This window comes from Narcine bancroftii, chromosome 1 (genome assembly GCF_036971445.1).
Source record: "Narcine bancroftii isolate sNarBan1 chromosome 1, sNarBan1.hap1, whole genome shotgun sequence".
Taxonomy (NCBI): Eukaryota; Metazoa; Chordata; class Chondrichthyes; order Torpediniformes; family Narcinidae; genus Narcine; species Narcine bancroftii.
The window spans coordinates 181223607-181295488 of record NC_091469.1 but is presented as its reverse complement, the minus strand read 5'-3'; positions in this window follow the sequence as shown (position 1 = coordinate 181295488).

The following is a 71882-nucleotide window of genomic DNA, read 5'->3' as shown; positions in this document are numbered from 1 at the left end:
GCGGGGAAACAGAGGCGGGGAATCACATATGGGGAATCAGAGGTGGCGAATCAAAGGCGGGGAATCAGATATGGGGAAACAGAGGAGGGGAATCAGAGGCGGGGAAACAGAGGCGGGGAATCAGATATGGAGAATCAGAGGTGGGGAATCAGAGGTTGGGAATCAGAGGCAGGGAATCAGAGGCAGGGAATCAAACACGGGGAATCAAAGGCGGGGAATCAGAGCTGGGGATCAGAGGTGGGGAATCAAAGTTGGGGAATCAGAGGCGGGGAATCAGATATGGGGAAACAGAGGCGGGAAATCAGAGGCGGGGATACAGAGGCGGGGAATCAGATATGGGGAATCAGAGGTGGGGAATCAGAGGTTGGGAATCAGAGGCAGGGAATCAGAGGCAGGGAATCAGAGGCAGGGAATCAGAGGCAGGGAATCAGATGTGCGGAATCAGAGAAGGGGAATCAGAGGCAGGGAAACAGAGGCGGGGAATCAGAGGCGGGGTATCAGAGGCCGGGAATGAGAGGCCGGGAATCAGAGGCCGGGAATCAGAGGCCGGGAATCAGAGGTGGGGAATAAGAGGCAGGGAATCAAATGTGCAGAATCAGAGATGGGGAATCAGAGGCAGGGAATCAGAGTCAGGGAATCAGAGGCGGGGAATCAGAGGCAGGAAATCAGACATGGGGAATCAGAGGCTGGGAATCAGACGCGGGGAATCAGAGGCGGGGAATCAGAGCTGGGGAATCAGTGGTTGGGAATCAGAGGCAGGGAGTCAGAGGTGGGGATTCAGAGGCAGGGAATCAGATGCGGGGAATCAGAGGCGGGGAATGAGATATGGGGAATCAGAGGTGGGGAATCAGAGGCGGGGAAACAGAGGCGGGCAATCAGAGGCAGGGAAACGGAGGCGGGGAATCAGATATGGGGAATCAGAGGAGGGGAATCAGAGGTTGGGAATCAGAGGCAGGGAGTCAGAGGTGGGGATTCAGAGGCAGGGAATCAGATGCGGGGAATCAGAGGCGGGGAATGAGATATGGGGAATCAGAGGTGGGGAATCAGAGGTGGGGAAACAGAGGCGGGGAATTACATATGGGGAATCAGAGGTGGCGAATCAAAGGCGGTGAATCAGAGATGGGGAAGCAGAGGCGGGGAATCAGAGACAGGTAATCAAACACGTGGAATCAGAGGCGGGGAATCAGACCTGGGGAATCAGAGGCGGGGAATCAGAGGCCGGGAATCAGAGGCCGGGAATCAGATGCCGGGAATCAGATGCCGGGAAAAAGAGGCCGGGAATCAGAGGTTGGGAATCAGAGTCAGGGAATCAGATATGGGGAATCAGAGGCGGGGAATGAGATATGGGGAATCAGAGGCGGGGAATCAGATGCGGGGAAACAGAGGCGGGGAATCACATATGGGGAATCAGAGGTGGCCAATCAAAGGCGGGGAATCAGATATGGGGAAACAGAGGCGGAAAATCAGAGGCGGGGAAAAAGAGGCGGGGAATCAGATATGGGGAATCAGAGGTGGGGAATCAGAGGTTGGGAATCAGAGGCAGGGAATCAGAGGCAGGGAATCAAACACGGGGAATCAGAGGCGGGGAATCAGAGCTGGGGATCAGAGGTGGGGAATCAGAGTTGGGGAATCAGAGGCGGGGAATCAGATATGGGGAAACAGAGGCGGGGAATCAGAGGCGGGGAAACAGAGGCGGGGAATCAGATATGGGGAATCAGAGGTGGGGAATCAGAGGTTGGGAATCAGAGGCAGGGAATCAGAGGCAGGGAATCAGAGGCGGGGAATCAGAGGCAGGGAATCAGATGTGCGGAATCAGAGATGGGGAATCAGAGGCAGGGAATCAGAGGCGGGGAATCAGAGGCGGGGAATCAGAGGCCGGGAATCAGAGGCCGGGAATGAGAGTTCGGGAATCAGAGGCCGGGAATCAGATGCCGGGAATCAGAGGTGGGGAATAAGAGGCCGGGAATCAGAAGCGGGGAATCAGACGCGGGGAATCAGAGGTGGTGAATCAGAGCTGGGGAATCAGAGGCGGGGAATCAGTGTTGGGGAATCAGAGGCGGGGAATCAGATATGAGGAAACAGAGGCAGGGAATCAGAGGCGGGGAAACAGAGGCGGGGAATCAGATATGGGGAATCAGAGGTGGGGAATCAGAGGTGGGGAATCAGAGGCGGGGAATCAGAGGCAGGGAATCGGATGTGCAGAATAAGAGATAGGGAATCAGAGGTGGGGAATCAGAGTCTGGGAATCAGAGATGGGGAATCAGAGGCGGGGAATCAGAGGCGGGGAAACATAGGTGGGGAATAAGATATGGGGAATCAGAGGTGGGGAATCAGAGGGGATGAATCAGAGATGGCGAATCAGAGGCGGGGAATCAGAGGCAGGAAATCAGACATGGGGAATCAGAGGCTGGGAATCAGACGCGAGGAATCAGAGGCGGGGAATCAGAGCTGGGGAATCAGTGGCGGGGAATCAGAGTTGGGGAATCAGAGGCGGGGAATCAGATATGGGGAAACAGAGGCGGGCAATCAGAGGCAGGGAAACGGAGGCGGGGAATCAGATATGGGGAATCAGAGGAGGGGAATCAGAGGTTGGGAATCAGAGGCAGGGAATCAGAGGTGGGGATTCAGAGGCAGGGAATCAGATGCGGGGAATCAGAGGCGGGGAATGAGATATGGGGAATCAGAGGTGGGGAATCAGAGGCGGGGAAACAGAGGCGGGGAATCACATATGGGGAATCAGAGGTGGCGAATCAAAGGCGGTGAATCAGAGATGGGGAAGCAGAGGCGGGGAATCAGAGGCAGGTAATCAAACACGTGGAATCAGAGGCGGGGAATCAGACCTGGGGAATCAGAGGCGGGGAATCAGAGTTGGGGAATCAGAGGCGGGGAATCAGATATGGGGAAACAGAGGTGGGGAATCAGACGCGGGGAAATGGAGGCAGGGAATCAGATATGGGGAATCAGAGGAGGGGTATCAGAGGTTGGGAATCAGAGGCAGGGAATAGAGGTGGGGATTCAGAGGCAGGGAATCAGATGCGGGGAATCAGAGGCGGGGAATAAGAGGCAGGGAATCACAGGCAGGGAATTAGACGTGGGGAATCAGAGGCGGGGAATCATAGCTGGCGAATCACAGGCTGGGAATCAGAGTTGGGGAATCAGAGGCGGGGAATCAGATATGTGGAATCAGAGGCGGGGAATCAGAGGTGGGGAAACAGAGGCGGTGAATCAGACATGGGGAATCAGAGGCGGGGGATCAGAGGTGGTGAATCAGAGATGGGGAATCAGAGGCGGGGAATCAGAGGCAGGGATTCAGACGCGGGGAATCAGAGGCGGGGAATCGGAGCTGGGGAATCAGAGTTGGGGAATCAGCGGCGGGGAATCAGATATGGGGAATCAGAGGCGGGGAATCAGAGCTGGGGAATGAGAGGCCGGGAATCAGATATGGGGAAACAGAGGCGGGGAATAAGAGGCGGGGAAACAGAGGCGGGGAATCAGATATGGGGAATCAGAGGTGGGGAATCAGAGGTTGGGAATCAGAGGCAGGGAATCAAAGGCGGGGAATCAGAATTGGGGAATCAGAGATAGGGAATCAGAGATGGGGAATCAGAGGCGGGGAATCAGACGCGGGGAATCAGAGGTGGTGAATCAGAGCTGGGGAATCAGAGGAGGGGAATCAGTTTTGGGGAATCAGAGGCGGGGAATCAGATATGAGGAAACAGAGGCAGGGAATCAGAGGAGGGGAAACAGAGGCGGGGAATCAGATATGGGGAATCAGAGGTGGGGAATCAGAGGTTGGGAATCAGAGGCATGGAATCAGAGGCGGGGCATCAGAGGCGGGGAAACATAGGTGGGAATCAGATATGGGGAATCAGAGGTGGGGAATCAGAGGCGATGAATCAGAGATGGCGAATCAGAGGCGGGGAATAAGACATGGGGAATCAGAGGCTGGGAATCAGACGCGGGGAATCAGAGGCGGGGAATCAGAGCTGGGGAATCAGAGGCGGGGAATCAGAGTTGGCGAATCAGAGGCAGGGAATCAGATATGGGGAAACAGAGGCGGGGAATCAGAGGCAGGGAAACGGAGGCGGGGAATCAGATATGGGGAATCAGAGGAGGGGAATCAGAGATTGGGAATCAGAGGCGGGGCATCAGAGGCGGGGAATCAGAGGCAGGGAATCGGATGTGTGGAATCAGAGATAGGGAATCAGAGGTGGGGAATCAGAGTCCGGGAATCAGAGATGGGGAATCAGAGGCGGGGAATGAGAGGCGGGGAAACATAGGTGGGGAATAAGATATGGGGAATCAGAGGTGGGGAATCAGAGGCGATGAATCAGAGATGGCGAATCAGAGGCGGGGAATCAGAGGCAGGAAATCAGACATGGGGAATCAGAGGCTGGGAATCAGACGCGGGGAATCAGAGGCGGGGAATCAGAGCTGGGGAATCAGAGGCGGGGAATCAGAGTTGGGGAATCAGAGGCGGGGAATCAGATATGGGGAAACAGAGGCGGTTAATCAGAGGCAGGGAAACGGAGGCGGGGAATCAGATATGGGGAATCAGAGGAGGGGAATCAGAGGTTGGGAATCAGAGGCAGGGAATCAGAGGTGGGGATTCAGAGGCAGGGAATCAGATGCGGGGAATCAGAGGCGGGGAATGAGATATGGGGAATCAGAGGCGGGGAATCAGAGGCGGGGAAACAGAGGAGGGGAATCACATATGGGGAATCAGAGGTGGCGAATCAAAGGCGGTGAATCAGAGATGGGGAAGCAGAGGCGGGGCATCAGAGGCAGGTAATCAAACACGTGGAATCAGAGGCGGGGAATCAGACCTGGGGAATCAGAGGCGGGGAATCAGAGTTGGGGAATCAGAGGCGGGGAATCAGATATGGGGAAACAGAGGCGGGGAATCAGAGGCGGGGAAACAGAGGCGGGGAATCAGATATGGAGAATCAGAGGTAGGGTATCAGAGGCCGGGAATCAGAGGCCGGGAATTAGAGGTGGGGAATAAGAGGCAGGGAATCAGATGTGCAGAAACAGAGTTGGGGAATCAGAGGCGGGGAATCAGATATTGGGTAACAGAGGCGGGGAATCAGAGGCAGGGAAATGGAGGTGGGGAATCAGATATGGGGAATCAGAGGAGGGGAATCAGAGGTTGGGAATCAGAGGCAGGGAATCAAGGTGGGGATTCAGAGGCAGGGAATCAGATGCGGGGAATCAGAGGCGGGGAATAAGAGGCAGGGAATCACAGGCAGGGAATCAGACGTGGGGAATCAGATGCGGGGAATCAGATATGGGGAAACAGAGGTGGGGAATCAGAGGCGGGGAAACAGAGGCGGGGAATCAGATATGGAGAATCAGAGGTGGGGAATCAGAGGCCGGGAATCAGAGGCCGGGAAATAGAGGTGGGGAATAAGAGGCAGGGAATCAGATGTGCAGAATCAGAGTTGGGGAATCAGAGGCGGGGAATCAGATATGGGGTAACAGAGGTGGGGAATCAGAGGCAGGGAAATGGAGGCGGGGAATCAGATATGGGGAATCAGAGGAGGGGAATCAGAGGTTGGGAATCAGAGGCAGGGAATAGCGGTGGGGATTCAGAGGCAGGGAATCAGATGCGGGGAATCAGAGCTGGGGAATCAGAGGCGGGGAATCAGAGGTGGGGATACAGAGGCGGTGAATCAGACATGGGGAATCAGAGGCGGGGGATCAGAGGTGGTGAATCAGAGATGGGGAATCAGAGGCGGGGAATCAGAGGCAGGGATTCAGATGCGGGGAATCAGAGGCGGGGAATCAGAGCTGGGGAATCAGAGGCGGGCTATCAGAGTTGGGGAATCAGCGGCGGGGAATCAGATATGGGGAATCAGAGGCGGGGAATCGGAGCTGGGGAATGAGAGGCCGGGAATCAGATATGGGGAAACAGAGGCGGGGAATAAGAGGCGGGGAAACAGAGGCGGGGAATCAGATATGGGGAATTAGAGTTGGAGAATCAGAGGTTGGGAATCAGAGGCAGGGAATCAAAGGCGGGGAATCAGAATTGGGGAATCAGAGATAGGGAATCAGAGATGGGGAATCAGAGGCGGGGAATCAGACGCGGGGAATCAGAGGTGGTGAATCAGACCTGGGGAATCAGAGGCGGTGAATCAGTGTTGGGGAATCAGAGGCGGGGAATCAGATATGAGGAAACAGAGGCAGGGAATCAGAGGCGGGGAAACAGAGGCGGGGAATCAGAGGTTGGGAATCAGAGGCATGGAATCAGAGGCGGGACATCAGAGGCGGGGAAACATAGGTGGGGAATCAGATATGGGGAATCAGAGGTGGGGAATCAGAGGCGATGAATCAGAGATGGCGAATCAGAGGTGGGGAATAAGACATGGGGAATCAGAGGCTGGGAATCAGACGCGGGGAATCAGAGGCGGGGAATCAGAGCTGGGGAATCAGAGGCTGGGAATCAGAGTTGGGGAATCAGAGGCGGGGAATCAGATATGGGGAAACAGAGGCGGGGAATCAGAGGCAGGGAAACGGAGGCGGGGAATCAGATATGGGGAATCAGAGGAGGGGAATCAGAGTTTGGGAATCAGAGGCAGGGAATCAGAGGTGGGGATTCAGAGGCAGGGAATCAGATGCGGGGAATCTGAGGTGGGGATTCAGAGCTGGGGAATCAGTGCGGGGAATCAGAGTTGGGGAATCAGAGGCGGGGAATTAGATATGGGGAAACAGAGGCGGGGAATCAGAGGCGGGGAAACAGAGGCGGGGAATCAGATATGGGGAATCAGAAGTGGGGAATCAGAGGCAGGGAATCAGATGTGCGGAATCAGAGATGGGGTATCAGAGGCAGGGAATCAGAATCAGAAGCGGGGAATCAGAGGTTGGGAATCAGAGGCAGGGAATCAGAGGCAGGGAATCAGAGGCAGGGAATCAGAGGCGGGGAATCAGAGGCCGGGAATGAGAGGCCGGGAATGAGAGGCCGGGAATGAGAGGCCGGGAATCAGAGGCCGGGAATCAGAGGCCGGGAATCAGAGGTGGGGAATAAGAGGCAGGGAATCAGATGTGCAGAATCAGAGATGGGGAATCAGAGGCAGGGAATCAGAGTCGGGGAATCAGAGGCGGGGAATCAGAGGCCGGGAATCAGAGGCCGGGAATGAGAGGTCGGGAATCAGAGGCCGGGAATCAGAGGCCGGGAATCAGAGGTGGGGAATCAGAGGCAGGGAATCAGAGGTGGGGATTCAGAGGCAGGGAATCAGATGCGGGGAATCAGAGGCGGGGAATGAGATATGGGGAATCAGAGGCGGGGAATCAGAGGCGGGGAAACAGAGGCGGGGAATCACATATGGGGAATCAGTGGTGGCGAATCAAAGGCGGTGAATCAGAGATGGGGAAGCAGAGGCGGGGAATCAGAGGCAGGTAATCAAACACGTGGAATCAGAGGCGGGGAATCAGACCTGGGGAATCAGAGGCGGGGAATCAGAGTTGGGGAATCAGAGGCGGGGAATCAGATATGGGGAAACAGAGGCGGGGAATCAGAGGCGGGGAAACAGAGGCGGCGAATCAGATATGGAGAATCAGAGGTGGGGAATCAGAGGCTGGGAATCAGAGGCCGGGAATTTGAGGTGGGGAATAAGAGGCAGGGAATCAGATGTGCAGAATCAGAGTTGGGGAATCAGAGGCGGGGAATCAGATATGGGGTAACAGAGGCGGGGAATCAGAGGCAGGGAAATGGAGGCGGGGAAACAGATATGGGGAATCAGAGGAGGGGAATTAGAGGTTGGGAATCAGATGCGGGGAATCAGAGGCGGGGAATAAGAGGCAGGGAATCACAGGCAGGGAATCAGACGTGGGGAATCAGAGGCGGGGAATCATAGCTGGCGAATCACAGGCGGGGAATCAGAGTTGGGGAATCAGAGGCGGGGAATCAGATATGGGGAATCAGAGGCGGGGAATCAGAGGTGGGGAAACAGAGGCGGTGAATCAGACATGGGGAATCAGAGGCGGGGGATCAGAGGTGGTGAATCAGAGATGGGGAATCAGAGGCGGGGAATCAGAGGCAGGGATTCAGACGCGGGGAATCAGAGGTGGGGAATCAGAGCTGGGGAATCAGAGTTTGGGAATCAGCGGCGGGGAATCAGATATGGGGAATCAGAGGAGGGGAATCAGAGCTGGGGAATGAGAGGCCGGGAATCAGATATGGGGAAACAGAGGCGGGGAATAAGAGGCGGGGAAACAGAGGCGGGGAATCAGATATGGGGAATCAGAGGTGGGGAATCAGAGGTTGGGAATCAGAGGCAGGGAATCAAAGGCGGGGAATCAGAATTGGGGAATCAGAGATAGGGAATCAGAGATGGGGAATCAGAGGCGGGGAATCAGACGCGGGGAATCAGAGGTGGTGAATCAGAGCTGGGGAATTAGAGGAGGGGAATCAGTTTTGGGGAATCAGAGGCGGGGAATCAGATATGAGGAAACAGAGGCAGGGAATCAGAGGAGGGGAAACAGAGGCGGGGAATCAGATATGGGGAATCAGAGGTGGGGAATCAGAGGTTGGGAATCAGAGGCATGGAATCAGAGGCGGGGCATCAGAGGCGGGGAAACATAGGTGGGAATCAGATATGGGGAATCAGAGGTGGGGAATCAGAGGCGATGAATCAGAGATGGCGAATCAGAGGCGGGGAATAAGACATGGGGAATCAGAGGCTGGGAATCAGACGCGGGGAATCAGAGGCGGGGAATCAGAGCTGGGGAATCAGAGGCGGGGAATCAGAGTTGGGGAATCAGAGGCAGGGAATCAGATATGGGGAAACAGAGGCGGGGAATCAGAGGCAGGGAAACGGAGGCGGGGAATCAGATATGGGGAATCAGAGGAGGGGAATCAGAGATTGGGAATCAGAGGCGGGGCATCAGAGGCGGGGAATCAGAGGCCGGGAAATAGAGGTGGGGAATAAGAGGCAGGGAATCAGATGTGCAGAATCAGAGTTGGGGAATCAGAGGCGGGGAATCAGATATGGGGTAACAGAGGTGGGGAATCAGAGGCAGGGAAATGGAGGCGAGGAATCAGATATGGGGAATCAGAGGAGGGGAATCAGAGGTTGGGAATCAGAGGCAGGGAATAGCGGTGGGGATTCAGAGGCAGGGAATCAGATGCGGGGAATCAGAGCTGGGGAATCAGAGGCGGGGAATCAGAGGTGGGGATACAGAGGCGGTGAATCAGACATGGGGAATCAGAGGCGGGGGATCAGAGGTGGTGAATCAGAGATGGGGAATCAGAGGCGGGGAATCAGAGGCAGGGATTCAGACGCGGGGAATCAGAGGCGGGGAATCAGAGCTGGGGAATCAGAGGCGGGCTATCAGAGTTGGGGAATCAGCGGCGGGGAATCAGATATGGGGAATCAGAGGCGGGGAATCGGAGCTGGGGAATGAGAGGCCGGGAATCAGATATGGGGAAACAGAGGCGGGGAATAAGAGGCGGGGAAACAGAGGCGGGGAATCAGATATGGGGAATTAGAGTTGGAGAATCAGAGGTTGGGAATCAGAGGCAGGGAATCAAAGGCGGGGAATCAGAATTGGGGAATCAGAGATAGGGAATCAGAGATGGGGAATCAGAGGCGGGGAATCAGACGCGGGGAATCAGAGGTGGTGAATCAGACCTGGGGAATCAGAGGCGGGGAATCAGTGTTGGGGAATCAGAGGCGGGGAATCAGATATGAGGAAACAGAGGCAGGGAATCAGAGGCGGGGAAACAGAGGCGGGGAATCAGAGGTTGGGAATCAGAGGCATGGAATCAGAGGCGGGACATCAGAGGCGGGGAAACATAGGTGGGGAATCAGATATGGGGAATCAGAGGTGGGGAATCAGAGGCGATGAATCAGAGATGGCGAATCAGAGGTGGGGAATAAGACATGGGGAATCAGAGGCTGGGAATCAGACGCGGGGAATCAGAGGCGGGGAATCAGAGCTGGGGAATCAGAGGCTGGGAATCAGAGTTGGGGAATCAGAGGCGGGGAATCAGATATGGGGAAACAGAGGCGGGGAATCAGAGGCAGGGAAACGGAGGCGGGGAATCAGATATGGGGAATCAGAGGAGGGGAATCAGAGGTTGGGAATCAGAGGCAGGGAATCAGAGGTGGGGATTCAGAGGCAGGGAATCAGATGCGGGGAATCTGAGGTGGGGATTCAGAGCTGGGGAATCAGTGCGGGGAATCAGAGTTGGGGAATCAGAGGCGGGGAATTAGATATGGGGAAACAGAGGCGGGGAATCAGAGGCGGGGAAACAGAGGCGGGGAATCAGATATGGGGAATCAGAAGTGGGGAATCAGAGGCAGGGAATCAGATGTGCGGAATCAGAGATGGGGTATCAGAGGCAGGGAATCAGAATCAGAAGCGGGGAATCAGAGGTTGGGAATCAGAGGCAGGGAATCAGAGGCAGGGAATCAGAGGCAGGGAATCAGAGGCGGGGAATCAGAGGCCGGGAATGAGAGGCCGGGAATGAGAGGCCGGGAATGAGAGGCCGGGAATCAGAGGCCGGGAATCAGAGGCCGGGAATCAGAGGTGGGGAATAAGAGGCAGGGAATCAGATGTGCAGAATCAGAGATGGGGAATCAGAGGCAGGGAATCAGAGTCGGGGAATCAGAGGCGGGGAATCAGAGGCCGGGAATCAGAGGCCGGGAATGAGAGGTCGGGAATCAGAGGCCGGGAATCAGAGGCCGGGAATCAGAGGTGGGGAATCAGAGGCAGGGAATCAGAGGTGGGGATTCAGAGGCAGGGAATCAGATGCGGGGAATCAGAGGCGGGGAATGAGATATGGGGAATCAGAGGCGGGGAATCAGAGGCGGGGAAACAGAGGCGGGGAATCACATATGGGGAATCAGTGGTGGCGAATCAAAGGCGGTGAATCAGAGATGGGGAAGCAGAGGCGGGGAATCAGAGGCAGGTAATCAAACACGTGGAATCAGAGGCGGGGAATCAGACCTGGGGAATCAGAGGCGGGGAATCAGAGTTGGGGAATCAGAGGCGGGGAATCAGATATGGGGAAACAGAGGCGGGGAATCAGAGGCGGGGAAACAGAGGCGGCGAATCAGATATGGAGAATCAGAGGTGGGGAATCAGAGGCTGGGAATCAGAGGCCGGGAATTTGAGGTGGGGAATAAGAGGCAGGGAATCAGATGTGCAGAATCAGAGTTGGGGAATCAGAGGCGGGGAATCAGATATGGGGTAACAGAGGCGGGGAATCAGAGGCAGGGAAATGGAGGCGGGGAATCAGATATGGGGAATCAGAGGAGGGGAATTAGAGGTTGGGAATCAGATGCGGGGAATCAGAGGCGGGGAATAAGAGGCAGGGAATCACAGGCAGGGAATCAGACGTGGGGAATCAGAGGCGGGGAATCATAGCTGGCGAATCACAGGCGGGGAATCAGAGTTGGGGAATCAGAGGCGGGGAATCAGATATGGGGAATCAGAGGCGGGGAATCAGAGGTGGGGAAACAGAGGCGGTGAATCAGACATGGGGAATCAGAGGCGGGGGATCAGAGGTGGTGAATCAGAGATGGGGAATCAGAGGCGGGGAATCAGAGGCAGGGATTCAGACGCGGGGAATCAGAGGTGGGGAATCAGAGCTGGGGAATCAGAGTTTGGGAATCAGCGGCGGGGAATCAGATATGGGGAATCAGAGGAGGGGAATCAGAGCTGGGGAATGAGAGGCCGGGAATCAGATATGGGGAAACAGAGGCGGGGAATAAGAGGCGGGGAAACAGAGGCGGGGAATCAGATATGGGGAATCAGAGGTGGGGAATCAGAGGTTGGGAATCAGAGGCAGGGAATCAAAGGCGGGGAATCAGAATTGGGGAATCAGAGATAGGGAATCAGAGATGGGGAATCAGAGGCGGGGAATCAGACGCGGGGAATCAGAGGTGGTGAATCAGAGCTGGGGAATTAGAGGAGGGGAATCAGTTTTGGGGAATCAGAGGCGGGGAATCAGATATGAGGAAACAGAGGCAGGGAATCAGAGGAGGGGAAACAGAGGCGGGGAATCAGATATGGGGAATCAGAGGTGGGGAATCAGAGGTTGGGAATCAGAGGCATGGAATCAGAGGCGGGGCATCAGAGGTGGGGAAACATAGGTGGGAATCAGATATGGGGAATCAGAGGTGGGGAATCAGAGGCGATGAATCAGAGATGGCGAATCAGAGGCGGGGAATAAGACATGGGGAATCAGAGGCTGGGAATCAGACGCGGGGAATCAGAGGCGGGGAATCAGAGCTGGGGAATCAGAGGCGGGGAATCAGAGTTGGGGAATCAGAGGCAGGGAATCAGATATGGGGAAACAGAGGCGGGGAATCAGAGGCAGGGAAACGGAGGCGGGGAATCAGATATGGGGAATCAGAGGAGGGGAATCAGAGATTGGGAATCAGAGGCGGGGCATCAGAGGCGGGGAATCAGAGGCAGGGAATCGGATGTGTGGAATCAGAGATAGGGAATCAGAGGTGGGGAATCAGAGTCCGGGAAACAGAGATGGGGAATCAGAGGCGGGGAATGAGAGGCGGGGAAACATAGGTGGGGAATAAGATATGGGGAATCAGAGGTGGGGAATCAGAGGCGATGAATCAGAGATGGCGAATCAGAGGCGGGGAATCAGAGGCAGGAAATCAGACATGGGGAATCAGAGGCTGGGAATCAGACGCGGGGAATCAGAGGCGGGGAATCAGAGCTGGGGAATCAGAGGCGGGGAATCAGAGTTGGGGAATCAGAGGCGGGGAATCAGATATGGGGAAACAGAGGCGGTTAATCAGAGGCAGGGAAACGGAGGCGGGGAATCAGATATGGGGAATCAGAGGAGGGGAATCAGAGGTTGGGAATCAGAGGCAGGGAATCAGAGGTGGGGTTTCAGAGGCAGGGAATCAGATGCGGGGAATCAGAGGCGGGGAATGAGATATGGGGAATCAGAGGCGGGGAATCAGAGGCGGGGAAACAGAGGAGGGGAATCACATATGGGGAATCAGAGGTGGCGAATCAAAGGCGGTGAATCAGAGATGGGGAAGCAGAGGCGGGGAATCAGAGGCAGGTAATCAAACACGTGGAATCAGAGGCGGGGAATCAGACCTGGGGAATCAGAGGCGGGGAATCAGAGTTGGGGAATCAGAGGCGGGGAATCAGATATGGGGAAACAGAGGCGGGGAATCAGAGGCGGGGAAACAGAGGCGGGGAATCAGATATGGAGAATCAGAGGTAGGGTATCAGAGGCCGGGAATCAGAGGCCGGGAATTAGAGGTGGGGAATAAGAGGCAGGGAATCAGATGTGCAGAAACAGAGTTGGGGAATCAGAGGCGGGGAATCAGATATTGGGTAACAGAGGCGGGGAATCAGAGGCAGGGAAATGGAGGTGGGGAATCAGATATGGGGAATCAGAGGAGGGGAATCAGAGGTTGGGAATCAGAGGCAGGGAATCAAGGTGGGGATTCAGAGGCAGGGAATCAGATGCGGGGAATCAGAGGCGGGGAATAAGAGGCAGGGAATCACAGGCAGGGAATCAGACGTGGGGAATCAGATGCGGGGAATCAGATATGGGGAAACAGAGGTGGGGAATCAGAGGCGGGGAAACAGAGGCGGGGAATCAGATATGGAGAATCAGAGGTGGGGAATCAGAGGCCGGGAATCAGAGGCCGGGAATTAGAGGTGGGGAATAAGAGGCAGGGAATCAGATGTGCAGAATCAGAGTTGGGGAATCAGAGGCGGGGAATCAGATATGGGGTAACAGAGGTGGGGAATCAGAGGCAGGGAAATGGAGGCGGGGAATCAGATATGGGGAATCAGAGGAGGGGAATCAGAGGTTGGGAATCAGAGGCAGGGAATAGCGGTGGGGATTCAGAGGCAGGGAATCAGATGCGGGGAATCAGAGCTGGGGAATCAGAGGCGGGGAATCAGAGGTGGGGAAACAGAGGCGGTGAATCAGACATGGGGAATCAGAGGCGGGGGATCAGAGGTGGTGAATCAGAGATGGGGAATCAGAGGCGGGGAATCAGAGGCAGGGATTCAGACGCGGGGAATCAGAGGCGGGGAATCAGAGCTGGGGAATCAGAGGCGGGCTATCAGAGTTGGGGAATCAGCGGCGGGGAATCAGATATGGGGAATCAGAGGCGGGGAATCGGAGCTGGGGAATGAGAGGCCGGGAATCAGATATGGGGAAACAGAGGCGGGGAATAAGAGGCGGGGAAACAGAGGCGGGGAATCAGATATGGGGAATTAGAGGTGGAGAATCAGAGGTTGGGAATCAGAGGCAGGGAATCAAAGGCGGGGAATCAGAATTGGGGAATCAGAGATAGGGAATCAGAGATGGGGAATCAGAGGCGGGGAATCAGACGCGGGGAATCAGAGGTGGTGAATCAGACCTGGGGAATCAGAGGCGGGGAATCAGTGTTGGGGAATCAGAGGCGGGGAATCAGATATGAGGAAACAGAGGCAGGGAATCAGAGGCGGGGAAACAGAGGCGGGGAATCAGAGGTTGGGAATCAGAGGCATGGAATCAGAGGCGGGACATCAGAGGCGGGGAAACATAGGTGGGGAATCAGATATGGGGAATCAGAGGTGGGGAATCAGAGGCGATGAATCAGAGATGGTGAATCACAGGTGGGGAATAAGACATGGGGAATCAGAGGCTGGGAATCAGACGCGGGGAATCAGAGGCGGGGAATCAGAGCTGGGGAATCAGAGGCTGGGAATCAGAGTTGGGGAATCAGAGGCGGGGAATCAGATATGGGGAAACAGAGGCGGGGAATCAGAGGCAGGGAAACGGAGGCGGGGAATCAGATATGGGGAATCAGAGGAGGGGAATCAGAGGTTGGGAATCAGAGGCAGGGAATCAGAGGTGGGGATTCAGAGGCAGGGAATCAGATGCGGGGAATCTGAGGTGGGGATTCAGAGCTGGGGAATCAGTGCGGGGAATCAGAGTTGGGGAATCAGAGGCGGGGAATTAGATATGGGGAAACAGAGGCGGGGAATCAGAGGCGGGGAAACAGAGGCGGGGAATCAGATATGGGGAATCAGAAGTGGGGAATCAGAGGCAGGGAATCAGATGTGCGGAATCAGAGATGGGGTATCAGAGGCAGGGAATCAGAATCAGAAGCGGGGAATCAGAGGTTGGGAATCAGAGGCAGGGAATCAGAGGCAGGGAATCAGAGGCAGGGAATCAGAGGCGGGGAATCAGAGGCCGGGAATCAGAGGCCGGGAATCAGAGGCCGGGAATCAGAGGCCGGGAATCAGAGGTGGGGAATAAGAGGCAGGGAATCAGATGTGCAGAATCAGAGATGGGGAATCAGAGGCAGGGAATCAGAGTCGGGGAATCAGAGGCGGGGAATCAGAGGCCGGGAATCAGAGGCCGGGAATGAGAGGTCGGGAATCAGAGGCCGGGAATCAGAGGCCGGGAATCAGAGGTGGGGAATCAGAGGCAGGGAATCAGAGGTGGGGATTCAGAGGCAGGGAATCAGATGCGGGGAATCAGAGGCGGGGAATGAGATATGGGGAATCAGAGGCGGGGAATCAGAGGCGGGGAAACAGAGGCGGGGAATCACATATGGGGAATCAGTGGTGGCGAATCAAAGGCGGTGAATCAGAGATGGGGAAGCAGAGGCGGGGAATCAGAGGCAGGTAATCAAACACGTGGAATCAGAGGCGGGGAATCAGACCTGGGGAATCAGAGGCGGGGAATCAGAGTTGGGGAATCAGAGGCGGGGAATCAGATATGGGGAAACAGAGGCGGGGAATCAGAGGCGGGGAAACAGAGGCGGCGAATCAGATATGGAGAATCAGAGGTGGGGAATCAGAGGCTAGGAATCAGAGGCCGGGAATTTGAGGTGGGGAATAAGAGGCAGGGAATCAGATGTGCAGAATCAGAGTTGGGGAATCAGAGGCGGGGAATCAGATATGGGGTAACAGAGGCGGGGAATCAGAGGCAGGGAAATGGAGGCGGGGAATCAGATATGGGGAATCAGAGGAGGGGAATTAGAGGTTGGGAATCAGATGCGGGGAATCAGAGGCGGGGAATAAGAGGCAGGGAATCACAGGCAGGGAATCAGACGTGGGGAATCAGAGGCGGGGAATCATAGCTGGCGAATCACAGGCGGGGAATCAGAGTTGGGGAATCAGAGGCGGGGAATCAGATATGGGGAATCAGAGGCGGGGAATCAGAGGTGGGGAAACAGAGGCGGTGAATCAGACATGGGGAATCAGAGGCGGGGGATCAGAGGTGGTGAATCAGAGATGGGGAATCAGAGGCGGGGAATCAGAGGCAGGGATTCAGACGCGGGGAATCAGAGGTGGGGAATCAGAGCTGGGGAATCAGAGTTTGGGAATCAGCGGCGGGGAATCAGATATGGGGAATCAGAGGAGGGGAATCAGAGCTGGGGAATGAGAGGCCGGGAATCAGATATGGGGAAACAGAGGCGGGGAATAAGAGGCGGGGAAACAGAGGCGGGGAATCAGATATGGGGAATCAGAGGTGGGGAATCAGAGGTTGGGAATCAGAGGCAGGGAATCAAAGGCGGGGAATCAGAAATGGGGAATCAGAGATAGGGAATCAGAGATGGGGAATCAGAGGCGGGGAATCAGACGCGGGGAATCAGAGGCGGGGAATCAGATATGGGGAAACAGAGGCGGGGAATCAGAGGCGGGGAAACAGAGGCGGGGAATCAGATATGGAGAATCAGAGGTGGGGAATCAGAGGACGGGAATCAGAGGCCGGGAATTAGAGGTGGGGAATAAGAGGCAGGGAATCAGATGTGCAGAATCAGAGTTGGGGAATCAGAGGCGGGGAATCAGATATGGGGTAACAGAGGCGGGGAATCAGAGGCAGGGAAATGGAGGCGGGGAATCAGATATGGGGAATCAGAGGAGGGGAATCAGAGGTTGGGAATCAGAGGCAGGGAATCAGAGGTGGGGATTCAGAGGCAGGGAATCAGATGCGGGGAATCAGAGGCGGGGAATAAGAGGCAGGGAATCACAGGCAGGGAATCAGACGTGGGGAATCAGAGGCGGGGAATCATAGCTGGCGAATCACAGGCGGGGAATCAGAGTTGGCGAATCAGAGGCGGGGAATCAGATATGGGGAATCAGAGGCGGGGAATCAGAGATGGGGAAACAGAGGCAGTGAATCAGACATGGGGAATGAGAGGCGGGGGATCAGAGGTGGTGAATCAGAGATGGGGAATCAGAGGCGGTGAATCAGAGGCAGGGATTCAGACGCGGGGAATAAGAGGCGGGGAATCAGAGCTGGGGAATCAGAGGCGGGCTATCAGAGTTGGGGAATCAGCGGCGGGGAATCAGATATGGGGAATCAGAGGCGGGGAATCAGAGCTGGGGAATGAGTGGCCGGGAATCAGATATGTGGAAACAGAGGCGTGGAATAAGAGGCGGGGAAACAGAGGCGGGGAATCAGATATGGGGAATCAGAGGTGGGGAATCAGAGGTTGGGAATCAGAGGCAGGGAATCAAAGGCGGGGAATCAGAATTGGGGAATCAGAGATAGGGAATCAGAGATGGGGAATCAGAGGCGGGGAATCAGACGCGGGGAATCAGAGGTGGTGAATCAGAGCTGGGGAATCAGAGGCGGGGAATCAGTGTTGGGGAATCAGAGGCGGGGAATCAGATATGAGGAAACAGAGGTAGGGAATCAGAGGCGGGGAAACAGAGGCGGGGAATCTGATATGGGGAATCAGAGGTTGGGGAATCAGAGGTTGGGAATCAGAGGCATGGAATCAGAGGCGGGGCATCAGAGGCGGGGAAACATAGGTGGGGAATCAGATATGGGGAATCAGAGGTGGGGAATCAGAGGCGATGAATCAGAGATGGCGAATCAGAGGCGGGGAATCAGAGGCGGGAAATAAGACATGGGGAATCAGAGGCTGGGAATCAGACGCGGGGAATCAGAGGCGGGGAATCAGAGCTGGGGAATCAGAGGCGTGGAATCAGAGTTGGGGAATCAGAGGCGGAGAATCAGATATGGGGAAACAGAGGCGGGGAATCAGAGGCAGGGAAACGGAGGCGGGGAATCAGATATGGGGAATCAGAGGAGGGGAATCAGAGGTTGGGAATCAGAGGCAGGGAATCAGAGGTGGGGATTCAGAGGCAGGGAATCAGATGCGGGGAATCTGAGGCGGGGATTCAGAGCTGGGGAATCAGTGCGGGGAATCAGAGTTGGGGAATCAGAGGCGGGGAATTAGATATGGGGAAACAGAGGCGGGGAATCAGAGGCGGGGAAACAGAGGCGGGGAATCAGATATGGGGAATCAGAAGTGGGGAATCAGAGGCAGGGAATCAGATGTGCGGAATCAGAGATGGGGAATCAGAGGCAGGGAATCAGAATCGAAAGCTGGGAATCAGAGGCCGGGAATCAGAGTCCGGGAATCAGATGCCGGGAATCAGATGCCGGGAAAAAGAGGCCGGGAATCAGAGGTGGGGAATCAGAGTCCGGGAATCAGATATGGGGAATCAGAGGCGGGGAATGAGATATGGGGAATCAGAGGCGGGGAATCAGATGCGGGGAAACAGAGGCGGGGAATCACATATGGGGAATCAGAGGTGGCGAATCAAAGGCGGGGAATCAGATATTGGGAAACAGAGGCGGGGAATCAGAGGCGGGGAAACAGAGGCGGGGAATCAGATATGGGGAATCAGAAGTGGGGAATCAGAGGTTGGGAATCAGAGGCAGGGAATCAGAGGCAGGGAATCAAACACGGGGAATCAGAGGCGGGGAATCAGAGCTGGGGATCAGAGGTGGGGAATCAGAGTTGGGGAATCAGAGGCGGGGAATCAGATATGGAAAACAGAGGCGGAGAATCAGAGGCGGGGAAACAGAGGCGGGGAATCAGATATGGGGAATCAGAGGTGGGGAATCAGAGGTTGGGAATCAGAGGCAGGGAATCAGAGGCAGGGAATCAGAGGCGGGGAATCAGAGGCAGGGAATCAGATGTGCGGAATCAGAGATGGGGAATCAGAGGCAGGGAATCAGAGGCGGGGAATCAGAGGCAGGGAATCAGAGGTGGGGATTCAGAGGCAGGGAATCAGATGCGGGGAATCAGAGGCGGGGAATGAGATATGGGGAATCAGAGGCGGGGAATCAGAGGCGGGGAAACAGAGGCGGGGAATCACATATGGGGAATCAGTGGTGGCGAATCAAAGGCGGTGAATCAGAGATGGGGAAGCAGAGGCGGGGAATCAGAGGCAGGTAATCAAACACGTGGAATCAGAGGCGGGGAATCAGACCTGGGGAATCAGAGGCGGGGAATCAGAGTTGGGGAATCAGAGGCGGGGAATCAGATATGGGGAAACAGAGGCGGGGAATCAGAGGCGGGGAAACAGAGGCGGCGAATCAGATATGGAGAATCAGAGGTGGGGAATCAGAGGCTAGGAATCAGAGGCCGGGAATTTGAGGTGGGGAATAAGAGGCAGGGAATCAGATGTGCAGAATCAGAGTTGGGGAATCAGAGGCGGGGAATCAGATATGGGGTAACAGAGGCGGGGAATCAGAGGCAGGGAAATGGAGGCGGGGAATCAGATATGGGGAATCAGAGGAGGGGAATTAGAGGTTGGGAATCAGATGCGGGGAATCAGAGGCGGGGAATAAGAGGCAGGGAATCACAGGCAGGGAATCAGACGTGGGGAATCAGAGGCGGGGAATCATAGCTGGCGAATCACAGGCGGGGAATCAGAGTTGGGGAATCAGAGGCGGGGAATCAGATATGGGGAATCAGAGGCGGGGAATCAGAGGTGGGGAAACAGAGGCGGTGAATCAGACATGGGGAATCAGAGGCGGGGGATCAGAGGTGGTGAATCAGAGATGGGGAATCAGAGGCGGGGAATCAGAGGCAGGGATTCAGACGCGGGGAATCAGAGGTGGGGAATCAGAGCTGGGGAATCAGAGTTTGGGAATCAGCGGCGGGGAATCAGATATGGGGAATCAGAGGAGGGGAATCAGAGCTGGGGAATGAGAGGCCGGGAATCAGATATGGGGAAACAGAGGCGGGGAATAAGAGGCGGGGAAACAGAGGCGGGGAATCAGATATGGGGAATCAGAGGTGGGGAATCAGAGGTTGGGAATCAGAGGCAGGGAATCAAAGGCGGGGAATCAGAAATGGGGAATCAGAGATAGGGAATCAGAGATGGGGAATCAGAGGCGGGGAATCAGACGCGGGGAATCAGAGGCGGGGAATCAGATATGGGGAAACAGAGGCGGGGAATCAGAGGCGGGGAAACAGAGGCGGGGAATCAGATATGGAGAATCAGAGGTGGGGAATCAGAGGACGGGAATCAGAGGCCGGGAATTAGAGGTGGGGAATAAGAGGCAGGGAATCAGATGTGCAGAATCAGAGTTGGGGAATCAGAGGCGGGGAATCAGATATGGGGTAACAGAGGCGGGGAATCAGAGGCAGGGAAATGGAGGCGGGGAATCAGATATGGGGAATCAGAGGAGGGGAATCAGAGGTTGGGAATCAGAGGCAGGGAATCAGAGGTGGGGATTCAGAGGCAGGGAATCAGATGCGGGGAATCAGAGGCGGGGAATAAGAGGCAGGGAATCACAGGCAGGGAATCAGACGTGGGGAATCAGAGGCGGGGAATCATAGCTGGCGAATCACAGGTGGGGAATCAGAGTTGGCGAATCAGAGGCGGGGAATCAGATATGGGGAATCAGAGGCGGGGAATCAGAGATGGGGAAACAGAGGCAGTGAATCAGACATGGGGAATGAGAGGCGGGGGATCAGAGGTGGTGAATCAGAGATGGGGAATCAGAGGCGGTGAATCAGAGGCAGGGATTCAGACGCGGGGAATAAGAGGCGGGGAATCAGAGCTGGGGAATCAGAGGCGGGCTATCAGAGTTGGGGAATCAGCGGCGGGGAATCAGATATGGGGAATCAGAGGCGGGGAATCAGAGCTGGGGAATGAGTGGCCGGGAATCAGATATGTGGAAACAGAGGCGGGGAATAAGAGGCGGGGAAACAGAGGCGGGGAATCAGATATGGGGAATCAGAGGTGGGGAATCAGAGGTTGGGAATCAGAGGCAGGGAATCAAAGGCGGGGAATCAGAATTGGGGAATCAGAGATAGGGAATCAGAGATGGGGAATCAGAGGCGGGGAATCAGACGCGGGGAATCAGAGGTGGTGAATCAGAGCTGGGGAATCAGAGGCGGGGAATCAGTGTTGGGGAATCAGAGGCGGGGAATCAGATATGAGGAAACAGAGGCAGGGAATCAGAGGCGGGGAAACAGAGGCGGGGAATCTGATATGGGGAATCAGAGGTTGGGGAATCAGAGGTTGGGAATCAGAGGCATGGAATCAGAGGCGGGGCATCAGAGGCGGGGAAACATAGGTGGGGAATCAGATATGGGGAATCAGAGGTGGGGAATCAGAGGCGATGAATCAGAGATGGCGAATCAGAGGCGGGGAATCAGAGGCGGGAAATAAGACATGGGGAATCAGAGGCTGGGAATCAGACGCGGGGAATCAGAGGCGGGGAATCAGAGCTGGGGAATCAGAGGCGTGGAATCAGAGTTGGGGAATCAGAGGCGGGGAATCAGATATGGGGAAACAGAGGCGGGGAATCAGAGGCAGGGAAACGGAGGCGGGGAATCAGATATGGGGAATCAGAGGAGGGGAATCAGAGGTTGGGAATCAGAGGCAGGGAATCAGAGGTGGGGATTCAGAGGCAGGGAATCAGATGCGGGGAATCTGAGGCGGGGATTCAGAGCTGGGGAATCAGTGCGGGGAATCAGAGTTGGGGAATCAGAGGCGGGGAATTAGATATGGGGAAACAGAGGCGGGGAATCAGAGGCGGGGAAACAGAGGCGGGGAATCAGATATGGGGAATCAGAAGTGGGGAATCAGAGGCAGGGAATCAGATGTGCGGAATCAGAGATGGGGAATCAGAGGCAGGGAATCAGAATCGAAAGCTGGGAATCAGAGGCCGGGAATCAGAGTCCGGGAATCAGATGCCGGGAATCAGATGCCGGGAAAAAGAGGCCGGGAATCAGAGGTGGGGAATCAGAGTCCGGGAATCAGATATGGGGAATCAGAGGCGGGGAATGAGATATGGGGAATCAGAGGCGGGGAATCAGATGCGGGGAAACAGAGGCGGGGAATCACATATGGGGAATCAGAGGTGGCGAATCAAAGGCGGGGAATCAGATATTGGGAAACAGAGGCGGGGAATCAGAGGCGGGGAAACAGAGGCGGGGAATCAGATATGGGGAATCAGAAGTGGGGAATCAGAGGTTGGGAATCAGAGGCAGGGAATCAGAGGCAGGGAATCAAACACGGGGAATCAGAGGCGGGGAATCAGAGCTGGGGATCAGAGGTGGGGAATCAGAGTTGGGGAATCAGAGGCGGGGAATCAGATATGGAAAACAGAGGCGGAGAATCAGAGGCGGGGAAACAGAGGCGGGGAATCAGATATGGGGAATCAGAGGTGGGGAATCAGAGGTTGGGAATCAGAGGCAGGGAATCAGAGGCAGGGAATCAGAGGCGGGGAATCAGAGGCAGGGAATCAGATGTGCGGAATCAGAGATGGGGAATCAGAGGCAGGGAATCAGAGGCGGGGAATCAGAGCCGGGGTATCAGAGGCCGGGAATCAGAGGCCGGGAATGAGAGGTCGGGAATCAGAGGCCGGGAATCAGAGGCCGGGAATCAGAGGTGGGGAATAAGAGGCCGGGAATCATAAGCGGGGAATCAGACGTGGGGAATCAGAGGTGGTGAATCAGAGCTGGGGAATCAGAGGCGGGGAATCAGTGTTGGGGAATCAGAGGTGGGGAATCAGATATGAGGAAACAGAGGCAGGGAATCAGAGGCGGGGAAACAGAGGCGGGGAATCAGACATGGGGAATCAGAGGTGGGGAATCAGAGGTGGGGAATCAGAGGCGGGGAATCAGAGGCAGGGAATCGGATGTGCAGAATCAGAGATAGGGAATCAGAGGTGGGGAATCAGAGTCTGGGAATCACAGATGGGGAATCAGAGGCGGGGAATCAGAGGCGGGGAAACATAGGTGGGGAATAAGATATGGGGAATCAGAGGTGGGGAATCAGAGGGGATGAATCAGAGATGGCGAATCAGAGGCGGGGAATCAGAGGCAGGAAATCAGACATGGGGAATCAGAGGCTGGGAATCAGACGCGGGGAATCAGAGGCGGGGAATTAGAGCTGGGGAATCAGAGGCGGGGAATCAGAGTTGGGGAATCAGAGGCAGGGAATCAGATATGGGGAAACAGAGGCGGGCAATCAGAGGCAGGGAAACGGAGGCGGGGAATAAGATATGGGGAATCAGAGGAGGGGAATCAGAGGTTGGGAATCAGAGGCAGGGAATCAGAGGTGGGGATTCAGAGGCAGGGAATCAGATGCGGGGAATCAGAGGCGGGGAATGAGTTATGGGGAATCAGAGGCGGGGAATCAGAGGCGGGGAAACAGAGTCAGGGAATCAGAGGCGGGGAATCAGATATGGGGAATCAGAGGCGGGGAATCAGAGGTGGGGAAACAGAGGCGGTGAATCAGACATGGGGAATCAGAGGCGGGGGATCAGAGGTGGTGAATCAGAGATGGGGAATCAGAGGCGGGGAATCAGAGGCAGGGATTCAGACGCGGGGAATCAGAGGCGGGGAATCAGAGCTGGGGAATCAGAGGTAGGGAATCAGAGGTTGGGAATCAGAGACAGGGAATCAAAGGTGGGGAATCAGAATTGGGGAATCAGAGATAGGGAATCAGAGATGGGGAATCAGAGGCGGGGAATCAGACGTGGGGAATCAGAGGTGGTGAATCAGAGCTGGGGTATCAGAGGAGGGGAATCAGTGTTGGGGAATCAGAGGCGGGGAATCAGATATGAGGAAACAGAGGCAGGGAATCAGAGGCGGGGAAACAGAGGCGGGGAATCAGATATGGGGAATCAGAGGTGGGGAATCAGAGGTTGGGAATCAGAGGCATGGAATCAGAGGCGGGGCATCAGAGGCGGGGAAACATAGGTGGGAATCAGATATGGGGAATCAGAGGTGGGGAATCAGAGGCGATGAATCAGAGATGGCGAATCAGAGGCGGGGAATCAGAGGCGGGGAATAAGACATGGGGAATCAGAGGCTGGGAATCAGACGCGGGGAATCAGAGGCGGGGAATCAGAGCTGGGGAATCAGAGGCGGGGAATCAGAGTTGGGGAATCAGAGGCGGGGAATCAGATATGGGGAAACAGAGGCGGGGAATCAGAGGCAGGGAAACGGAGGCGGGGAATCAGATATGGGGAATCAGAGGAGGGGAATCAGAGGTTGGGAATCAGAGGCGGGGCATCAGAGGCGGGGAATCAGAGGCAGGGAATCGGATGTGCGGAATCAGAGATAGGGAATCAGAGGTGGGGAATCAGAGTCCGGGAATCAGAGATGGGGAATCAGAGGCGGGGAATCAGAGGCGGGGAAACATAGGTGGGGAATAAGATATGGGGAATCAGAGGTGGGGAATCAGAGGCGATGAATCAGAGATGGCGAATCAGAGGCGGGGAATCAGAGGCAGGAAATCAGACATGGGGAATCAGAGGCTGGGAATCAGACGCGGGGAAACAGAGGCGGGGAATCAGAGCTGGGGAATCAGAGGCGGGGAATCAGAGTTGGGGAATCAGAGGCGCGGAATCAGATATGGGGAAACAGAGGCGGTTAATCAGAGGCAGGGAAACGGAGGCGGGGAATCAGATATGGGGAATCAGAGGTGGGGAATCAGAGGTTGGGAATCAGAGGCAGGGAATCAAAGGCGGGGAATCAGAATTGGGGAATCAGAGATAGGGAATCAGAGATGGGGAATCAGAGGCGGGGAATCAGACGCGGGGAATCAGAGGTGGTGAATCAGAGCTGGGGAATCAGAGGCGGGGAATCAGTGTTGGGGAATCAGAGGCGGGGAATCAGATATGAGGAAACAGAGGCAGGGAATCAGAGGCGGGGAAACAGAGGCGGGGAATCTGATATGGGGAATCAGAGGTTGGGGAATCAGAGGTTGGGAATCAGAGGCATGGAATCAGAGGCGGGGCATCAGAGGCGGGGAAACATAGGTGGGGAATCAGATATGGGGAATCAGAGGTGGGGAATCAGAGGCGATGAATCAGAGATGGCGAATCAGAGGCGGGGAATCAGAGGCGGGAAATAAGACATGGGGAATCAGAGGCTGGGAATCAGACGCGGGGAATCAGAGGCGGGGAATCAGAGCTGGGGAATCAGAGGCGTGGAATCAGAGTTGGGGAATCAGAGGCGGGGAATCAGATATGGGGAAACAGAGGCGGGGAATCAGAGGCGGGGAAACAGAGGCGGGGAATCAGATATGGGGAATCAGAAGTGGGGAATCAGAGGCAGGGAATCAGATGTGCGGAATCAGAGATGGGGAATCAGAGGCAGGGAATCAGAATCGAAAGCTGGGAATCAGAGGCCGGGAATCAGAGTCCGGGAATCAGATGCCGGGAATCAGATGCCGGGAAAAAGAGGCCGGGAATCAGAGGTGGGGAATCAGAGTCCGGGAATCAGATATGGGGAATCAGAGGCGGGGAATGAGATATGGGGAATCAGAGGCGGGGAATCAGATGCGGGGAAACAGAGGCGGGGAATCACATATGGGGAATCAGAGGTGGCGAATCAAAGGCGGGGAATCAGATATTGGGAAACAGAGGCGGGGAATCAGATATGGGGAATCAGAAGTGGGGAATCAGAGGTTGGGAATCAGAGGCAGGGAATCAGAGGCAGGGAATCAAACACGGGGAATCAGAGGCGGGGAAACAGAGCTGGGGATCAGAGGTGGGGAATCAGAGTTGGGGAATCAGAGGCGGGGAATCAGATATGGAAAACAGAGGCGGAGAATCAGAGGCGGGGAAACAGAGGCGGGGAATCAGATATGGGGAATCAGAGGTGGGGAATCAGAGGTTGGGAATCAGAGGCAGGGAATCAGAGGCAGGGAATCAGAGGCGGGGAATCAGAGGCAGGGAATCAGATGTGCGGAATCAGAGATGGGGAATCAGAGGCAGGGAATCAGAGGCGGGGAATCAGAGCCGGGGTATCAGAGGCCGGGAATCAGAGGCCGGGAATGAGAGGTCGGGAATCAGAGGCCGGGAATCAGAGGCCGGGAATCAGAGGTGGGGAATAAGAGGCCGGGAATCATAAGCGGGGAATCAGACGTGGGGAATCAGAGGTGGTGAATCAGAGCTGGGGAATCAGAGGCGGGGAATCAGTGTTGGGGAATCAGAGGTGGGGAATCAGATATGAGGAAACAGAGGCAGGGAATCAGAGGCGGGGAAACAGAGGCGGGGAATCAGACATGGGGAATCAGAGGTGGGGAATCAGAGGTGGGGAATCAGAGGCGGGGAATCAGAGGCAGGGAATCGGATGTGCAGAATCAGAGATAGGGAATCAGAGGTGGGGAATCAGAGTCTGGGAATCACAGATGGGGAATCAGAGGCGGGGAATCAGAGGCGGGGAAACATAGGTGGGGAATAAGATATGGGGAATCAGAGGTGGGGAATCAGAGGGGATGAATCAGAGATGGCGAATCAGAGGCGGGGAATCAGAGGCAGGAAATCAGACATGGGAAATCAGAGGCTGGGAATCAGACGCGGGGAATCAGAGGCGGGGAATCAGAGCTGGGGAATCAGAGGCGGGGAATCAGAGTTGGGGAATCAGAGGCGGGGAATCAGATATGGGGAAACAGAGGCGGGCAATCAGAAGCAGGGAAACGGAGGCGGGGAATCAGATATGGGGAATCAGAGGAGGGGAATCAGAGGTTGGGAATCAGAGGCAGGGAATCAGAGGTGGGGATTCAGAGGCAGGGAATCAGATGCGGGGAATCAGAGGCGGGGAATGAGTTATGGGGAATCAGAGGCGGGGAATCAGAGGCGGGGAAACAGAGTCAGGGAATCAGAGGCGGGGAATCAGATATGGGGAATCAGAGGCGGGGAATCAGAGGTGGGGAAACAGAGGCGGTGAATCAGACATGGGGAATCAGAGGCGGGGGATCAGAGGTGGTGAATCAGAGATGGGGAATCAGAGGCGGGGAATCAGAGGCAGGGATTCAGACGCGGGGAATCAGAGGCGGGGAATCAGAGCTGGGGAATCAGAGGTAGGGAATCAGAGGTTGGGAATCAGAGACAGGGAATCAAAGGTGGGGAATCAGAATTGGGGAATCAGAGATAGGGAATCAGAGATGGGGAATCAGAGGCGGGGAATCAGACGTGGGGAATCAGAGGTGGTGAATCAGAGCTGGGGTATCAGAGGAGGGGAATCAGTGTTGGGGAATCAGAGGCGGGGAATCAGATATGAGGAAACAGAGGCAGGGAATCAGAGGCGGGGAAACAGAGGCGGGGAATCAGATATGGGGAATCAGAGGTGGGGAATCAGAGGTTGGGAATCAGAGGCATGGAATCAGAGGCGGGGCATCAGAGGCGGGGAAACATAGGTGGGAATCAGATATGGGGAATCAGAGGTGGGGAATCAGAGGCGATGAATCAGAGATGGCGAATCAGAGGCGGGGAATCAGAGGCGGGGAATAAGACATGGGGAATCAGAGGCTGGGAATCAGACGCGGGGAATCAGAGGCGGGGAATCAGAGCTGGGGAATCAGAGGCGGGGAATCAGAGTTGGGGAATCAGAGGCGGGGAATCAGATATGGGGAAACAGAGGCGGGGAATCAGAGGCAGGGAAACGGAGGCGGGGAATCAGATATGGGGAATCAGAGGAGGGGAATCAGAGGTTGGGAATCAGAGGCGTGGCATCAGAGGCGGGGAATCAGAGGCAGGGAATCGGATGTGCGGAATCAGAGATAGGGAATCAGAGGTGGGGAATCAGAGTCCGGGAATCAGAGATGGGGAATCAGAGGCGGGGAATCAGAGGCGGGGAAACATAGGTGGGGAATAAGATATGGGGAATCAGAGGTGGGGAATCAGAGGCGATGAATCAGAGATGGCGAATCAGAGGCGGGGAATCAGAGGCAGGAAATCAGACATGGGGAATCAGAGGCTGGGAATCAGACGCGGGGAAACAGAGGCGGGGAATCAGAGCTGGGGAATCAGAGGCGGGGAATCAGAGTTGGGGAATCAGAGGCGCGGAATCAGATATGGGGAAACAGAGGCGGTTAATCAGAGGCAGGGAAACGGAGGCGAGGAATCAGATATGGGGAATCAGAGGAGGGGAATCAGAGGTTGGGAATCAGAGGCAGGGAATCAAAGGCGGGGAATCAGAATTGGGGAATCAGAGATAGGGAATCAGAGATGGGGAATCAGAGGCGGGGAATCAGACGCGGGGAATCAGAGGTGGTGAATCAGACCTGGGGAATCAGAGGCGGGGAATCAGTGTTGGGGAATCAGAGGCGGGGAATCAGATATGAGGAAACAGAGGCAGGGAATCAGAGGCGGGGAAACAGAGGCGGGGAATCAGAGGTTGGGAATCAGAGGCATGGAATCAGAGGCGGGACATCAGAGGCGGGGAAACATAGGTGGGGAATCAGATATGGGGAATCAGAGGTGGGGAATCAGAGGCGATGAATCAGAGATGGCGAATCAGAGGTGGGGAATAAGACATGGGGAATCAGAGGCTGGGAATCAGACGCGGGGAATCAGAGGCGGGGAATCAGAGCTGGGGAATCAGAGGCTGGGAATCAGAGTTGGGGAATCAGAGGCGGGGAATCAGATATGGGGAAACAGAGGCGGGGAATCAGAGGCAGGGAAACGGAGGCGGGGAATCAGATATGGGGAATCAGAGGAGGGGAATCAGAGGTTGGGAATCAGAGGCAGGGAATCAGAGGTGGGGATTCAGAGGCAGGGAATCAGATGCGGGGAATCTGAGGTGGGGATTCAGAGCTGGGGAATCAGTGCGGGGAATCAGAGTTGGGGAATCAGAGGCGGGGAATTAGATATGGGGAAACAGAGGCGGGGAATCAGAGGCGGGGAAACAGAGGCGGGGAATCAGATATGGGGAATCAGAAGTGGGGAATCAGAGGCAGGGAATCAGATGTGCGGAATCAGAGATGGGGTATCAGAGGCAGGGAATCAGAATCAGAAGCGGGGAATCAGAGGTTGGGAATCAGAGGCAGGGAATCAGAGGCAGGGAATCAGAGGCAGGGAATCAGAGGCGGGGAATCAGAGGCCGGGAATGAGAGGCCGGGAATGAGAGGCCGGGAATGAGAGGCCGGGAATGAGAGGCCGGGAATCAGAGGCCGGGAATCAGAGGCCGGGAATCAGAGGCAGGGAATCAGAGGCAGGGAATCAGATGTGCGGAATCAGAGAAGGGGAATCAGAGGCAGGGAAACAGAGGCGGGGAATCAGAGGCGGGGAATCAGAGGCCGGGAATGAGAGGCCGGGAATGAGAGGCCGGGAATGAGAGGCCGGGAATCAGAGGCCGGGAATCAGAGGCCGGGAATCAGAGGTGGGGAATAAGAGGCAGGGAATCAGATGTGCAGAATCAGAGATGGGGAATCAGAGGCAGGGAATCAGAGTCGGGGAATCAGAGGCGGGGAATCAGAGGCCGGGAATCAGAGGCCGGGAATGAGAGGTCGGGAATCAGAGGCCGGGAATCAGAGGCCGGGAATCAGAGGTGGGGAATCAGAGGCAGGGAATCAGAGGTGGGGATTCAGAGGCAGGGAATCAGATGCGGGGAATCAGAGGCGGGGAATGAGATATGGGGAATCAGAGGCGGGGAATCAGAGGCGGGGAAACAGAGGCGGGGAATCACATATGGGGAATCAATGGTGGCGAATCAAAGGCGGTGAATCAGAGATGGGGAAGCAGAGGCGGGGAATCAGAGGCAGGTAATCAAACACGTGGAATCAGAGGCGGGGAATCAGACCTGGGGAATCAGAGGCGGGGAATCAGAGTTGGGGAATCAGAGGCGGGGAATCAGATATGGGGAAACAGAGGCGGGGAATCAGAGGCGGGGAAACAGAGGCGGCGAATCAGATATGGAGAATCAGAGGTGGGGAATCAGAGGCTGGGAATCAGAGGCCGGGAATTTGAGGTGGGGAATAAGAGGCAGGGAATCAGATGTGCAGAATCAGAGTTGGGGAATCAGAGGCGGGGAATCAGATATGGGGTAACAGAGGCGGGGAATCAGAGGCAGGGAAATGGAGGCGGGGAATCAGATATGGGGAATCAGAGGAGGGGAATTAGAGGTTGGGAATCAGATGCGGGGAATCAGAGGCGGGGAATAAGAGGCAGGGAATCACAGGCAGGGAATCAGACGTGGGGAATCAGAGGCGGGGAATCATAGCTGGCGAATCACAGGCGGGGAATCAGTGTTGGGGAATAAGAGGCGGGGAATCAGATATGGGGAATCAGAGGCGGGGAATCAGAGGTGGGGAAACAGAGGCGGTGAATCAGACATGGGGAATCAGAGGCGGGGGATCAGAGGTGGTGAATCAGAGATGGGGAATCAGAGGCGGGGAATCAGAGGCAGGGATTCAGACGCGGGGAATCAGAGGTGGGGAATCAGAGCTGGGGAATCAGAGTTTGGGAATCAGCGGCGGGGAATCAGATATGGGGAATCAGAGGAGGGGAATCAGAGCTGGGGAATGAGAGGCCGGGAATCAGATATGGGGAAACAGAGGCGGGGAATAAGAGGCGGGGAAACAGAGGCGGGGAATCAGATATGGGGAATCAGAGGTGGGGAATCAGAGGTTGGGAATCAGAGGCAGGGAATCAAAGGCGGGGAATCAGAATTGGGGAATCAGAGATAGGGAATCAGAGATGGGGAATCAGAGGCGGGGAATCAGACGCGGGGAATCAGAGGTGGTGAATCAGAGCTGGGGAATTAGAGGAGGGGAATCAGTTTTGGGGAATCAGAGGCGGGGAATCAGATATGAGGAAACAGAGGCAGGGAATCAGAGGAGGGGAAACAGAGGCGGGCAATCAGATATGGGGAATCAGAGGTGGGGAATCAGAGGTTGGGAATCAGAGGCATGGAATCAGAGGCGGGGCATCAGAGGCGGGGAAACATAGGTGGGAATCAGATATGGGGAATCAGAGGTGGGGAATCAGAGGCGATGAATCAGAGATGGCGAATCAGAGGCGGGGAATAAGACATGGGGAATCAGAGGCTGGGAATCAGACGCGGGGAATCAGAGGCGGGGAATCAGAGCTGGGGAATCAGAGGCGGGGAATCAGAGTTGGGGAATCAGAGGCAGGGAATCAGATATGGGGAAACAGAGGCGGGGAATCAGAGGCAGGGAAACGGAGGCGGGGAATCAGATATGGGGAATCAGAGGAGGGGAATCAGAGATTGGGAATCAGAGGCGGGGCATCAGAGGCGGGGAATCAGAGGCAGGGAATCGGATGTGTGGAATCAGAGATAGGGAATCAGAGGTGGGGAATCAGAGTCCGGGAAACAGAGATGGGGAATCAGAGGCGGGGAATGAGAGGCGGGGAAACATAGGTGGGGAATAAGATATGGGGAATCAGAGGTGGGGAATCAGAGGCGATGAATCAGAGATGGCGAATCAGAGGCGGGGAATCAGAGGCAGGAAATCAGACATGGGGAATCAGAGGCTGGGAATCAGACGCGGGGAATCAGAGGCGGGGAATCAGAGCTGGGGAATCAGAGGCGGGGAATCAGAGTTGGGGAATCAGAGGCGGGGAATCAGATATGGGGAAACAGAGGCGGTTAATCAGAGGCAGGGAAACGGAGGCGGGGAATCAGATATGGGGAATCAGAGGAGGGGAATCAGAGGTTGGGAATCAGAGGCAGGGAATCAGAGGTGGGGATTCAGAGGCAGGGAATCAGATGCGGGGAATCAGAGGCGGGGAATGAGATATGGGGAATCAGAGGCGGGGAATCAGAGGCGGGGAAACAGAGGAGGGGAATCACATATGGGGAATCAGAGGTGGCGAATCAAAGGCGGTGAATCAGAGATGGGGAAGCAGAGGCGGGGAATCAGAGGCAGGTAATCAAACACGTGGAATCAGAGGCGGGGAATCAGACCTGGGGAATCAGAGGCGGGGAATCAGAGTTGGGGAATCAGAGGCGGGGAATCAGATATGGGGAAACAGAGGCGGGGAATCAGAGGCGGGGAAACAGAGGCGGGGAATCAGATATGGAGAATCAGAGGTAGGGTATCAGAGGCCGGGAATCAGAGGCCGGGAATTAGAGGTGGGGAATAAGAGGCAGGGAATCAGATGTGCAGAAACAGAGTTGGGGAATCAGAGGCGGGGAATCAGATATTGGGTAACAGAGGCGGGGAATCAGAGGCAGGGAAATGGAGGTGGGGAATCAGATATGGGGAATCAGAGGAGGGGAATCAGAGGTTGGGAATCAGAGGCAGGGAATCAAGGTGGGGATTCAGAGGCAGGGAATCAGATGCGGGGAATCAGAGGCGGGGAATAAGAGGCAGGGAATCACAGGCAGGGAATCAGACGTGGGGAATCAGATGCGGGGAATCAGATATGGGGAAACAGAGGTGGGGAATCAGAGGCGGGGAAACAGAGGCGGGGAATCAGATATGGAGAATCAGAGGTGGGGAATCAGAGGCCGGGAATCAGAGGCCGGGAATTAGAGGTGGGGAATAAGAGGCAGGGAATCAGATGTGCAGAATCAGAGTTGGGGAATCAGAGGCGGGGAATCAGATATGGGGTAACAGAGGTGGGGAATCAGAGGCAGGGAAATGGAGGCGGGGAATTTGATATGGGGAATCAGAGGAGGGGAATCAGAGGTTGGGAATCAGAGGCAGGGAATAGCGGTGGGGATTCTGAGGCAGGGAATCAGATGCGGGGAATCAGAGCTGGGGAATCAGAGGCGGGGAATCAGAGGTGGGGAAACAGAGGCGGTGAATCAGACATGGGGAATCAGAGGCGGGGGATCAGAGGTGGTGAATCAGAGATGGGGAATCAGAGGCGGGGAATCAGAGGCAGGGATTCAGACGCGGGGAATCAGAGGCGGGGAATCAGAGCTGGGGAATCAGAGGCGGGCTATCAGAGTTGGGGAATCAGCGGCGGGGAATCAGATATGGGGAATCAGAGGCGGGGAATCGGAGCTGGGGAATGAGAGGCCGGGAATCAGATATGGGGAAACAGAGGCGGGGAATAAGAGGCGGGGAAACAGAGGCGGGGAATCAGATATGGGGAATTAGAGGTGGAGAATCAGAGGTTGGGAATCAGAGGCAGGGAATCAAAGGCGGGGAATCAGAATTGGGGAATCAGAGATAGGGAATCAGAGATGGGGAATCAGAGGCGGGGAATCAGACGCGGGGAATCAGAGGTGGTGAATCAGACCTGGGGAATCAGAGGCGGGGAATCAGTGTTGGGGAATCAGAGGCGGGGAATCAGATATGAGGAAACAGAGGCAGGGAATCAGAGGCGGGGAAACAGAGGCGGGGAATCAGAGGTTGGGAATCAGAGGCATGGAATCAGAGGCGGGACATCAGAGGCGGGGAAACATAGGTGGGGAATCAGATATGGGGAATCAGAGGTGGGGAATCAGAGGCGATGAATCAGAGATGGCGAATCAGAGGTGGGGAATAAGACATGGGGAATCAGAGGCTGGGAATCAGACGCGGGGAATCAGAGGCGGGGAATCAGAGCTGGGGAATCAGAGGCTGGGAATCAGAGTTGGGGAATCAGAGGCGGGGAATCAGATATGGGGAAACAGAGGCGGGGAATCAGAGGCAGGGAAACGGAGGCGGGGAATCAGATATGGGGAATCAGAGGAGGGGAATCAGAGGTTGGGAATCAGAGGCAGGGAATCAGAGGTGGGGATTCAGAGGCAGGGAATCAGATGCGGGGAATCTGAGGTGGGGATTCAGAGCTGGGGAATCAGTGCGGGGAATCAGAGTTGGGGAATCAGAGGCGGGGAATTAGATATGGGGAAACAGAGGCGGGGAATCAGAGGCGGGGAAACAGAGGCGGGGAATCAGATATGGGGAATCAGAAGTGGGGAATCAGAGGCAGGGAATCAGATGTGCGGAATCAGAGATGGGGTATCAGAGGCAGGGAATCAGAATCAGAAGCGGGGAATCAGAGGTTGGGAATCAGAGGCAGGGAATCAGAGGCAGGGAATCAGAGGCAGGGAATCAGAGGCGGGGAATCAGAGGCCGGGAATGAGAGGCCGGGAATGAGAGGCCGGGAATGAGAGGCCGGGAATGAGAGGCCGGGAATCAGAGGCCGGGAATCAGAGGCCGGGAATCAGAGGCAGGGAATCAGAGGCAGGGAATCAGATGTGCGGAATCAGAGAAGGGGAATCAGAGGCAGGGAAACAGAGGCGGGGAATCAGAGGCGGGGAATCAGAGGCCGGGAATGAGAGGCCGGGAATGAGAGGCCGGGAATGAGAGGCCGGGAATCAGAGGCCGGGAATCAGAGGCCGGGAATCAGAGGTGGGGAATAAGAGGCAGGGAATCAGATGTGCAGAATCAGAGATGGGGAATCAGAGGCAGGGAATCAGAGTCGGGGAATCAGAGGCGGGGAATCAGAGGCCGGGAATCAGAGGCCGGGAATGAGAGGTCGGGAATCAGAGGCCGGGAATCAGAGGCCGGGAATCAGAGGTGGGGAATCAGAGGCAGGGAATCAGAGGTGGGGATTCAGAGGCAGGGAATCAGATGCGGGGAATCAGAGGCGGGGAATGAGATATGGGGAATCAGAGGCGGGGAATCAGAGGCGGGGAAACAGAGGCGGGGAATCACATATGGGGAATCAGTGGTGGCGAATCAAAGGCGGTGAATCAGAGATGGGGAAGCAGAGGCGGGGAATCAGAGGCAGGTAATCAAACACGTGGAATCAGAGGCGGGGAATCAGACCTGGGGAATCAGAGGCGGGGAATCAGAGTTGGGGAATCAGAGGCGGGGAATCAGATATGGGGAAACAGAGGCGGGGAATCAGAGGCGGGGAAACAGAGGCGGCGAATCAGATATGGAGAATCAGAGGTGGGGAATCAGAGGCTAGGAATCAGAGGCCGGGAATTTGAGGTGGGGAATAAGAGGCAGGGAATCAGATGTGCAGAATCAGAGTTGGGGAATCAGAGGCGGGGAATCAGATATGGGGTAACAGAGGCGGGGAATCAGAGGCAGGGAAATGGAGGCGGGGAATCAGATATGGGGAATCAGAGGAGGGGAATTAGAGGTTGGGAATCAGATGCGGGGAATCAGAGGCGGGGAATAAGAGGCAGGGAATCACAGGCAGGGAATCAGGCGTGGGGAATCAGAGGCGGGGAATCATAGCTGGCGAATCACAGGCGGGGAATCAGAGTTGGGGAATCAGAGGCGGGGAATCAGATATGGGGAATCAGAGGCGGGGAATCAGAGGTGGGGAAACAGAGGCGGTGAATCAGACATGGGGAATCAGAGGCGGGGGATCAGAGGTGGTGAATCAGAGATGGGGAATCAGAGGCGGGGAATCAGAGGCAGGGATTCAGACGCGGGGAATCAGAGGTGGGGAATCAGAGCTGGGGAATCAGAGTTTGGGAATCAGCGGCGGAGAATCAGATATGGGGAATCAGAGGAGGGGAATCAGAGCTGGGGAATGAGAGGCCGGGAATCAGATATGGGGAAACAGAGGCGGGGAATAAGAGGCGGGGAAACAGAGGCGGGGAATCAGATATGGGGAATCAGAGGTGGGGAATCAGAGGTTGGGAATCAGAGGCAGGGAATCAAAGGCGGGGAATCAGAATTGGGGAATCAGAGATAGGGAATCAGAGATGGGGAATCAGAGGCGGGGAATCAGACGCGGGGAATCAGAGGCGGGGAATCAGATATGGGGAAACAGAGGCGGGGAATCAGAGGCGGGGAAACAGAGGCGGGGAATCAGATATGGAGAATCAGAGGTGGGGAATCAGAGGACGGGAATCAGAGGCCGGGAATTAGAGGTGGGGAATAAGAGGCAGGGAATCAGATGTGCAGAATCAGAGTTGGGGAATCAGAGGCGGGGAATCAGATATGGGGTAACAGAGGCGGGGAATCAGAGGCAGGGAAATGGAGGCGGGGAATCAGATATGGGGAATCAGAGGAGGGGAATCAGAGGTTGGGAATCAGAGGCAGGGAATCAGAGGTGGGGATTCAGAGGCAGGGAATCAGATGCGGGGAATCAGAGGCGGGGAATAAGAGGCAGGGAATCACAGGCAGGGAATCAGACGTGGGGAATCAGAGGCGGGGAATCATAGCTGGCGAATCACAGGCGGGGAATCAGAGTTGGCGAATCAGAGGCGGGGAATCAGATATGGGGAATCAGAGGCGGGGAATCAGAGATGGGGAAACAGAGGCAGTGAATCAGACATGGGGAATGAGAGGCGGGGGATCAGAGGTGGTGAATCAGAGATGGGGAATCAGAGGCGGTGAATCAGAGGCAGGGATTCAGACGCGGGGAATAAGAGGCGGGGAATCAGAGCTGGGGAATCAGAGGCGGGCTATCAGAGTTGGGGAATCAGCGGCGGGGAATCAGATATGGGGAATCAGAGGCGGGGAATCAGAGCTGGGGAATGAGTGGCCGGGAATCAGATATGTGGAAACAGAGGCGGGGAATAAGAGGCGGGGAAACAGAGGCGGGGAATCAGATATGGGGAATCAGAGGTGGGGAATCAGAGGTTGGGAATCAGAGGCAGGGAATCAAAGGCGGGGAATCAGAATTGGGGAATCAGAGATAGGGAATCAGAGATGGGGAATCAGAGGCGGGGAATCAGACGCGGGGAATCAGAGGTGGTGAATCAGAGCTGGGGAATCAGAGGCGGGGAATCAGTGTTGGGGAATCAGAGGCGGGGAATCAGATATGAGGAAACAGAGGCAGGGAATCAGAGGCGGGGAAACAGAGGCGGGGAATCTGATATGGGGAATCAGAGGTTGGGGAATCAGAGGTTGGGAATCAGAGGCATGGAATCAGAGGCGGGACATCAGAGGCGGGGAAACATAGGTGGGGAATCAGATATGGGGAATCAGAGGTGGGGAATCAGAGGCGATGAATCAGAGATGGCGAATCAGAGGCGGGGAATCAGAGGCGGGAAATAAGACATGGGGAATCAGAGGCTGGGAATCAGACGCGGGGAATCAGAGGCGGGGAATCAGAGCTGGGGAATCAGAGGCGTGGAATCAGAGTTGGGGAATCAGAGGCGGGGAATCAGATATGGGGAAACAGAGGCGGGGAATCAGAGGCAGGGAAACGGAGGCGGGGAATCAGATATGGGGAATCAGAGGAGGGGAATCAGAGGATGGGAATCAGAGGCAGGGAATCAGAGGTGGGGATTCAGAGGCAGGGAATCAGATGCGGGGAATCTGAGGCGGGGATTCAGAGCTGGGGAATCAGTGCGGGGAATCAGAGTTGGGGAATCAGAGGCGGGGAATTAGATATGGGGAAACAGAGGCGGGGAATCAGAGGCGGGGAAACAGAGGCGGGGAATCAGATATGGGGAATCAGAAGTGGGGAATCAGAGGCAGGGAATCAGATGTGCGGAATCAGAGATGGGGAATCAGAGGCAGGGAATCAGAATCGAAAGCTGGGAATCAGAGGCCGGGAATCAGAGTCCGGGAATCAGATGCCGGGAATCAGATGCCGGGAAAAAGAGGCCGGGAATCAGAGGTGGGGAATCAGAGTCCGGGAATCAGATATGGGGAATCAGAGGCGGGGAATGAGATATGGGGAATCAGAGGCGGGGAATCAGATGCGGGGAAACAGAGGCGGGGAATCACATATGGGGAATCAGAGGTGGCGAATCAAAGGCGGGGAATCAGATATTGGGAAACAGAGGCGGGGAATCAGAGGCGGGGAAACAGAGGCGGGGAATCAGATATGGGGAATCAGAAGTGGGGAATCAGAGGTTGGGAATCAGAGGCAGGGAATCAGAGGCAGGGAATCAAACACGGGGAATCAGAGGCGGGGAATCAGAGCTGGGGATCAGAGGTGGGGAATCAGAGTTGGGGAATCAGAGGCGGGGAATCAGATATGGAAAACAGAGGCGGAGAATCAGAGGCGGGGAAACAGAGGCGGGGAATCAGATATGGGGAATCAGAGGTGGGGAATCAGAGGTTGGGAATCAGAGGCAGGGAATCAGAGGCAGGGAATCAGAGGCGGGGAATCAGAGGCAGGGAATCAGATGTGCGGAATCAGAGATGGGGAATCAGAGGCAGGGAATCAGAGGCGGGGAATCAGAGCCGGGGTATCAGAGGCCGGGAATCAGAGGCCGGGAATGAGAGGTCGGGAATCAGAGGCCGGGAATCAGAGGCCGGGAATCAGAGGTGGGGAATAAGAGGCCGGGAATCATAAGCGGGGAATCAGACGTGGGGAATCAGAGGTGGTGAATCAGAGCTGGGGAATCAGAGGCGGGGAATCAGTGTTGGGGAATCAGAGGTGGGGAATCAGATATGAGGAAACAGAGGCAGGGAATCAGAGGCGGGGAAACAGAGGCGGGGAATCAGACATGGGGAATCAGAGGTGGGGAATCAGAGGTGGGGAATCAGAGGCGGGGAATCAGAGGCAGGGAATCGGATGTGCAGAATCAGAGATAGGGAATCAGAGGTGGGGAATCAGAGTCTGGGAATCACAGATGGGGAATCAGAGGCGGGGAATCAGAGGCGGGGAAACATAGGTGGGGAATAAGATATGGGGAATCAGAGGTGGGGAATCAGAGGGGATGAATCAGAGATGGCGAATCAGAGGCGGGGAATCAGAGGCAGGAAATCAGACATGGGGAATCAGAGGCTGGGAATCAGACGCGGGGAATCAGAGGCGGGGAATCAGAGCTGGGGAATCAGAGGCGGGGAATCAGAGTTGGGGAATCAGAGGCGGGGAATCAGATATGGGGAAACAGAGGCGGGCAATCAGAGGCAGGGAAACGGAGGCGGGGAATCAGATATGGGGAATCAGAGGAGGGGAATCAGAGGTTGGGAATCAGAGGCAGGGAATCAGAGGTGGGGATTCAGAGGCAGGGAATCAGATGCGGGGAATCAGAGGCGGGGAATGAGTTATGGGGAATCAGAGGCGGGGAATCAGAGGCGGGGAAACAGAGTCAGGGAATCAGAGGCGGGGAATCAGATATGGGGAATCAGAGGCGGGGAATCAGAGGTGGGGATACAGAGGCGGTGAATCAGACATGGGGAATCAGAGGCGGGGGATCAGAGGTGGTGAATCAGAGATGGGGAATCAGAGGCGGGGAATCAGAGGCAGGGATTCAGACGCGGGGAATCAGAGGCGGGGAATCAGAGCTGGGGAATCAGAGGTAGGGAATCAGAGGTTGGGAATCAGAGACAGGGAATCAAAGGTGGGGAATCAGAATTGGGGAATCAGAGATAGGGAATCAGAGATGGGGAATCAGAGGCGGGGAATCAGACGTGGGGAATCAGAGGTGGTGAATCAGAGCTGGGGTATCAGAGGAGGGGAATCAGTGTTGGGGAATCAGAGGCGGGGAATCAGATATGAGGAAACAGAGGCAGGGAATCAGAGGCGGGGAAACAGAGGCGGGGAAGCAGATATGGGGAATCAGAGGTGGGGAATCAGAGGTTGGGAATCAGAGGCATGGAATCAGAGGCGGGGCATCAGAGGCGGGGAAACATAGGTGGGAATCAGATATGGGGAATCAGAGGTGGGGAATCAGAGGCGATGAATCAGAGATGGCGAATCAGAGGCGGGGAATCAGAGGCGGGGAATAAGACATGGGGAATCAGAGGCTGGGAATCAGACGCGGGGAATCAGAGGCGGGGAATCAGAGCTGGGGAATCAGAGGCGGGGAATCAGAGTTGGGGAATCAGAGGCGGGGAATCAGAGGCGGGGAATCAGATATGGGGAAACAGAGGCGGGGAATCAGAGGCAGGGAAACGGAGGCGGGGAATCAGATATGGGGAATCAGAGGAGGGGAATCAGAGGTTGGGAATCAGAGGCGGGGCATCAGAGGCGGGGAATCAGAGGCAGGGAATCGGATGTGCGGAATCAGAGATAGGGAATCAGAGGTGGGGAATCAGAGTCCGGGAATCAGAGATGGGGAATCAGAGGCGGGGAATCAGAGGCGGGGAAACATAGGTGGGGAATAAGATATTGGGAATCAGAGGTGGGGAATCAGAGGCGATGAATCAGAGATGGCGAATCAGAGGCGGGGAATCAGAGGCAGGAAATCAGACATGGGGAATCAGAGGCTGGGAATCAGACGCGGGGAAACAGAGGCGGGGAATCAGAGCTGGGGAATCAGAGGCGGGGAATCAGAGTTGGGGAATCAGAGGCGCGGAATCAGATATGGGGAAACAGAGGCGGTTAATCAGAGGCAGGGAAACGGAGGCGGGGAATCAGATATGGGGAATCAGAGGTGGGGAATCAGAGGTTGGGAATCAGAGGCAGGGAATCAAAGGCGGGGAATCAGAATTGGGGAATCAGAGATAGGGAATCAGAGATGGGGAATCAGAGGCGGGGAATCAGACGCGGGGAATCAGAGGTGGTGAATCAGAGCTGGGGAATCAGAGGCGGGGAATCAGTGTTGGGGAATCAGAGGCGGGGAATCAGATATGAGGAAACAGAGGCAGGGAATCAGAGGCGGGGAAACAGAGGTGGGGAATCTGATATGGGGAATCAGAGGTTGGGGAATCAGAGGTTGGGAATCAGAGGCATGGAATCAGAGGCGGGGCATCAGAGGCGGGGAAACATAGGTGGGGAATCAGATATGGGGAATCAGAGGTGGGGAATCAGAGGCGATGAATCAGAGATGGCGAATCAGAGGCGGGGAATCAGAGGCGGGAAATAAGACATGGGGAATCAGAGGCTGGGAATCAGACGCGGGGAATCAGAGGCGGGGAATCAGAGCTGGGGAATCAGAGGCGTGGAATCAGAGTTGGGGAATCAGAGGCGGGGAATCAGATATGGGGAAACAGAGGCGGGGAATCAGAGGCAGGGAAACGGAGGCGGGGAATCAGATATGGGGAATCAGAGGAGGGGAATCAGAGGTTGGGAATCAGAGGCAGGGAATCAGAGGTGGGGATTCAGAGGCAGGGAATCAGATGCGGGGAATCTGAGGCGGGGATTGAGAGCTGGGGAATCAGTGCGGGGAATCAGAGTTGGGGAATCAGAGGCGGGGAATTAGATATGGGGAAACAGAGGCGGGGAATCAGAGGCGGGGAAACAGAGGCGGGGAATCAGATATGGGGAATCAGAAGTGGGGAATCAGAGGCAGGGAATCAGATGTGCGGAATCAGAGATGGGGAATCAGAGGCAGGGAATCAGAATCGAAAGCTGGGAATCAGAGGCTGGGAATCAGAGTCCGGGAATCAGATGCCGGGAATCAGATGCCGGGAAAAAGAGTCCGGGAATCAGAGGTGGGGAATCAGAGTCCGGGAATCAGATATGGGGAATCAGAGGCGGGGAATGAGATATGGGGAATCAGAGGCGGGGAATCAGATGCGGGGAAACAGAGGCGGGGAATCACATATGGGGAATCAGAGGTGGCGAATCAAAGGCGGGGAATCAGATATTGGGAAACAGAGGCGGGGAATCAGATATGGGGAATCAGAAGTGGGGAATCAGAGGTTGGGAATCAGAGGCAGGGAATCAGAGGCAGGGAATCAAACACGGGGAATCAGAGGCGGGGAATCAGAGCTGGGGATCAGAGGTGGGGAATCAGAGTTGGGGAATCAGAGGCGGGGAATCAGATATGGAAAACAGAGGCGGAGAATCAGAGGCGGGGAAACAGAGGCGGGGAATCAGATATGGGGAATCAGAGGTGGGGAATCAGAGGTTGGGAATCAGAGGCAGGGAATCAGAGCCAGGGAATCAGAGGCGGGGAATCAGAGGCAGGGAATCAGATGTGCGGAATCAGAGATGGGGAATCAGAGGCAGGGAATCAGAGGCGGGGAATCAGAGCCGGGGTATCAGAGGCCGGGAATCAGAGGCCGGGAATGAGAGGTCGGGAATCAGAGGCCGGGAATCAGAGGCCGGGAATCAGAGGTGGGGAATAAGAGGCCGGGAATCATAAGCGGGGAATCAGACGTGGGGAATCAGAGGTGGTGAATCAGAGCTGGGGAATCAGAGGCGGGGAATCAGTGTTGGGGAATCAGAGGTGGGGAATCAGATATGAGGAAACAGAGGCAGGGAATCAGAGGCGGGGAAACAGAGGCGGGGAATCAGACATGGGGAATCAGAGGTGGGGAATCAGAGGTGGGGAATCAGAGGCGGGGAATCAGAGGCAGGGAATCGGATGTGCAGAATCAGAGATAGGGAATCAGAGGTGGGGAATCAGAGTCTGGGAATCACAGATGGGGAATCAGAGGCGGGGAATCAGAGGCGGGGAAACATAGGTGGGGAATAAGATATGGGGAATCAGAGGTGGGGAATCAGAGGGGATGAATCAGAGATGGCGAATCAGAGGCGGGGAATCAGAGGCAGGAAATCAGACATGGGAAATCAGAGGCTGGGAATCAGACGCGGGGAATCAGAGGCGGGGAATCAGAGCTGGGGAATCAGAGGCGGGGAATCAGAGTTGGGGAATCAGAGGCGGGGAATCAGATATGGGGAAACAGAGGCTGGCAATCAGAGGCAGGGAAACGGAGGCGGGGAATCAGATATGGGGAATCAGAGGAGGGGAATCAGAGGTTGGGAATCAGAGGCAGGGAATCAGAGGTGGGGATTCAGAGGCAGGGAATCAGATGCGGGGAATCAGAGGCGGGGAATGAGTTATGGGGAATCAGAGGCGGGGAATCAGAGGCGGGGAAACAGAGTCAGGGAATCAGAGGCGGGGAATCAGATATGGGGAATCAGAGGCGGGGAATCAGAGGTGGGGAAACAGAGGCGGTGAATCAGACATGGGGAATCAGAGGCGGGGGATCAGAGGTGGTGAATCAGAGATGGGGAATCAGAGGCGGGGAATCAGAGGCAGGGATTCAGACGCGGGGAATCAGAGGCGGGGAATCAGAGCTGGGGAATCAGAGGTAGGGAATCAGAGGTTGGGAATCAGAGACAGGGAATCAAAGGTGGGGAATCAGAATTGGGGAATCAGAGATAGGGAATCAGAGATGGGGAATCAGAGGCGGGGAATCAGACGTGGGGAATCAGAGGTGGTGAATCAGAGCTGGGGTATCAGAGGAGGGGAATCAGTGTTGGGGAATCAGAGGCGGGGAATCAGATATGAGGAAACAGAGGCAGGGAATCAGAGGCGGGGAAACAGAGGCGGGGAATCAGATATGGGGAATCAGAGGTGGGGAATCAGAGGTTGGGAATCAGAGGCATGGAATCAGAGGCGGGGCATCAGAGGCGGGGAAACATAGGTGGGAATCAGATATGGGGAATCAGAGGTGGGGAATCAGAGGCGATGAATCAGAGATGGCGAATCAGAGGCGGGGAATCAGAGGCGGGGAATAAGACATGGGGAATCAGAGGCTGGGAATCAGACGCGGGGAATCAGAGGCGGGGAATCAGAGCTGGGGAATCAGAGGCGGGGAATCAGAGTTGGGGAATCAGAGGCGGGGAATCAGATATGGGGAAACAGAGGCGGGGAATCAGAGGCAGGGAAACCGAGGCGGGGAATCAGATATGGGGAATCAGAGGAGGGGAATCAGAGGTTGGGAATCAGAGGCGGGGCATCAGAGGCGGGGAATCAGAGGCAGGGAATCGGATGTGCGGAATCAGAGATAGGGAATCAGAGGTGGGGAATCAGAGTCCGGGAATCAGAGATGGGGAATCAGAGGCGGGGAATCAGAGGCGGGGAAACATAGGTGGGGAATAAGATATGGGGAATCAGAGGTGGGGAATCAGAGGCGATGAATCAGAGATGGCGAATCAGAGGCGGGGAATCAGAGGCAGGAAATCAGACATGGGGAATCAGAGGCTGGGAATCAGACGCGGGGAAACAGAGGCGGGGAATCAGAGCTGGGGAATCAGAGGCGGGGAATCAGAGTTGGGGAATCAGAGGCGCGGAATCAGATATGGGGAAACAGAGGCGGTTAATCAGAGGCAGGGAAACGGAGGCGAGGAATCAGATATGGGGAATCAGAGGAGGGGAATCAGAGGTTGGGAATCAGAGGCAGGGAATCAGAGGTGGGGATTCAGAGGCAGGGAATCAGATGCGGGGAATCAGAGGCGGGGAATGAGATATGGGGAATCAGAGGCGGGGAATCAGAGGCGGGGAAACAGAGGAGGGGAATCACATATGGGTAATCAGAGGTGGCGAATCAAAGGCGGTGAATCAGATATGGGGAAACAGAGGCGGGGAATCAGAGGCGGGGAATCAGAGGCGGGGAATCAGATATGGAGAATCAGAGGTGGGGAATCAGAGGCCGGGAATCAGAGGCCGGGAATTAGAGGTGGGGAATAAGAGGCAGGGAATCAGATGTGCAGAATCAGAGTTGGGGAATCAGAGGCGGGGAATCAGATATTGGGTAACAGAGGCGGGGAATCAGAGGCAGGGAAATGGAGGTGGGGAATCAGATATGGGGAATCAGAGGAGGGGAATAAGAGGTTGGGAATCAGAGGCAGGGAATCAGAGGTGGGGATTCAGAGGCAGGGAATCAGATGCGGGGAATCAGAGGCGGGGAATGAGATATGGGGAATCAGAGGTGGGGAATCAGAGGCGGGGAAACAGAGGCGGGGAATTACATATGGGGAATCAGACGTGGCGAATCAAAGGCGGTGAATCAGAGATGGCGAAGCAGAGGCGGGGAATCAGAGACAGGTAATCAAACACGTGGAATCAGAGGCGGGGAATCAGACCTGGGGAATCAGAGGCGGGGAATCAGAGGCCGGGAATCAGAGGCCGGGAATCAGATGCCGGGAATCAGATGCCGGGAAAAAAAGGCCGGGAATCAGAGGTTGGGAATCAGAGTCAGGGAATCAGATATGGGGAATCAGAGGCGGGGAATGAGATATGGGGAATCAGAGGCGGGGAATCAGATGCGGGGAAACAGAGGCGGGGAATCACATATGGGGAATCAGAGGTGGCCAATCAAAGGCGGGGAATCAGATATGGGGAAACAGAGGCGGGGAATCAGAGGCGGGGAAACAGAGGCGGGGAATCAGATATGGGGAATCAGAGGTGGGGAATCAGAGGTTGGGAATCAGAGGCAGGGAATCAGAGGCAGGGAATCAAACACGGGGAATCAGAGGCGGGGAATCAGAGCTGGGGATCAGAGGTGGGGAATCAGAGTTGGGGAATCAGAGGCGGGGAATCAGATATGGGGAAACAGAGGCGGGGAATCAGAGGCGGGGAAACAGAGGCGGGGAATCAGATATGGGGAATCAGAGGTGGGGAATCAGAGGTTGGGAATCAGAGGCAGGGAATCAGAGGCAGGGAATCAGAGGCGGGGAATCAGAGGCAGGGAATCAGATGTGCGGAATCAGAGATGGGGAATCAGAGGCAGGGAATCAGAGGCGGGGAATCAGAGGCGGGGAATCAGAGGCCGGGAATCAGAGGCCGGGAATGAGAGTTCGGGAATCAGAGGCCGGGAATCAGAGGCCGGGAATCAGAGGTGGGGAATAAGAGGCCGGGAATCAGAAGCGGGGAATCAGACGCGGGGAATCAGAGGTGGTGAATCAGAGCTGGGGAATCAGAGGCGGGGAATCAGTGTTGGGGAATCAGAGGCGGGGAATCAGATATGAGGAAACAGAGGCAGGGAATCAGAGGCGGGGAAACAGAGGCGGGGAATCAGATATGGGGAATCAGAGGTGGGGAATCAGAGGTGGGGAATCAGAGGCGGGGAATCAGAGGCAGGGAATCGGATGTGCAGAATCAGAGATAGGGAATCAGAGGTGGGGAATCAGAGTCTGGGAATCAGAGATGGGGAATCAGAGGCGGGGAATCAGAGGCGGGGAAACATAGGTGGGGAATAAGATATGGGGAATCAGAGGTGGGGAATCAGAGGGGATGAATCAGAGATGGCGAATCAGAGGCGGGGAATCAGAGGCAGGAAATCAGACATGGGGAATCAGAGGCTGGGAATCAGACGCGGGGAATCAGAGGCGGGGAATCAGAGCTGGGGAATCAGTGGCGGGGAATCAGAGTTGGGGAATCAGAGGCGGGGAATCAGATATGGGGAAACAGAGGCGGGCAATCAGAGGCAGGGAAACGGAGGCGGGGAATCAGATATGGGGAATCAGAGGAGGGGAATCAGAGGTTGGGAATCAGAGGCAGGGAATCAGAGGTGGGGATTCAGAGGCAGGGAATCAGATGCGGGGAATCAGAGGCGGGGAATGAGATATGGGGAATCAGAGGTGGGGAATCAGAGGCGGCGAAACAGAGGCGGGGAATCACATATGGGGAATCAGAGGTGGCGAATCAAAGGCGGTGAATCAGAGATGGGGAAGCAGAGGCGGGGAATCAGAGGCAGGTAATCAAACACGTGGAATCAGAGGCGGGGAATCAGACCTGGGGAATCAGAGGCGGGGAATCAGAGTTGGGGAATCAGAGGCGGGGAATCAGATATGGGGAAACAGAGGTGGGGAATCAGAGGCGGGGAAACAGAGGCGGGGAATCAGATATGGAGAATCAGAGGTGGGGAATCAGAGGCCGGGAACCATGGCCGGGAATTAGAGGTGGGGAATAAGAGGCAGGGAATCAGATGTGCAGAATCAGAGTTGGGGAATCAGAGGCGGGGAATCAGATATGGGGTAACAGAGGCGGGGAATCAGAGGCAGGGAAATGGAGGCGGGGAATCAGATATGGGGAATCAGAGGAGGGGTATCAGAGGTTGGGAATCAGAGGCAGGGAATAGAGGTGGGGATTCAGAGGCAGGGAATCAGATGCGGGGAATCAGAGGCGGGGAATAAGAGGCAGGGAATCACAGGCAGGGAATTAGACGTGGGGAATCAGAGGCGGGGAATCATAGCTGGCGAATCACAGGCTGGGAATCAGAGTTGGGGAATCAGAGGCGGGGAATCAGATATGTGGAATCAGAGGCGGGGAATCAGAGGTGGGGAAACAGAGGCGGTGAATCAGACATGGGGAATCAGAGGCGGGGGATCAGAGGTGGTGAATCAGAGATGGGGAATCAGAGGCGGGGAATCAGAGGCAGGGATTCAGACGCGGGGAATCAGAGGCGGGGAATCGGAGCTGGGGAATCAGAGTTGGGGAATCAGCGGCGGGGAATCAGATATGGGGAATCAGAGGCGGGGAATCAGAGCTGGGGAATGAGAGGCCGGGAATCAGATATGGGGAAACAGAGGCGGGGAATAAGAGGCGGGGAAACAGAGGCGGGGAATCAGATATGGGGAATCAGAGGTGGGGAATCAGAGGTTGGGAATCAGAGGCAGGGAATCAAAGGCGGGGAATCAGAATTGGGGAATCAGAGATAGGGAATCAGAGATGGGGAATCAGAGGCGGGGAATCAGACGCGGGGAATCAGAGGTGGTGAATCAGAGCTGGGGAATCAGAGGAGGGGAATCAGTTTTGGGGAATCAGAGGCGGGGAATCAGATATGAGGAAACAGAGGCAGGGAATCAGAGGAGGGGAAACAGAGGCGGGGAATCAGATATGGGGAATCAGAGGTGGGGAATCAGAGGTTGGGAATCAGAGGCATGGAATCAGAGGCGGGGCATCAGAGGCGGGGAAACATAGGTGGGAATCAGATATGGGGAATCAGAGGTGGGGAATCAGAGGCGATGAATCAGAGATGGCGAATCAGAGGCGGGGAATAAGACATGGGGAATCAGAGGCTGGGAATCAGACGCGGGGAATCAGAGGCGGGGAATCAGAGCTGGGGAATCAGAGGCGGGGAATCAGAGTTGGGGAATCAGAGGCAGGGAATCAGATATGGGGAAACAGAGGCGGGGAATCAGAGGCAGGGAAACGGAGGCGGGGAATCAGATATGGGGAATCAGAGGAGGGGAATCAGAGATTGGGAATCAGAGGCGGGGCATCAGAGGCGGGGAATCAGAGGCAGGGAATCGGATGTGTGGAATCAGAGATAGGGAATCAGAGGTGGGGAATCAGAGTCCGGGAATCAGAGATGGGGAATCAGAGGCGGGGAATGAGAGGCGGGGAAACATAGGTGGGGAATAAGATATGGGGAATCAGAGGTGGGGAATCAGAGGCGATGAATCAGAGATGGCGAATCAGAGGCGGGGAATCAGAGGCAGGAAATCAGACATGGGGAATCAGAGGCTGGGAATCAGACGCGGGGAATCAGAGGCGGGGAATCAGAGCTGGGGAATCAGAGGCGGGGAATCAGAGTTGGGGAATCAGAGGCGGGGAATCAGATATGGGGAAACAGAGGCGGTTAATCAGAGGCAGGGAAACGGAGGCGGGGAATCAGATATGGGGAATCAGAGGAGGGGAATCAGAGGTTGGGAATCAGAGGCAGGGAATCAGAGGTGGGGATTCAGAGGCAGGGAATCAGATGCGGGGAATCAGAGGCGGGGAATGAGATATGGGGAATCAGAGGCGGGGAATCAGAGGCGGGGAAACAGAGGAGGGGAATCACATATGGGGAATCAGAGGTGGCGAATCAAAGGCGGTGAATCAGAGATGGGGAAGCAGAGGCGGGGAATCAGAGGCAGGTAATCAAACACGTGGAATCAGAGGCGGGGAATCAGACCTGGGGAATCAGAGGCGGGGAATCAGAGTTGGGGAATCAGAGGTGGGGAATCAGATATGGGGAAACAGAGGCGGGGAATCAGAGGCGGGGAAACAGAGGCGGGGAATCAGATATGGAGAATCAGAGGTAGGGTATCAGAGGCCGGGAATCAGAGGTCGGGAATTAGAGGTGGGGAATAAGAGGCAGGGAATCAGATGTGCAGAAACAGAGTTGGGGAATCAGAGGCGGGGAATCAGATATTGGGTAACAGAGGCGGGGAATCAGAGGCAGGGAAATGGAGGTGGGGAATCAGATATGGGGAATCAGAGGAGGGGAATCAGAGGTTGGGAATCAGAGGCAGGGAATCAAGGTGGGGATTCAGAGGCAGGGAATCAGATGCGGGGAATCAGAGGCGGGGAATAAGAGGCAGGGAATCACAGGCAGGGAATCAGACGTGGGGAATCAGATGCGGGGAATCAGATATGGGGAAACAGAGGTGGGGAATCAGAGGCGGGGAAACAGAGGCGGGGAATCAGATATGGAGAATCAGAGGTGGGGAATCAGAGGCCGGGAATCAGAGGCCGGGAATTAGAGGTGGGGAATAAGAGGCAGGGAATCAGATGTGCAGAATCAGAGTTGGGGAATCAGAGGCGGGGAATCAGATATGGGGTAACAGAGGTGGGGAATCAGAGGCAGGGAAATGGAGGCGGGGAATCAGATATGGGGAATCAGAGGAGGGGAATCAGAGGTTGGGAATCAGAGGCAGGGAATAGCGGTGGGGATTCAGAGGCAGGGAATCAGATGCGGGGAATCAGAGCTGGGGAATCAGAGGCGGGGAATCAGAGGTGGGGAAACAGAGGCGGTGAATCAGACATGGGGAATCAGAGGCGGGGGATCAGAGGTGGTGAATCAGAGATGGGGAATCAGAGGCGGGGAATCAGAGGCAGGTATTCAGACGCGGGGAATCAGAGGCGGGGAATCAGAGCTGGGGAATCAGAGGCGGGCTATCAGAGTTGGGGAATCAGCGGCGGGGAATCAGATATGGGGAATCAGAGGCGGGGAATCGGAGCTGGGGAATGAGAGGCCGGGAATCAGATATGGGGAAACAGAGGCGGGGAATGAGTTATGGGGAATCAGAGGCGGGGAATCAGAGGCGGGGAAACAGAGTCAGGGAATCAGAGGCGGGGAATCAGATATGGGGAATCAGAGGCGGGGAATCAGAGGTGGGGAAACAGAGGCGGTGAATGAGACATGGGGAATCAGAGGCGGGGGATCAGAGGTGGTGAATCAGAGATGGGGAATCAGAGGCGGGGAATCAGAGGCAGGGATTCAGACGCGGGGAATCAGAGGCGGGGAATCAGAGCTGGGGAATCAGAGGTAGGGAATCAGAGGTTGGGAATCAGAGACAGGGAATCAAAGGTGGGGAATCAGAATTGGGGAATCAGAGATAGGGAATCAGAGATGGGGAATCAGAGGCGGGGAATCAGACGTGGGGAATCAGAGGTGGTGAATCAGAGCTGGGGTATCAGAGGAGGGGAATCAGTGTTGGGGAATCAGAGGCGGGGAATCAGATATGAGGAAACAGAGGCAGGGAATCAGAGGCGGGGAAACAGAGGCGGGGAATCAGATATGGGGAATCAGAGGTGGGGAATCAGAGGTTGGGAATCAGAGGCATGGAATCAGAGGCGGGGCATCAGAGGCGGGGAAACATAGGTGGGAATCAGATATGGGGAATCAGAGGTGGGGAATCAGAGGCGATGAATCAGAGATGGCGAATCAGAGGCGGGGAATCAGATATGGGGAAACAGAGGCGGGGAATCAGAGGCAGGGAAACGGAGGCGGGGAATCAGATATGGGGAATCAGAGGAGGGGAATCAGAGGTTGGGAATCAGAGGCGGGGCATCAGAGGCGGGGAATCAGAGGCAGGGAATCGGATGTGCGGAATCAGAGATAGGGAATCAGAGGTGGGGAATCAGAGTCCGGGAATCAGAGATGGGGAATCAGAGGCGGGGAATCAGAGGCGGGGAAACATAGGTGGGGAATAAGATATGGGGAATCAGAGGTGGGGAATCAGAGGCGATGAATCAGAGATGGCGAATCAGAGGCGGGGAATCAGAGGCAGGAAATCAGACATGGGGAATCAGAGGCTGGGAATCAGACGCGGGGAAACAGAGGCGGGGAATCAGAGCTGGGGAATCAGAGGCGGGGAATCAGAGTTGGGGAATCAGAGGCGCGGAATCAGATATGGGGAAACAGAGGCGGTTAATCAGAGGCAGGGAAACGGAGGCGAGGAATCAGATATGGGGAATCAGAGGAGGGGAATCAGAGGTTGGGAATCAGAGGCAGGGAATCAGAGGTGGGGATTCAGAGGCAGGGAATCAGATGCGGGGAATCAGAGGCGGGGAATGAGATATGGGGAATCAGAGGCGGGGAATCAGAGGCGGGGAAACAGAGGAGGGGAATCACATATGGGTAATCAGAGGTGGCGAATCAAAGGCGGTGAATCAGATATGGGGAAACAGAGGCGGGGAATCAGAGGCGGGGAAACAGAGGCGGGGAATCAGATATGGAGAATCAGAGGTGGGGAATCAGAGGCCGGGAATCAGAGGCCGGGAATTAGAGGTGGGGAATAAGAGGCAGGGAATCAGATGTGCAGAATCAGAGTTGGGGAATCAGAGGCGGGGAATCAGATATTGGGTAACAGAGGCGGGGAATCAGAGGCAGGGAAATGGAGGTGGGGAATCAGATATGGGGAATCAGAGGAGGGGAATAAGAGGTTGGGAATCAGAGGCAGGGAATCAGAGGTGGGGATTCAGAGGCAGGGAATCAGATGCGGGGAATCAGAGGCGGGGAATGAGATATGGGGAATCAGAGGTGGGGAATCAGAGGCGGGGAAACAGAGGCGGGGAATTACATATGGGGAATCAGAGGTGGCGAATCAAAGGCGGTGAATCAGAGATGGGGAAGCAGAGGCGGGGAATCAGAGACAGGTAATCAAACACGTGGAATCAGAGGCGGGGAATCAGACCTGGGGAATCAGAGGCGGGGAATCAGAGGCCGGGAATCAGAGGCCGGGAATCAGATGCCGGGAATCAGATGCCGGGAAGAAAAGGCCGGGAATCAGAGGTTGGGAATCAGAGTCAGGGAATCAGATATGGGGAATCAGAGGCGGGGAATGAGATATGGGGAATCAGAGGCGGGGAATCAGATGCGGGGAAACAGAGGCGGGGAATCACATATGGGGAATCAGAGGTGGCCAATCAAAGGCGGGGAATCAGATATGGGGAAACAGAGGCGGGGAATCAGAGGCGGGGAAACAGAGGCGGGGAATCAGATATGGGGAATCAGAGGTGGGGAATCAGAGGTTGGGAATCAGAGGCAGGGAATCAGAGGCAGGGAATCAAACACGGGGAATCAGAGGCGGGGAATCAGAGCTGGGGATCAGAGGTGGGGAATCAGAGTTGGGGAATCAGAGGCGGGGAATCAGATATGGGGAAACAGAGGCGGGGAATCAGAGGCGGGGAAACAGAGGCGGGGAATCAGATATGGGGAATCAGAGGTGGGGAATCAGAGGTTGGGAATCAGAGGCAGGGAATCAGAGGCAGGGAATCAGAGGCGGGGAATCAGAGGCAGGGAATCAGATGTGCGGAATCAGAGATGGGGAATCAGAGGCAGGGAATCAGAGGCGGGGAATCAGAGGCGGGGAATCAGAGGCCGGGAATCAGAGGCCGGGAATGAGAGTTCGGGAATCAGAGGCCGGGAATCAGAGGCCGGGAATCAGAGGTGGGGAATAAGAGGCCGGGAATCAGAAGCGGGGAATCAGACGCGGGGAATCAGAGGTGGTGAATCAGAGCTGGGGAATCAGAGGCGGGGAATCAGTGTTGGGGAATCAGAGGCGGGGAATCAGATATGAGGAAACAGAGGCAGGGAATCAGAGGCGGGGAAACAGAGGCGGGGAATCAGATATGGGGAATCAGAGGTGGGGAATCAGAGGTGGGGAATCAGAGGCGGGGAATCAGAGGCAGGGAATCGGATGTGCAGAATCAGAGATAGGGAATCAGAGGTGGGGAATCAGAGTCTGGGAATCAGAGATGGGGAATCAGAGGCGGGGAATCAGAGGCGGGGAAACATAGGTGGGGAATAAGATATGGGGAATCAGAGGTGGGGAATCAGAGGGGATGAATCAGAGATGGCGAATCAGAGGCGGGGAATCAGAGGCAGGAAATCAGACATGGGGAATCAGAGGCTGGGAATCAGACGCGGGGAATCAGAGGCGGGGAATCAGAGCTGGGGAATCAGTGGCGGGGAATCAGAGTTGGGGAATCAGAGGCGGGGAATCAGATATGGGGAAACAGAGGCGGGCAATCAGAGGCAGGGAAACGGAGGCGGGGAATCAGATATGGGGAATCAGAGGAGGGGAATCAGAGGTTGGGAATCAGAGGCAGGGAATCAGAGGTGGGGATTCAGAGGCAGGGAATCAGATGCGGGGAATCAGAGGCGGGGAATGAGATATGGGGAATCAGAGGTGGGGAATCAGAGGCGGCGAAACAGAGGCGGGGAATCACATATGGGGAATCAGAGGTGGCGAATCAAAGGCGGTGAATCAGAGATGGGGAAGCAGAGGCGTGGAATCAGAGGCAGGTAATCAAACACGTGGAATCAGAGGCGGGGAATCAGACCTGGGGAATCAGAGGCGGGGAATCAGAGTTGGGGAATCAGAGGTGGGGAATCAGATATGGGGAAACAGAGGTGGGGAATCAGAGGCGGGGAAACAGAGGCGGGGAATCAGATATGGAGAATCAGAGGTGGGGAATCAGAGGCCGGGAATCAGAGGCCGGGAATTAGAGGTGGGGAATAAGAGGCAGGGAATCAGATGTGCAGAATCAGAGTTGGGGAATCAGAGGCGGGGAATCAGATATGGGGTAACAGAGGCGGGGAATCAGAGGCAGGGAAATGGAGGCGGGGAATCAGATATGGGGAATCAGAGGAGGGGTATCAGAGGTTGGGAATCAGTGGCAGGGAATAGAGGTGGGGATTCAGAGGCAGGGAATCAGATGCGGGGAATCAGAGGCGGGGAATAAGAGGCAGGGAATCACAGGCAGGGAATTAGACGTGGGGAATCAGAGGCGGGGAATCATAGCTGGCGAATCACAGGCTGGGAATCAGAGTTGGGGAATCAGAGGCGGGGAATCAGATATGTGGAATCAGAGGCGGGGAATCAGAGGTGGGGAAACAGAGGCGGTGAATCAGACATGGGGAATCAGAGGCGGGGGATCAGAGGTGGTGAATCAGAGATGGGGAATCAGAGGCGGGGAATCAGAGGCAGGGATTCAGACGCGGGGAATCAGAGGCGGTGAATCGGAGCTGGGGAATCAGAGTTGGGGAATCAGCGGCGGGGAATCAGATATGGGGAATCAGAGGCGGGGAATCAGAGCTGGGGAATGAGAGGCCGGGAATCAGATATGGGGAAACAGAGGCGGGGAATAAGAGGCGGGGAAACAGAGGCGGGGAATCAGATATGGGGAATCAGAGGTGGGGAATCAGAGGTTGGGAATCAGAGGCAGGGAATCAAAGGCGGGGAATCAGAATTGGGGAATCAGAGATAGGGAATCAGAGATGGGGAATCAGAGGCGGGGAATCAGACGCGGGGAATCAGAGGTGGTGAATCAGAGCTGGGGAATCAGAGGAGGGGAATCAGTTTTGGGGAATCAGAGGCGGGGAATCAGATATGAGGAAACAGAGGCAGGGAATCAGAGGAGGGGAAACAGAGGCGGGGAATCAGATATGGGGAATCAGAGGTGGGGAATCAGAGGTTGGGAATCAGAGGCATGGAATCAGAGGCGGGGCATCAGAGGCGGGGAAACATAGGTGGGAATCAGATATGGGGAATCAGAGGTGGGGAATCAGAGGCGATGAATCAGAGATGGCGAATCAGAGGCGGGGAATAAGACATGGGGAATCAGAGGCTGGGAATCAGACGCGGGGAATCAGAGGCGGGGAATCAGAGCTGGGGAATCAGAGGCGGGGAATCAGAGTTGGGGAATCAGAGGCAGGGAATCAGATATGGGGAAACAGAGGCGGGGAATCAGAGGCAGGGAAACGGAGGCGGGGAATCAGATATGGGGAATCAGAGGAGGGGAATCAGAGATTGGGAATCAGAGGCGGGGCATCAGAGGCGGGGAATCAGAGGCAGGGAATCGGATGTGTGGAATCAGAGATAGGGAATCAGAGGTGGGGAATCAGAGTCCGGGAATCAGAGATGGGGAATCAGAGGCGGGGAATGAGAGGCGGGGAAACATAGGTGGGGAATAAGATATGGGGAATCAGAGGTGGGGAATCAGAGGCGATGAATCAGAGATGGCGAATCAGAGGCGGGGAATCAGAGGCAGGAAATCAGACATGGGGAATCAGAGGCTGGGAATCAGACGCGGGGAATCAGAGGCGGGGAATCAGAGCTGGGGAATCAGAGGCGGGGAATCAGAGTTGGGGAATCAGAGGCGGGGAATCAGATATGGGGAAACAGAGGCGGTTAATCAGAGGCAGGGAAACGGAGGCGGGGAATCAGATATGGGGAATCAGAGGAGGGGAATCAGAGGTTGGGAATCAGAGGCAGGGAATCAGAGGTGTGGATTCAGAGGCAGGGAATCAGATGCGGGGAATCAGAGGCGGGGAATGAGATATGGGGAATCAGAGGCGGGGAATCAGAGGCGGGGAAACAGAGGAGGGGAATCACATATGGGGAATCAGAGGTGGCGAATCAAAGGCGGTGAATCAGAGATGGGGAAGCAGAGGCGGGGAATCAGAGGCAGGTAATCAAACACGTGGAATCAGAGGCGGGGAATCAGACCTGGGGAATCAGAGGCGGGGAATCAGAGTTGGGGAATCAGAGGTGGGGAATCAGATATGGGGAAACAGAGGCGGGGAATCAGAGGCGGGGAAACAGAGGCGGGGAATCAGATATGGAGAATCAGAGGTAGGGTATCAGAGGCCGGGAATCAGAGGCCGGGAATTAGAGGTGGGGAATAAGAGGCAGGGAATCAGATGTGCAGAAACAGAGTTGGGGAATCAGAGGCGGGGAATCAGATATTGGGTAACAGAGGCGGGGAATCAGAGGCAGGGAAATGGAGGTGGGGAATCAGATATGGGGAATCAGAGGAGGGGAATCAGAGGTTGGGAATCAGAGGCAGGGTATCAAGGTGGGGATTCAGAGGCAGGGAATCAGATGCGGGGAATCAGAGGCGGGGAATAAGAGGCAGGGAATCACAGGCAGGGAATCAGACGTGGGGAATCAGATGCGGGGAATCAGATATGGGGAAACAGAGGTGGGGAATCAGAGGCGGGGAAACAGAGGCGGGGAATCAGATATGGAGAATCAGAGGTGGGGAATCAGAGGCCGGGAATCAGAGGCCGGGAATTAGAGGTGGGGAATAAGAGGCAGGGAATCAGATGTGCAGAATCAGAGTTGGGGAATCAGAGGCGGGGAATCAGATATGGGGTAACAGAGGTGGGGAATCAGAGGCAGGGAAATGGAGGCGGGGAATCAGATATGGGGAATCAGAGGAGGGGAATCAGAGGTTGGGAATCAGAGGCAGGGAATAGCGGTGGGGATTCAGAGGCAGGGAATCAGATGCGGGGAATCAGAGCTGGGGAATCAGAGGCGGGGAATCAGAGGTGGGGAAACAGAGGCGGTGAATCAGACATGGGGAATCAGAGGCGGGGGATCAGAGGTGGTGAATCAGAGATGGGGAATCAGAGGCGGGGAATCAGAGGCAGGTATTCAGACGCGGGGAATCAGAGGCGGGGAATCAGAGCTGGGGAATCAGAGGCGGGCTATCAGAGTTGGGGAATCAGCGGCGGGGAATCAGATATGGGGAATCAGAGGCGGGGAATCGGAGCTGGGGAATGAGAGGCCGGGAATCAGATATGGGGAAACAGAGGCGGGGAATAAGAGGCGGGGAAACAGAGGCGGGGAATCAGATATGGGGAATTAGAGGTGGAGAATCAGAGGTTGGGAATCAGAGGCAGGGAATCAAAGGCGGGGAATCAGAATTGGGGAATCAGAGATAGGGAATCAGAGATGGGGAATCAGAGGCGGGGAATCAGACGCGGGGAATCAGAGGTGGTGAATCAGACCTGGGGAATCAGAGGCGGGGAATCAGTGTTGGGGAATCAGAGGCGGGGAATCAGATATGAGGAAACAGAGGCAGGGAATCAGAGGCGGGGAAACAGAGGCGGGGAATCAGAGGTTGGGAATCAGAGGTATGGAATCAGAGGCGGGACATCAGAGGCGGGGAAACATAGGTGGGGAATCAGATATGGGGAATCAGAGGTGGGGAATCAGAGGCGATGAATCAGAGATGGCGAATCAGAGGTGGGGAATAAGACATGGGGAATCAGAGGCTGGGAATCAGATGCGGGGAATCAGAGGCGGGGAATCAGAGCTGGGGAATCAGAGGCGGGGAATCAGAGTTGGGGAATCAGAGGCGGGGAATCAGATATGGGGAAACAGAGGCGGGGAATCAGAGGCAGGGAAACGGAGGTGGGGAATCAGATATGGGGAATCAGAGGAGGGGAATCAGAGGTTGGGAATCAGAGGCAGGGAATCAGAGGTGGGGATTCAGAGGCAGGGAATCAGATGCGGGGAATCTGAGGTGGGGATTCAGAGCTGGGGAATCAGTGCGGGGAATCAGAGTTGGGGAATCAGAGGCGGGGAATCAGATATGAGGAAACAGAGGCAGGGAATCAGAGGAGGGGAAACAGAGGCGGGGAATCAGATATGGGGAATCAGAGGTGGGGAATCAGAGGTTGGGAATCAGAGGCATGGAATCAGAGGCGGGGCATCAGAGGCGGGGAAACATAGGTGGGAATCAGATATGGGGAATCAGAGGTGGGGAATCAGAGGCGATGAATCAGAGATGGCGAATCAGAGGCGGGGAATAAGACATGGGGAATCAGAGGCTGGGAATCAGACGCGGGGAATCAGAGGCGGGGAATCAGAGCTGGGGAATCAGAGGCGGGGAATCAGAGTTGGGGAATCAGAGGCAGGGAATCAGATATGGGGAAACAGAGGCGGGGAATCAGAGGCAGGGAAACGGAGGCGGGGAATCAGATATGGGGAATCAGAGGAGGGGAATCAGAGATTGGGAATCAGAGGCGGGGCATCAGAGGCGGGGAATCAGAGGCAGGGAATCGGATGTGTGGAATCAGAGATAGGGAATCAGAGGTGGGGAATCAGAGTCCGGGAATCAGAGATGGGGAATCAGAGGCGGGGAATGAGAGGCGGGGAAACATAGGTGGGGAATAAGATATGGGGAATCAGAGGTGGGGAATCAGAGGCGATGAATCAGAGATGGCGAATCAGAGGCGGGGAATCAGAGGCAGGAAATCAGACATGGGGAATCAGAGGCTGGGAATCAGACGCGGGGAATCAGAGGCGGGGAATCAGAGCTGGGGAATCAGAGGCGGGGAATCAGAGTTGGGGAATCAGAGGCGGGGAATCAGATATGGGGAAACAGAGGCGGTTAATCAGAGGCAGGGAAACGGAGGCGGGGAATCAGATATGGGGAATCAGAGGAGGGGAATCAGAGGTTGGGAATCAGAGGCAGGGAATCAGAGGTGTGGATTCAGAGGCAGGGAATCAGATGCGGGGAATCAGAGGCGGGGAATGAGATATGGGGAATCAGAGGCGGGGAATCAGAGGCGGGGAAACAGAGGAGGGGAATCACATATGGGGAATCAGAGGTGGCGAATCAAAGGCGGTGAATCAGAGATGGGGAAGCAGAGGCGGGGAATCAGAGGCAGGTAATCAAACACGTGGAATCAGAGGCGGGGAATCAGACCTGGGGAATCAGAGGCGGGGAATCAGAGTTGGGGAATCAGAGGTGGGGAATCAGATATGGGGAAACAGAGGCGGGGAATCAGAGGCGGAGAAACAGAGGCGGGGAATCAGATATGGAGAATCAGAGGTAGGGTATCAGAGGCCGGGAATCAGAGGCCGGGAATTAGAGGTGGGGAATAAGAGGCAGGGAATCAGATGTGCAGAAACAGAGTTGGGGAATCAGAGGCGGGGAATCAGATATTGGGTAACAGAGGCGGGGAATCAGAGGCAGGGAAATGGAGGTGGGGAATCAGATATGGGGAATCAGAGGAGGGGAATCAGAGGTTGGGAATCAGAGGCAGGGTATCAAGGTGGGGATTCAGAGGCAGGGAATCAGATGCGGGGAATCAGAGGCGGGGAATAAGAGGCAGGGAATCACAGGCAGGGAATCAGACGTGGGGAATCAGATGCGGGGAATCAGATATGGGGAAACAGAGGTGGGGAATCAGAGGCGGGGAAACAGAGGCGGGGAATCAGATATGGAGAATCAGAGGTGGGGAATCAGAGGCCGGGAATCAGAGGCCGGGAATTAGAGGTGGGGAATAAGAGGCAGGGAATCAGATGTGCAGAATCAGAGTTGGGGAATCAGAGGCGGGGAATCAGATATGGGGTAACAGAGGTGGGGAATCAGAGGCAGGGAAATGGAGGCGGGGAATCAGATATGGGGAATCAGAGGAGGGGAATCAGAGGTTGGGAATCAGAGGCAGGGAATAGCGGTGGGGATTCAGAGGCAGGGAATCAGATGCGGGGAATCAGAGCTGGGGAATCAGAGGCGGGGAATCAGAGGTGGGGAAACAGAGGCGGTGAATCAGACATGGGGAATCAGAGGCGGGGGATCAGAGGTGGTGAATCAGAGATGGGGAATCAGAGGCGGGGAATCAGAGGCAGGTATTCAGACGCGGGGAATCAGAGGCGGGGAATCAGAGCTGGGGAATCAGAGGCGGGCTATCAGAGTTGGGGAATCAGCGGCGGGGAATCAGATATGGGGAATCAGAGGCGGGGAATCGGAGCTGGGGAATGAGAGGCCGGGAATCAGATATGGGGAAACAGAGGCGGGGAATAAGAGGCGGGGAAACAGAGGCGGGGAATCAGATATGGGGAATTAGAGGTGGAGAATCAGAGGTTGGGAATCAGAGGCAGGGAATCAAAGGCGGGGAATCAGAATTGGGGAATCAGAGATAGGGAATCAGAGATGGGGAATCAGAGGCGGGGAATCAGACGCGGGGAATCAGAGGTGGTGAATCAGACCTGGGGAATCAGAGGCGGGGAATCAGTGTTGGGGAATCAGAGGCGGGGAATCAGATATGAGGAAACAGAGGCAGGGAATCAGAGGCGGGGAAACAGAGGCGGGGAATCAGAGGTTGGGAATCAGAGGTATGGAATCAGAGGCGGGACATCAGAGGCGGGGAAACATAGGTGGGGAATCAGATATGGGGAATCAGAGGTGGGGAATCAGAGGCGATGAATCAGAGATGGCGAATCAGAGGTGGGGAATAAGACATGGGGAATCAGAGGCTGGGAATCAGATGCGGGGAATCAGAGGCGGGGAATCAGAGCTGGGGAATCAGAGGCGGGGAATCAGAGTTGGGGAATCAGAGGCGGGGAATCAGATATGGGGAAACAGAGGCGGGGAATCAGAGGCAGGGAAACGGAGGTGGGGAATCAGATATGGGGAATCAGAGGAGGGGAATCAGAGGTTGGGAATCAGAGGCAGGGAATCAGAGGTGGGGATTCAGAGGCAGGGAATCAGATGCGGGGAATCTGAGGTGGGGATTCAGAGCTGGGGAATCAGTGCGGGGAATCAGAGTTGGGGAATCAGAGGCGGGGAATTAGATATGGGGAAACAGAGGCGGGGAATCAGAGGCGGGGAAACAGAGGCGGGGAATCAGATATGGGGAATCAGAAGTGGGGAATCAGAGGCAGGGAATCAGATGTGCGGAATCAGAGATGGGGAATCAGAGGCAGGGAATCAGAATCAGAAGCGGGGAATCAGAGGCCGGGAATCAGAGGCCGGGAATCAGATGCCGGGAATAAGAGGCCGGGAATCAGATGTGGGGAATCAGAGTCCGGGAATCAGATATGGGGAATCAGAGGCGGGGAATGAGATATGGGGTATCAGAGGCGGGGAATCAGAGGCGGGGAAACAGAGGCGGGGAATCACATATGGGGAATCAGAGGTGGCGAATCAAAGGCGGGGAATCAGATATGGGGAAACAGAGGAGGGGAATCAGAGGCGGGGAAACAGAGGCGGGGAATCAGATATGGAGAATCAGAGGTGGGGAATCAGAGGTTGGGAATCAGAGGCAGGGAATCAGAGGCAGGGAATCAAACACGGGGAATCAGAGGCGGGGAATCAGAGCTGGGGATCAGAGGTGGGGAATCAAAGTTGGGGAATCAGAGGCGGGGAATCAGATATGGGGAAACAGAGGCGGGAAATCAGAGGCGGGGATACAGAGGCGGGGAATCAGATATGGGGAATCAGAGGTGGGGAATCAGAGGTTGGGAATCAGAGGCAGGGAATCAGAGGCAGGGAATCAGAGGCAGGGAATCAGAGGCAGGGAATCAGATGTGCGGAATCAGAGAAGGGGAATGAGAGGCAGGGAAACAGAGGCGGGGAATCAGAGGCGGGGAATCAGAGGCCGGGAATGAGAGGCCGGGAATGAGAGGCCGGGAATGAGAGGCCGGGAATCAGAGGCCGGGAATCAGAGGCCGGGAATCAGAGGTGGGGAATAAGAGGCAGGGAATCAGATGTGCAGAATCAGAGATGGGGAATCAGAGGCAGGGAATCAGAGTCGGGGAATCAGAGGCGGGGAATCAGAGGCCGGGAATCAGAGGCCGGGAATGAGAGGTCGGGAATCAGAGGCCGGGAATCAGAGGCCGGGAATCAGAGGTGGGGAATCAGAGGCAGGGAATCAGAGGTGGGGATTCAGAGGCAGGGAATCAGATGCGGGGAATCAGAGGCGGGGAATGAGATATGGGGAATCAGAGGCGGGGAATCAGAGGCGGGGAAACAGAGGCGGGGAATCACATATGGGGAATCAGTGGTGGCGAATCAAAGGCGGTGAATCAGAGATGGGGAAGCAGAGGCGGGGAATCAGAGGCAGGTAATCAAACACGTGGAATCAGAGGCGGGGAATCAGACCTGGGCAATCAGAGGCGGGGAATCAGAGTTGGGGAATCAGAGGCGGGGAATCAGATATGGGGAAACAGAGGCGGGGAATCAGAGGCGGGGAAACAGAGGCGGCGAATCAGATATGGAGAATCAGAGGTGGGGAATCAGAGGCTGGGAATCAGAGGCCGGGAATTTGAGGTGGGGAATAAGAGGCAGGGAATCAGATGTGCAGAATCAGAGTTGGGGAATCAGAGGCGGGGAATCAGATATGGGGTAACAGAGGCGGGGAATCAGAGGCAGGGAAATGGAGGCGGGGAATCAGATATGGGGAATCAGAGGAGGGGAATTAGAGGTTGGGAATCAGATGCGGGGAATCAGAGGCGGGGAATAAGAGGCAGGGAATCACAGGCAGGGAATCAGACGTGGGGAATCAGAGGCGGGGAATCATAGCTGGCGAATCACAGGCGGGGAATCAGAGTTGGGGAATCAGAGGCGGGGAATCAGATATGGGGAATCAGAGGCGGGGAATCAGAGGTGGGGAAACAGAGGCGGTGAATCAGACATGGGGAATCAGAGGCGGGGGATCAGAGGTGGTGAATCAGAGATGGGGAATCAGAGGCGGGGAATCAGAGGCAGGGATTCAGACGCGGGGAATCAGAGGTGGGGAATCAGAGCTGGGGAATCAGAGTTTGGGAATCAGCGGCGGGGAATCAGATATGGGGAATCAGAGGAGGGGAATCAGAGCTGGGGAATGAGAGGCCGGGAATCAGATATGGGGAAACAGAGGCGGGGAATAAGAGGCGGGGAAACAGAGGCGGGGAATCAGATATGGGGAATCAGAGGTGGGGAATCAGAGGTTGGGAATCAGAGGCAGGGAATCAAAGGCGGGGAATCAGAATTGGGGAATCAGAGATAGGGAATCAGAGATGGGGAATCAGAGGCGGGGAATCAGACGCGGGGAATCAGAGGCGGGGAATCAGATATGGGGAAACAGAGGCGGGGAATCAGAGGCGGGGAAACAGAGGCGGGGAATCAGATATGGAGAATCAGAGGTGGGGAATCAGAGGACGGGAATCAGAGGCCGGGAATTAGAGGTGGGGTATAAGAGGCAGGGAATCAGATGTGCAGAATCAGAGTTGGGGAATCAGAGGCGGGGAATCAGATATGGGGTAACAGAGGCGGGGAATCAGAGGCAGGGAAATGGAGGCGGGGAATCAGATATGGGGAATCAGAGGAGGGGAATCAGAGGTTGGGAATCAGAGGCAGGGAATCAGAGGTGGGGATTCAGAGGCAGGGAATCAGATGCGGGGAATCAGAGGCGGGGAATAAGAGGCAGGGAATCACAGGCAGGGAATCAGACGTGGGGAATCAGAGGCGGGGAATCATAGCTGGCGAATCACAGGCGGGGAATCAGAGTTGGCGAATCAGAGGCGGGGAATCAGATATGGGGAATCAGAGGCGGGGAATCAGAGATGGGGAAACAGAGGCAGTGAATCAGACATGGGGAATGAGAGGCGGGGGATCAGAGGTGGTGAATCAGAGATGGGGAATCAGAGGCGGTGAATCAGAGGCAGGGATTCAGACGCGGGGAATAAGAGGCGGGGAATCAGAGCCGGGGAATCAGAGCTGGGGAATGAGTGGCCGGGAATCAGATATGTGGAAACAGAGGCGGGGAATAAGAGGCGGGGAAACAGAGGCGGGGAATCAGATATGGGGAATCAGAGGTGGGGAATCAGAGGTTGGGAATCAGAGGCAGGGAATCAAAGGCGGGGAATCAGAATTGGGGAATCAGAGATAGGGAATCAGAGATGGGGAATCAGAGGCGGGGAATCAGACGCGGGGAATCAGAGGTGGTGAATCAGAGCTGGGGAATCAGAGGCGGGGAATCAGTGTTGGGGAATCAGAGGCGGGGAATCAGATATGAGGAAACAGAGGCATGGAATCAGAGGCGGGGCATCAGAGGCGGGGAAACATAGGTGGGGAATCAGATATGGGGAATCAGAGGTGGGGAATCAGAGGCGATGAATCAGAGATGGCGAATCAGAGGCGGGGAATCAGAGGCGGGAAATAAGACATGGGGAATCAGAGGCTGGGAATCAGACGCGGGGAATCAGAGGCGGGGAATCAGAGCTGGGGAATCAGAGGCGTGGAATCAGAGTTGGGGAATCAGAGGCGGGGAATCAGATATGGGGAAACAGAGGCGGGGAATCAGAGGCAGGGAAACGGAGGCGGGGAATCAGATATGGGGAATCAGAGGAGGGGAATCAGAGGTTGGGAATCAGAGGCAGGGAATCAGAGGTGGGGATTCAGAGGCAGGGAATCAGATGCGGGGAATCTGAGGCGGGGATTCAGAGCTGGGGAATCAGTGCGGGGAATCAGAGTTGGGGAATCAGAGGCGGGGAATTAGATATGGGGAAACAGAGGCGGGGAATCAGAGGCGGGGAAACAGAGGCGGGGAATCAGATATGGGGAATCAGAAGTGGGGAATCAGAGGCAGGGAATCAGATGTGCGGAATCAGAGATGGGGAATCAGAGGCAGGGAATCAGAATCGGAAGCTGGGAATCAGAGGCCGGGAATCAGAGTCCGGGAATCAGACGCCGGGAATCAGATGCCGGGAAAAAGAGGCCGGGAATCAGAGGTGGGGAATCAGAGTCCGGGAATCAGATATGGGGAATCAGAGGCGGGGAATGAGATATGGGGAATCAGAGGCGGGGAATCAGATGCGGGGAAACAGAGGCGGGGAATCACATATGGGGAATCAGAGGTGGCGAATCAAAGGCGGGGAATCAGATATTGGGAAACAGAGGCGGGGAATCAGAGGCGGGGAAACAGAGGCGGGGAATCAGATATGGGGAATCAGAAGTGGGGAATCAGAGGTTGGGAATCAGAGGCAGGGAATCAGAGGCAGGGAATCAAACACGGGGAATCAGAGGCGGGGAATCAGAGCTGGGGATCAGAGGTGGGGAATCAGAGTTGGGGAATCAGAGGCGGGGAATCAGATATGGAAAACAGAGGCGGAGAATCAGAGGCGGGGAAACAGAGGCGGGGAATCAGATATGGGGAATCAGAGGTGGGGAATCAGAGGTTGGGAATCAGAGGCAGGGAATCAGAGGCAGGGAATCAGAGGCGGGGAATCAGAGGCAGGGAATCACATGTGCGGAATCAGAGATGGGGAATCAGAGGCAGGGAATCAGAGGCGGGGAATCAGAGCCGGGGTATCAGAGGCCGGGAATCAGAGGCCGGGAATGAGAGGTCGGGAATCAGAGGCCGGGAATCAGAGGCCGGGAATCAGAGGTGGGGAATAAGAGGCCGGGAATCATAAGCGGGGAATCAGACGTGGGGAATCAGAGGTGGTGAATCAGAGCTGGGGAATCAGAGGCGGGGAATCAGTGTTGGGGAATCAGAGGTGGGGAATCAGATATGAGGAAACAGAGGCAGGGAATTAGAGGCGGGGAAACAGAGGCGGGGAATCAGATATGGGGAATCAGAGGTGGGGAATCAGAGGTGGGGAATCAGAGGCGGGGAATCAGAGGCAGGGAATCGGATGTGCAGAATCAGAGATAGGGAATCAGAGGTGGGGAATCAGAGTCTGGGAATCACAGATGGGGAATCAGAGGCGGGGAATCAGAGGCGGGGAAACATAGGTGGGGAATAAGATATGGGGAATCAGAGGTGGGGAATCAGAGGGGATGAATCAGAGATGGCGAATCAGAGGCGGGGAATCAGAGGCAGGAAATCAGACATGGGGAATCAGAGGCTGGGAATCAGACGCGGGGAATCAGAGGCGGGGAATCAGAGCTGGGGAATCAGAGGCGGGGAATCAGAGTTGGGGAATCAGAGGCGGGGAATCAGATATGGGGAAACAGAGGCGGGCAATCAGAGGCAGGGAAACGGAGGCGGGGAATCAGATATGGGGAATCAGAGGAGGGGAATCAGAGGTTGGGAATCAGAGGCAGGGAATCAGAGGTGGGGATTCAGAGGCAGGGAATCAGATGCGGGGAATCAGAGGCGGGGAATGAGATATGGGGAATCGGAGGCGGGGAATCAGAGGCGGGGAAACAGAGTCAGGGAATCAGAGGCGGGGAATCAGATATGGGGAATCAGAGGCGGGGAATCAGAGGTGGGGAAACAGAGGCGGTGAATCAGACATGGGGAATCAGAGGCGGGGGATCAGAGGTGGTGAATCAGAGATGGGGAATCAGAGGCGGGGAATCAGAGGCAGGGATTCAGACGCGGGGAATCAGAGGTGGGGAATCAGAGCTGGGGAATCAGAGGTAGGGAATCAGAGGTTGGGAATCAGAGGCAGGGAATCAAAGGTGGGGAATCAGAATTGGGGAATCAGAGATAGGGAATCAGAGATGGGGAATCAGAGGCGGGGAATCAGACGTGGGGAATCAGAGGTGGTGAATCAGAGCTGGGGTATCAGAGGAGGGGAATCAGTGTTGGGGAATCAGAGGCGGGGAATCAGATATGAGGAAACAGAGGCAGGGAATCAGAGGCGGGGAAACAGAGGCGGGGAATCAGATATGGGGAATCAGAGGTGGGGAATCAGAGGTTGGGAATCAGAGGCATGGAATCAGAGGCGGGGCATCAGAGGCGGGGAAACATAGGTGGGAATCAGATATGGGGAATCAGAGGTGGGGAATCAGAGGCGATGAATCAGAGATGGCGAATCAGAGGCGGGGAATCAGAGGCGGGGAATAAGACATGGGGAATCAGAGGCTGGGAATCAGACGCAGGGAATCAGAGGCGGGGAATCAGAGCTGGGGAATCAGAGGCGGGGAATCAGAGTTGGGGAATCAGAGGCGGGGAATCAGATATGGGGAAACAGAGGCGGGGAATCAGAGGCAGGGAAACGGAGGCGGGGAATCAGATATGGGGAATCAGAGGAGGGGAATCAGAGGTTGGGAATCAGAGGCGGGGCATCAGAGGCGGGGAATCAGAGGCAGGGAATCGGATGTGCGGAATCAGAGATAGGGAATCAGAGGTGGGGAATCAGAGTCCGGGAATCAGAGATGGGGAATCAGAGGCGGGGAATCAGAGGCGGGGAAACATAGGTGGGGAATAAGATATGGGGAATCAGAGGTGGGGAATCAGAGGCGATGAATCAGAGATGGCGAATCAGAGGCGGGGAATCAGAGGCAGGAAATCAGACATGGGGAATCAGAGGCTGGGAATCAGACGCGGGGAAACAGAGGCGGGGAATCAGAGCTGGGGAATCAGAGGCGGGGAATCAGAGTTGGGGAATCAGAGGCGCGGAATCAGATATGGGGAAACAGAGGCGGTTAATCAGAGGCAGGGAAACGGAGGCCAGGAATCAGATATGGGGAATCAGAGGAGGGGAATCAGAGGTTGGGAATCAGAGGCAGGGAATCAGAGGTGGGGATTCAGAGGCAGGGAATCAGATGCGGGGAATCAGAGGCGGGGAATGAGATATGGGGAATCAGAGGCGGGGAATCAGAGGCGGGGAAACAGAGGAGGGGAATCACATATGGGTAATCAGAGGTGGCGAATCAAAGGCGGTGAATCAGATATGGGGAAACAGAGGCGGGGAATCAGAGGCGGGGAAACAGAGGCGGGGAATCAGATATGGAGAATCAGAGGTGGGGAATCAGAGGCCGGGAATCAGAGGCCGGGAATTAGAGGTGGGGAATAAGAGGCAGGGAATCAGATGTGCAGAATCAGAGTTGGGGAATCAGAGGCGGGGAATCAGATATTGGGTAACAGAGGCGGGGAATCAGAGGCAGGGAAATGGAGGTGGGGAATCAGATATGGGGAATCAGAGGAGGGGAATAAGAGGTTGGGAATCAGAGGCAGGGAATCAGAGGTGGGGATTCAGAGGCAGGGAATCAGATGCAGGGAATCAGAGGCGGGGAATAAGAGGCAGGGAATCACAGGCAGGGAATCAGACGTGGGGAATCATAGCTGGCGAATCACAGGCGGCGAATCAGAGTTGGGGAATCAGAGGCGGGGAATCAGAGATGGGGAAACAGAGGCGGTGAATCAGACATGGGGAATCAGAGGCGGGGGATCAGAGGTGGTGAATCAGAGATGGGGAATCAGAGGCGGGGAATCAGAGGCAGGGATTCAGACGCGGGGAATCAGAGGCGGGGAATCAGAGCTGGGGAATCAGAGGCGGGCTATCTGAGTTGGGGAATCAGCGGCGGGGAATCAGATATGGGGAATCAGAGGCGGGGAATCAGAGGCAGGGAATCACAGGCAGGGAATCAGACGTGGGGAATCATAGCTGGCGAATCACAGGCGGCGAATCAGAGTTGGGGAATCAGAGGCGGGGAATCAGATATGGGGAATCAGAGGCGGGGAATCAGAGATGGGGAAACAGAGGCGGTGAATCAGACATGGGGAATCAGAGGCGGGGGATCAGAGGTGGTGAATCAGAGATGGGGAATCAGAGGCGGGGAATCAGAGGCAGGGATTCAGACGCGGGGAATCAGAGGTGGGGAATCAGAGCTGGGGAATCAGAGGCGGGCTATCTGAGTTGGGGAATCAGCGGCGGGGAATCAGATATGGGGAATCAGAGGCGGGGAATCAGAGCTGGGGAATGAGAGGCCGGGAATCAGATATGGGGAAACAGAGGCGGGGAATAAGAGGCGGGGAAACAGAGGCGGGGAATCAGATATGGGATATCAGAGGTGGGGAATCAGAGGTTGGGAATCAGAGGCAGGGAATCAAAGGCGGGGAATCAGAATTGGGGAATCAGAGATAGGGAATCAGAGATGGGGAATCAGAGGTGGGGAATCAGACGCGGGGAATCAGAGGTGGTGAATCAGACCTGGGGAATCAGAGGCGGGGAATCAGTGTTGGGGAATCAGAGGCGGGGAATCAGATATGAGGAAACAGAGGCAGGGAATCAGAGGCGCGGAAACAGAGGCGGGGAATCAGATATGGGGAATCAGAGGTGGGGAATCAGAGGTTGGGAATCAGAGGCAGGGAATCAGAGGCGGGGAATCAGAGGCAGGGAATCAGATGTGTGGAATCAGAGATGGGGAATCAGAGGCAGGGAATCAGAGGCGGGGAATCAGAGGCGGGGAATCAGAGGCCGGGAATCAGAGGCCGGGAATGAGAGTTCGGGAATCAGAGGCCGGGAATCAGAGGCCGGGAATCAGAGGTGGGTTATAAGAGGCCGGGAATCAGAAGCGGGGAATCAGACGCGGGGAATCAGAGGTGGTGAATCAGAGCTGGGGAATCAGAGGCGGGGAATCAGTGTTGGGGAATCAGAGGCGGGGAATCAGATATGAGGAAACAGAGGCAGGGAATCAGAGGCGGGGAAACAGAGGCGGGGAATCAGATATGGGGAATCAGAGGTGGGGAATCAGAGGTGGGGAATCAGAGGCGGGGAATCAGAGGCAGGGAATCGGATGTGCAGAATCAGAGATAGGGAATCAGAGGTGGGGAATCAGAGTCTGGGAATCAGAGATGGGGAATCAGAGGCGGGGAATCAGAGGCGGGGAAACATAGGTGGGGAATAAGATATGGGGAATCAGAGGTGGGGAATCAGAGGGGATGAATCAGAGATGGCGAATCAGAGGCGGGGAATCAGAGGCAGGAAATCAGACATGGGGAATCAGAGGCTGGGAATCAGACGCGGGGAATCAGAGGCGGGGAATCAGAGCTGGGGAATCAGTGGCGGGGAATCAGAGTTGGGGAATCAGAGGCGGGGAATCAGATATGGGGAAACAGAGGCGGGCAATCAGAGGCAGGGAAACGGAGGCGGGGAATCAGATATGGGGAATCAGAGGAGGGGAATCAGAGGTTGGGAATCAGAGGCTGGGAATCAGAGGTGGGGATTCAGAGGCAGGGAATCAGATGCGGGGAATCAGAGGCGGGGAATGAGATATGGGGAATCAGAGGTGGGGAATCAGAGGCGGGGAAACAGAGGCGGGGAATCACATATGGGGAATCAGAGGTGGCGAATCAAAGGCGGTGAATCAGAGATGGGGAAGCAGAGGCGGGGAATCAGAGGCAGGTAATCAAACACGTGGAATCAGAGGCGGGGAATCAGACCTGGGGAATCAGAGGCGGGGAATCAGAGTTGGGGAATCAGAGGCGGGGAATCAGATATGGGGAAACAGAGGTGGGGAATCAGAGGCGGGGAAACAGAGGCGGGGAATCAGATATGGAGAATCAGAGGTGGGGAATCAGAGGTTGGGAATCAGAGGCATGGAATCAGAGGCGGGGCATCAGAGGCGGGGAAACATAGGTGGGAATCAGATATGGGGAATCAGAGGTGGGGAATCAGAGGCGATGAATCAGAGATGGCGAATCAGAGGCGGGGAATAAGACATGGGGAATCAGAGGCTGGGAATCAGACGCGGGGAATCAGAGGCGGGGAATCAGAGCTGGGGAATCAGAGGCGGGGAATCAGAGTTGGGGTATCAGAGGCAGGGAATCAGATATGGGGAAACAGAGGCGGGGAATCAGAGGCAGGGAAACGGAGGCGGGGAATCAGATATGGGGAATCAGAGGAGGGGAATCAGAGATTGGGAATCAGAGGCGGGGCATCAGAGGCGGGGAATCAGAGGCAGGGAATCGGATGTGTGGAATCAGAGATAGGGAATCAGAGGTGGGGAATCAGAGTCCGGGAATCAGAGATGGGGAATCAGAGGCGGGGAATGAGAGGCGGGGAAACATAGGTGGGGAATAAGATATGGGGAATCAGAGGTGGGGAATCAGAGGCGATGAATCAGAGATGGCGAATCAGAGGCGGGGAATCAGAGGCAGGAAATCAGACATGGGGAATCAGAGGCTGGGAATCAGACGCGGGGAATCAGAGGCGGGGAATCAGAGCTGGGGAATCAGAGGCGGGGAATCAGAGTTGGGGAATCAGAGGCGGGGAATCAGATATGGGGAAACAGAGGCGGTTAATCAGAGGCAGGGAAACGGAGGCGGGGAATCAGATATGGGGAATCAGAGGAGGGGAATCAGAGGTTGGGAATCAGAGGCAGGGAATCAGAGGTGGGGATTCAGAGGCAGGGAATCAGATGCGGGGAATCAGAGGCGGGGAATGAGATATGGGGAATCAGAGGCGGGGAATCAGAGGCGGGGAAACAGAGGAGGGGAATCACATATGGGGAATCAGAGGTGGCGAATCAAAGGCGGTGAATCAGAGATGGGGAAGCAGAGGCGGGGAATCAGAGGCAGGTAATCAAACACGTGGAATCAGAGGCGGGGAATCAGACCTGGGGAATCAGAGGCGGGGAATCAGAGTTGGGGAATCAGAGGCGGGGAATCAGATATGGGGAAACAGAGGCGGGGAATCAGAGGCGGGGAAACAGAGGCGGGGAATCAGATATGGAGAATCAGAGGTAGGGTATCAGAGGCCGGGAATCAGAGGCCGGGAATTAGAGGTGGGGAATAAGAGGCAGGGAATCAGATGTGCAGAAACAGAGTTGGGGAATCAGAGGCGGGGAATCAGATATTGGGTAACAGAGGCGGGGAATCAGAGGCAGGGAAATGGAGGTGGGGAATCAGATATGGGGAATCAGAGGAGGGGAATCAGAGGTTGGGAATCAGAGGCAGGGAATCAAGGTGGGGATTCAGAGGCAGGGAATCAGATGCGGGGAATCAGAGGCGGGGAATAAGAGGCAGGGAATCACAGGCAGGGAATCAGACGTGGGGAATCAGATGCGGGGAATCAGATATGGGGAAACAGAGGTGGGGAATCAGAGGCGGGGAAACAGAGGCGGGGAATCAGATATGGAGAATCAGAGGTGGGGAATCAGAGGCCGGGAATCAGAGGCCGGGAATTAGAGGTGGGGAATAAGAGGCAGGGAATCAGATGTGCAGAATCAGAGTTGGGGAATCAGAGGCGGGGAATCAGATATGGGGTAACAGAGGTGGGGAATCAGAGGCAGGGAAATGGAGGCGGGGAATCAGATATGGGGAATCAGAGGAGGGGAATCAGAGGTTGGGAATCAGAGGCAGGGAATAGCGGTGGGGATTCAGAGGCAGGGAATCAGATGCGGGGAATCAGAGCTGGGGAATCAGAGGCGGGGAATCAGAGGTGGGGAAACAGAGGCGGTGAATCAGACATGGGGAATCAGAGGCGGGGGATCAGAGGTGGTGAATCAGAGATGGGGAATCAGAGGCGGGGAATCAGAGGCAGGGATTCAGACGCGGGGAATCAGAGGTGGGGAATCAGAGCTGGGGAATCAGAGGCGGGCTATCAGAGTTGGGGAATCAGCGGCGGGGAATCAGATATGGGGAATCAGAGGCGGGGAATCGGAGCTGGGGAATGAGAGGCCGGGAATCAGATATGGGGAAACAGAGGCGGGGAATAAGAGGCGGGGAAACAGAGGCGGGGAATCAGATATGGGGAATTAGAGGTGGAGAATCAGAGGTTGGGAATCAGAGGCAGGGAATCAAAGGCGGGGAATCAGAATTGGGGAATCAGAGATAAGGAATCAGAGATGGGGAATCAGAGGCGGGGAATCAGACGCGGGGAATCAGAGGTGGTGAATCAGACCTGGGGAATCAGAGGCGGG